The 66,585-nt window shown below is 51.2% G+C and overlaps 1 protein-coding gene across 3 annotated transcripts; it reads right to left on the bottom strand.

Moving 5' to 3' along the window:
* Window positions 1–6,097: 6,097 nt before the first annotated feature.
* Window positions 6,098–63,052, bottom strand: SYNE3 (spectrin repeat containing nuclear envelope family member 3). 3 transcript variants are annotated; one of them, XM_043489375.1, is made up of 17 exons: window positions 62,895–63,052; window positions 55,835–56,007; window positions 54,235–54,544; window positions 46,917–47,078; window positions 44,676–45,023; window positions 41,744–41,880; window positions 39,761–39,935; window positions 34,834–35,016; window positions 33,461–33,604; window positions 32,451–32,585; window positions 30,464–30,625; window positions 30,125–30,297; window positions 29,557–29,689; window positions 27,315–27,476; window positions 22,689–22,838; window positions 21,251–21,289; window positions 6,098–8,559 (listed from the first exon to the last, which is right to left on the bottom strand). In XM_043489375.1, exons 1-17 carry the CDS (start codon window positions 63,036–63,038, stop codon window positions 8,362–8,364), a joined length of 2,928 nt encoding a protein of 975 aa, XP_043345310.1. In that variant the 5' UTR covers window positions 63,039–63,052; the 3' UTR covers window positions 6,098–8,361. The 3 variants fall into 3 exon arrangements, with proteins under 3 accessions (XP_043345310.1, XP_043345312.1, XP_043345311.1); XM_043489377.1 differs by lacking the exon at window positions 27,315–27,476; XM_043489376.1 differs by lacking the exon at window positions 46,917–47,078.
* Window positions 63,053–66,585: the final 3,533 nt, after the last annotated feature.

The following is a 66,585-nucleotide window of genomic DNA, read 5'->3' as shown; positions in this document are numbered from 1 at the left end:
TTCTTGGCAAGCTGGGGCCCTAAATTAGGAGCCTTCATCAACTGGGTTTCCTTGCTGGTTTCTTAAGACTTTTCCTGGAACCTGGGCTTGGGATTGCCCTTCTCCTGATTCTAAAAATGTGTTCTCTGCCTGAAGCTTCCAATGCGCTGTGGGTTAGGAAACCAGATCCCGGAGCCTAAGAACGGTTTGTTAAACAAACCGTCACAATGGGGCTCTGATCCAGGGGGTTGGGAGCCGTGTTAGAAGAAACCTTCTGTTAGCTCCTTGTGCCTAGATCTGTTTGGGGCCATTTCTCTACTCAGCGTGCATTTTGGAGTTTCTAAAATTTGCTTGGCCTGTCCCCATCCCTGACCCTGTGACCCAGGCGGTCTGGGGAGATGCAGGCAGAGCTTAAGAAGATGCTTCCCAGCTGATGTGACTGAGAGATGCTATTGCCTTGACCCCACCCCCTGCATTCGCCTGGCCCTCGTTCTGCCTGGAAATCAGAACCTAATCTCGTTAGGTTCACCCCTCAGTCAGCCTTGGCTGCACGGCATCCTTCTCCTTATAACCTCTTCAGACACACTCCTTAATCTCAGAAAAAAGAAACTTGCAAACCACACAACGCTTCATAGACCAAAATAGAGATTTTTATTTCCAAACATAAGGCAGATACATTGCAGGAAACATAAAGCACCCACCAAGATGTCGAGCCATCTTTGAGGACACGGCCGTTTCCAACTTGAACAACAGGAAGAGGACGGAAGCTTCACGCGACTTTAAAACGGAGCACAGAGGAGAAATTCCAAGGGCCCTGGAGTTCCTCCCGATCCCCAGCAGGGAAGGCAGGGGAGGCTCTTGGCTGCTTTTGGACTTGATATGAACCGAGATAAGACACACATGTTCCAAGGCAGTCACTGGGCTCCCCCTCTGCTTGCCTTCCCAGAAAGCTTAATTTGTTACAAATGCGTGTTTCACCAGCACAAATAATAGGACAGAAGTGAATATGGTCCCCATGCCTACTGTTTACATAGTAGGACATTTTAAACAACGATAACAAGTTAGTTTGCTTTTGACGACAAAACCCACGGACACCGCACCTACACACACACACAGCTGACCATGCCCTCACCTGGCTCACCCTGCATTAACCAGACCAGTCCAGCCACATGAATAGCTGGTCGGTACTAGGCTAGCGTCACTGGGTCTCAAGGGCAAGGATGGGCTGATTTTTGCCTCTGTGGGCTTGACTGATGGTGGACCGACTGCAGGAAGGTGGCGATGCCTCCACGTGGGGTTCCGGGAACGTGTGGGACCCTCTGGTTCCCGAGCCCCGACTTAGGAGAGTGGGACAAGAGAAATTAACAAATCTATCAGGCTCATGTGTTTGGGGATGAGAGGGTTGGTCTTCTGGACTTGAAATGGGCGGGTGGGGGATAGTGATACCTCCAAAGCTCATACTAGAAACTTGCCATTTTTCCTGCTTCTGTCATCTGAGGTGCTCAACATATTCTATGAACAGCCACTGGTTTCTTCCTTCCTTCCTTTGGATCCCGGATACATTCTCTAAAAAATTAGCCAGTCCATTTATTGGTTAAAAATAGATTGTACGCTCAATAAACAGGTTACTGCTAGCCCCACAATGACCGTGTTAACCATGTATACACTCAAGTCTTGCCTTAAACCTTTCCTGGAAGAAAACATGGAATGAATATACATAAGCAAATGAAAAGAATCAAAGCTGATCCTTCCTCAGAGGAGTCCTACAAAATCAAACATAATTGAAAAGAGAACGCAGAGTTAGTCATTCCTCATCCACATACATGGAGATCATATATGTTTTAAGAAATAGTGGTTGAGAGCAGAAAAATGGACAGAAGCCAGCATTCTCGAGCTGTTCGATGATTATTTCTTGTTCTTTTTAGCCTCCTTGAACATCACGGGTTTCTAATAGACACAGAGACACACAGAGTAAGATAGAAATGGGCAAACTAGGACCCAGTGAATGAAGTCCTCCTCTCTGAGCAGGTTGTGTGCCAGTCCAATAAAAGGGAAAGGCACATTTCCAAACCAGCCTCAGGGAGTTTTTCAGAAGGCAGAGACCTCAGGGGTCAGCTGACCTCCCCTTTGTGTGGAGACCAGCTGGTGGCTCCCCTTAAGAGGGCATAAAACGCTGGAATCAGGGGACACGTCCTGGCTCCAGCGTGGTCACCCTGAGGGTCCCAGAGACCACGGGCTGGTGGGTCTGTTGTCCACCAGCCCAGGGATGGAAACAAGGGCTGCGCCTCTGTGCTTCTGGGTGGAGAGGAGTGTGTAGAACACACCCATTCCTGCCCCCCCACATACACACGTGTACACACACATACCACATTCACACAAAACTTCCTCTATCCATTTCTTCCTCACTCATGAAACTTCTAGAACATGCAAGGCCACTGTTTCTGCAGAGAAAACGCCTCTTTCTCCCCCCCAGTAGACGGAATCAGAACAGCCCGACAGGCAGCCACAGCCCAAAGCCGACCCTGCCCTCCAGCTACCCTGCAGAGGTGGTCTGTTTCCATTTTTCCAGGGAAGGGAAGCACCCTGCCTCCATCTCCCGGCACGTCACTCTGGTGTTGCCGGCTCCCTGGGGGAGTGGACATCAGAAAGAAGTCCTGCTCTGGGACGTTACCCTCAACTAGCCACCGTGAACACGCGCTCAGTTGTGTCCAACTCTTTGTGACCCCATGGACTGTAGCCCACCAGGCTCCTCCGTCCATGAGATTTCCCAGGCAAGAATACTGGAGTGGGTTGCCATTGTCTTCTCAGGGGATCCTCCCATCCCAGGGATTGAACCTACGTCTCCTGCGTCTCCTGCATTGGCTGATGGACTTGTTACAGCTGAGCCACCTGGGAAGCCCTTCAACTAGCAAACCAGCTGCCAAAGCTGCAGCAACCCAGGCTTGCCAAGGAAAGAAAAGCAGCTGAGGCTGAAGAGAAGCCTGGAGCCTATCATCCATGTGCAAGTCCCAACTCGACCACTCACCCCTAGCTGGTTGCTTTTAGGCAGGCTGCTAACCTCTCGGTGCTCCAGTTTCATTACCTAAAAACAAGACCAGGATTTCATGCCATGGGCTTTCGGAAGAAGTCAGGGTTCACTTGCAGATCCTCAGTTTGTTCCTTCCCTTTCATTTCCATCAGAACAGGAAGAAGGGCTGCCTCCCTGAGCTCTGGTTGCCGAGCTTAGAAGTAAACTTTCCTGAAAGGAAGCCTGGGGCCTTTTGGGAAAACTGAGGTCCCTCTGTAGGATCCCGTCTGGACAAGGTGCTTGGGTACCAACCTGTAAGCAGCTGTCCCGTTACCAGGACAACCAAAAGGCAGGCACCGAAGGATGCTGAATAGGCTGACTATTCTCGAAGGCTCTGGGTGCACTGCCTGAAGATCTGTTTTTAGACCGGTGAGCTTTTGTCTCTTTCTTTTTAAAAAAAACGATTTCCCCTTTTTCTCACTTTGACAAACAGAAGACCTTTCTCTTATAACTGAAAGTGAGGGAGAAATGGTCTAAGTCTTTTGAATCTGCCCCTCTGCTGCAGGCACGTGGGCTCTGTCAGGCGGATGCTGGGAGCCACCTGGGCTGTGTGTCCTCCGACGTTCTCTTTTGGGGGCTTAGCTGGAAAATGGGGGGTGGGGGGAAGCCTGGAAAAGCTCAGAAAGCTTCTCTTTCCAGGATCTGTGCCCAGGAGTAACTCATGTTCCAGAAGAAATTAAAGCAACTATAAATTTCCTGGGCTGAATTCAAACACAAGTGTTACAAAGCTTATCCCTGGGTCTACACAGACAGGATGGGGTGGGGGCTAGGGGGACTGCCTTTGCACACACTCTGGTCAAGAAGTGCACTTGATTTATTTGCAAGAAAGTGGGTCTAGGAGTGTCCTGAGTACAGAGGAAAAAGCTATGATGCCTCATGAAGGGGGAGGGACTCGAAGGACTCAGGGACCCCCGTCACCGGGGAAGGCAGGTGGGGGGCAGTGTTGGTAAGGTCATTCTCACTCCTCAATGATGAATGCCCCTGAGTTCTGCTGACAGAGCATGAAACCAAGACACAGAGGGTCAAGATGACTAGGACAGAGACACCTACGTGATACCCCAATCCACTCAACCCCTCCTTCTTGCTAAGAGATGCCCGTTTTGTTGGGGGTTCTATTTCCAGACTTCTTGCAGATATCAAGGAACCATGTTACATGATTCTGACTATGAGATGCTAACAGAAGTGTCTGGATGGGGCTTCTGGGAAAGCTCCTGAAAATTTTCTAGCCTTCTTTTTCCCCTTCTTCCAACTGGAATCTAGGTGAAAAATCTGGAGGTAGAGCAAGCATCTTGGGCCATGAGGTAATCATAAGGAAAAGAAAAGAGAGCCACAGAAACCTTGTTTCTGAAATCCTTGAAGTGAGGAAATGATGCCAACAGCTTCCCAGCTCTTGACTTCTCAGGATGAGGGATGAGCAATATCCCCTGATTTAAGTCCAAGTCGGTAGAAGAGGAGGTTCTGACATCTGTGACTGACTCTAGAGATTCTGCCTCAAGACAGAAGCCCAACATCATCTTCCCAGAATATCTAACATTGCAAGTAGGGATGGGATGTTCTAGGGTTAATTTCCCCTTTTACCAGGGGCTGCTGGGAGGTGGCAAGTGACTCACCAAAGGTCACAAGCTCTTAACACCAGAGCGCCCCACCTTGCCCAGTACTGAGCAGGGTCACTCTGTCACCCAGTGGGTGCAGAGATCGGCCCCCACCTCCTGAATGAATTCTCTGGATTCACTGGGTAAGCAGGAGCTGTCAGGACCTCAGTTTTCTCATTTGTAAAATGAGCAAAAAGTTGGACCAAGACAGTCTATACAAACACTGGCAATTTAGCATTCCCTCCTCCGTCTGCTTTTCCGAAAAGTCCTGTGTGATAATTCAGCCCATTACCTGATTTCTGGGGTTAGTTTGTCTCCCCTAGAGGCTAGACTAAAAGGAAGTGATTGGGGACACCCTAATTTTAAAATGAAAAAGGAGGCCAGAACTGAGAGTTTTCTGAGGGGACTAGGATCAGGTACATGGATGTTAAATGGGTTTTTCTCTCATGACAAATGTGAGTGATTGGCAGCAGCTGCCTGGACTTGTTTTGAGAAGGACTGTGAGGTCCTTTGAGGTCCTTGGGGAGGGGAAGGGCTTGGTGGTCGATTATTGATGTCTGCCATGGATGCAGCCACGGGGGTAGATGCCCATGTATTTCATGCTGAACCTGCGCCCACCGCTCACAGCCTCATCACCTCTCCCCTGTTGCTGACCCAGACCGGTGACAATCCTATTGGAGTGAGAGGAACAGGGGGAGCCCCAACTCCAGTAGCTGAGTTCCCACGAGAGAAGGACTTAGGGCACAATCCTGACTAGGCCAGGGATGTGAGAGCCCTGCTGGAGGTCACTGTGTTGCCCCTAGTGGGACACGCAGATAATAGACCCTCAAAGGAAGCCATGAATTCACAGAGCAGGCAGGGACCTCTCCCCTCCCCACCCCACCCGCGTGGCCCAGACCAGGCCACCCTGGGGGCAGGGAGTCCCGCATCAGGGGATCAAGAGACAGCTAAGGAGGGTAACGGCAGCTTTGATCAGGCTCCCCTGTGTTTCTGTCTTCCTTCCCCTCCCCTTCCCTCTCCCCCCTTCTTCTTCATCTTCCTCGTCTCTCTCCCCACCCCCGGCCCCATCACTTTGTCTCTCTCTCCCTCTCTCCCCCCTTTCTCCCTCTCTCCCTGTCTCTGTCTCTTACACACATTGCACGTGTGTGCTCACACACACAGACACACAGACACACAGACACACACCACTGGGCTGGGCAGTGAACTTGACACATCTTACCACCTCTCACACTCTGGGGGACAGAAAAAAATAAATGCACGAAGGTCCCACCACCTCTCACACTCTGGGGGACAGAAAAAAATAAATGCACGAAGGTCCCACCGCGACACCCTTCTCAAAAAGCACGTGAAAGCGCTTCGAGGTTGGTCCTCAGGAAGCTAGAACGTCATAAAATTCATAATTATCTGCACCTACTTTTAAGCAAAAGAGATGACACTTGAGAAGCACCAGTTCACAATGGTTATGTCATATCACAACTGTCTTTATATGAAAGTAATGAAAATATCAATTCTTTTTTTAAAAAAAAGTTATGCAAACAAGCTCTATGGTATCAAAGTTTTAAAAATATAAGTTCATTCCCTCCCGCCAGCCCACACATTACAGTTTCTCCCTCCTTGACACGTAGGACACGTGACCCAGCTGAATTCATGTCACTTGAGCCTTTTTGAAGTTACAGATTTGATGGGGGGCCACAGTGAGCCGGGCACCACCCAGAGGCAGCAGTGACCAGGATCGGCTCTGGCCTTAGCCGCCGCCGCTGTGTAGCTCTGGGTAAGTTACCTCCCCTCTCTGGGCCTCCGTCTGCGTGGAGATGTTCGAAGGTCCCGCCACAGTGCTGACCTTCTCAGGCCGGAACGACACAACCCAGTGAGGATCTGGGCTCAGCCGCCTGGGCCTGAGGTCTTGGTTCATGCAGCCCCAGACTGTCCCGTGGAGAATGGCCTTGTGGCTTGGTTTCTAAACATCTCGAGGAAAATGTGCGTTCTAAGTCAGCCTGGAGGGTTCCTCTCTGTGACCCTGTTTTCCTGCCCTGTGAGTGTCCAGCTCTTCCCAGTTACAGGGAGGCCTGGGTCACTGCGCCGAGAGCCCTGAGCAGGCTGGGCCTGCGAGGCCCAGAGGGCAGTGTGGGGGTGGGGGGCACAGTGCTGGGAGCCTGGGCTCTCCAGGATCTTCAGCTTCCCCTCTGTTTAAAGGCCTTTCTGGGTCTGTGACACTGATTTCAAAGGCCTGAGGAATCCCCTCTTGGTCTCCTATGCGTAGCTCAACAGACAGAATCAATCGGTATAAAGAGTGGGCCCTAAGCATTTTTAAAAAGGAAACTTTAGTGTTGATTTGGGGAAAATAGGATCCAGTGATGAAACACTTAGGAACCGTTCCAGAACTCCCTGGGGAGGAAGGGATGTATTGGGTGGCCCAAAAGTTCGTTCAGGTTTTTCCATCAGATGTTACAAACAACCCAAATGAACTTTTTGGCCAATTCAATATTTCCAGCCTCAAGGCCCAGGTAGCTCATGGGCCCGATTGCCAAGCCCTCACAGAGAGGGCCTGGTTTGGGGCATCTGGACCCTGTGTCCCTTGTGGGCATGTGTGTGGGACATTCATGGCCCAAAGGACCCAGCTCTCTCCAAAGTCCCTTCTGGGAGGAGAAGAGAACCCTTCAGACTGGCTGAGCCCTGCAGATGACCCCTCCTGTCCGTCTTGGACCCCTGATCTCTGGTCCCTGGTGGGTCAGATGCTTCCCTCTGTCCCTTCAGCCGGAGCCGTAGATGATGAAAAGCTCAGCCTCAGTGCGACAGAGGTAACACATCTTTCCAGCACTGTCAGGCACCTGGGCGCTACACACAGTGTGCTTACCCTTCTGCGTGGGAATCTTAACAATGAGCTCCTTCTCCTTCATTTTCTCCCGGAGCAGAGCAGAGAACATGGGCAGCATGGCCTAACCATTCCCTGAAGACTCAGACCATGAGCCTTCCTCACTGGTCTGGGCTACTGGAGCTCCCCGAGGTCCCCCTTCTGCTGTGCTCTCTTAGCTCTGGGTCTGCTCTTTGGAATTCTTTCCTCCATTAATTTCACTCAGTCACTTGCCACTTTTCACTGCTGCTCCTGGGCCAGCCCGGAATCAGCCCCTTTTCTGCTTCTCACCCACAGCATCTAGTCTGCAGTCACTCTGAAGTCTAGATAAGCACGGATGCTCTGACTGTGCCCGGACCAAGAGTCCCTGGGCTCTGAGTGAGGGCCAGGGCCGTTCTTCTGCGTCAACGGCTCAGAGTCCTCTTCACGAACATCTGGACGTGGGGCTTGGTTTCTGGATAGGAGATGGCCATACAAGCGACATGTTCTTGTCCCTGCTTTCCAGGGCTGACTGCAGACCAAGGCCAAAATGCTACAAGATCCCACTGGACAAAAACACTGCTGGGAATTTTCCCAATGACAAATAGAGGTCATATGTGAAATGATACATACTGAGCATATAAAAAAAGATGGCTATGCATTATCCCCTAAGTCACACATAGTACACATTTAGTATAAATAGACTGAGACAATACTGTATAAAAAAGTAATTTTGTTCTGGGAACATCGATAGAGTATTTACAGGGATGCAGCCCAGCGGGCTCTGGCCTGCCTCTGCTTCCAGGTCCCCCAGCATCCTCCAGAGGAGGCTGGGGCTGCTGGAAGTTTGGAGAGGAGCGTCCCCCAAGCGCCCCCGGTGGCGGGGAGGGGGGCTAGGTGGGCGGGGGGCCGTCGTAGCGGAGCATGAGCGTGAAGGAGCGGGCAAAGTTGTTGGCCAGGAAGCAGCTGCGGTTCTCCTCCCCGACCGGGAGCAGGAAGAGCAGCAGCCAGAGCAGCAGCAGCAGCTGCAGGGGGAGCGCCACGCAGCACACCTTCCGGCACAGGGGGCCGAGCCCTCGCCACCGCGCGGTCTGCAAAACCAAAGTGGAAGACGTGAGTGGGCTCGGGGCTGGGGGCTCGGGGCCGGCACGGGAGGGGAGGGAAGGGGAAGGCCCGCGGGCGACGTGAGGAGCCACACTGGCTCCGGGCTGACTCTCCAACTGCACCCAGCCTCGGTTTTCCCATCTGTGAAGCGGGGCTAACGTCCATTCTCCCAGAAACAAAGATCTCTAGTTTTCTCAAACCACTCAAGGCAAGAGGGGAAGAGGATGAAACAGTTACAGGTTTTGTCCGTTGTCACATAAATCTTTGCCTGGTTTATAAGAATCCTGGGTGTGAATCTGAAGAAGGTCACTCAACCTCACTAAACTTCAGATTTCTCATCGGTACCTACCTGACAGTGTTGTGAGGATTCAGTGAAACAGAGCCTGGCACATAGGAGGGGCTCAAAGCTGCTGCCATTATTATTATGCATCATTACTGTAGTCATCTTCTTTGGTGTATGAGTTTGGCCAATGGGGTGAAGCTACCATCTGTGAGGTTATGACTAAAGACCTCTATGTCAGAATCCCTTCCAGGCAAGACCATACAACAGCCCTGCAGGGCCCCACCTGGCCTTGGATAGCCAGTGGTCCTTTGGGCTCACCATGCACCCCAATGCAGAGCCTCCCTCTTCCCAGGAAAAAGGGGATGCTGGTGAAAGGAGGCTGTCCCCTCATCTGTTACAGAAGACACATTCAAGGGGGGGGAAAGTCAGCTCTTAACACAAGGGTTTGAAAAAATAACAATAAAAGAAAACAAAAATTATTGCCACTATCTAAGTCATGGTCACCACCATCGCCACCATAATCATCATTATGATCACCACCACCACCATGACCACCACCATCACCATTGTTGCCACCAGGTTCATCACTGTGTTCTCCAGCATCACTTTCTTCATCTTCTCTTCCTCTCCCCTCCCTCTTTCTTCTTCTTTTCCTCCCTCTCCTTGTTCCTCATCACCATCTTCATCATCAACAACCTCACATGTCCAAATACCTAATGGGTTTCTTTGCGGCAATATCCATGAAAGCAGCCAAAGGATATTACCCAAATTCTTGAGGGACTGGCTGAGTTGTAGCTTCATGGGAGTGCAGGGCCAAGAGCTGGCCACTCAATAAAGTGGAGGCCCCACCGTCAAGGGACAGCATGGTGCAGGGCAGGTGCCAGCTCTCAGGAACTTGGCCATCTAGGCTCCAGTGCAGACTGTCCCACAGTCACTATGTGCCTTTGGGCAAGTCAATAACTTCTCTGAGCCTCAGTTTCCTCCTCTGCAAAATGGGGATAAAACACCTACCTCTGTTTTCCAGGTTTTGGCAAGGACTCAAAGCAAAGTATATTTATACACAAATTAAAAAGTATATATGATCTTATGACTAGTACTATTATTATAGAATATATCTACTAGCTCCGTGAGGAACCAAGGAGTCATTTTCCAGGGTATCAAGTCAAGTGATGATGATGATGATACTGATGATGGCCACGAGGACGAGGATGACCGTGTTGATACTGGTGAGGGGGATGATACTGATGGTGATGACAGTGACGCTGATGACGGTGTGTGTGCTGATGTATCAGTGATGCTGAGGAGGGTGATACTGATGGTGATGATGCTGGTGCAGATGACGATAATGATGGTGGTGATGATGCTGGTAAGGATGATGGCAGTGATGGTGATGGTGGTGGTGTGGTGGGCATGATGGTAATAGGAAATACACAGGTGTTCCTGGGATGTTCTGACCTGAGCACTTCCGCCTCTCTCCCTCATGCCTGGACGGTCTCACCCATACTCCTGCCCCAGCTATCTCCTCCAGGTTGATAACACTTGACCCTATGCCTCCAACTTCGGGTGTTCTCACTCACCAAAGATCCCAGACACTGATTTTGTAAAAAAAAAAAAAACAGAAAAAACAGACTTCCTATAACCCACACAATGGAAAAGCACTCCTGGCTGGGTTTATCTCAGCAGTGACTTCAGGAGCGTGTGCGTGTGTGTGTGTAGTAAGTCGTTTAAACAGCTGCATGATGGCCACAGAGGAGACAGACTTTCCCATAGTCTGACCCTGACCAGCAGGGTCAGATCTGGCTGCCAAGGGCTCTTGACCTTGGCAATGGGGCTCGCCTACTGATGCCTCAGTCTGTGGGTACTCTAACTTGACTGCTTGACATTTCATGCTGACTTTGCCCGACTCCGAATCTCTGACCCACCCAGGAGAGCGAAAGATGGTGAGATGTAGGTACACCCTAACCTAGGTTCACACTACAATTGAAAACCTATAACTAATGGTCTCCCCAGCAGAGGTGGACTTCCCAGGTGGCACTAGTGGTAAAGAATCCACCTGCCAATACACGAGATGTAAGAGGCATGGGTTCGATCCCTGGGTCGGGAAGATTCCCTGGAGAAGGAAATGGCAACCCAATCCAGCATTCTTGCCTGGCGAATCCCATGGACAGAGAGGATCCTGGCGGGCTACAGTCCAGGGGGTCACAAAGAGTCAGACACGACTGAAGTGACTTGGCAGTCAGTGGAGATCTGTGTCTGAGGGTCCTGTTTCTGTTTGCCTCTCCCTGCTCAGAGCTACTACCTTGCTTATGTAAGTGAGGGTTGTGCCTTGGCCACAATCATCTGGGGCAAATGTCTTTGACGGTCCAAAGTTCTCTTGCATTTACAAGTGTTGACAAGGAGTGGTCTTTTTCAAGGACTGCTGCCGCCTGCCATGTGTCTATTCACTTAGACCTCACATCTTCACTTGGAGGGACCTGGATTCTAAAATCCCCTTTAAAATAGAAGGCACATTTTAATAGTATTATCACATGCTTAGAAAACACATATGTGCGTGCACACACACAGACACAGTTACACACAGACACACACATAAATAGGCATGAACTACTGTCTAAGAAGCCAACAAAGAAATTGACCATCTCAGCTCTTCTCAGATCTGGGAGCTTCTCTGTGCCTTAGTTTCCCCACAGAAAGTACTACATGTATTCTGTGCAGTTACAACTATCCACAGAGAGAAAGGGGCTGAAACTTCCCTGGAGGGCCGGTGGTTAAGAATCTACCTTCTAATGCAGTGGGATGTGGTTCAATCCCTGGTCAGGGAACTAGGATCTCACACGCAACTGAGCCCATGAGCTGCAACGACTGAGTCCGCATACTCTGGAGCCCATGTGCCATGACTAGAGAGAAGCCCATGTGCTGCAGCAAAGGACCCTGCATGCTGCAACTAAGACCCGATGCAGCCAAAAACAAATAAAGGAAATCAACCCTGAATATTCACTGGACAGACTGATGCTGAAGCTCTAATACTGTGGTCACCTGATGCGACGAGCCAACTCATTGGAAAAGACCCTGATGCTGGAGAAGATTGAAGGCAGGAGGAGAAAGATTGAAGACAGAGCAGGAGGTGGTTGGGTGACATCACCGATTCAATGGGCGTGAGTTTGAGCAAACTCCAGGAGATGGTGAAGGGCAGGGAAGCCTGGCATGCTGCAATGCAGGGGGTCACAAAGAGTTGGACACAACTGAGCAACGGAACAACAAAGAGAGAAGGGGCTTCCTCAGGACATTCCCCACGGCTTAGGGTGTGGAAGTAGAGGGTCGACAGCATGTGGTGGTGGGGGGGGGGGAGAACAGGTCATATTACAGAGGGTGATTAAATGCTTGAGTCCTTCAATACCTCCCATGAGCCTGGGGCTCTAGAGTTTTGAGGAATCCTGGCAAGAAGAATTTATCACAGTAAGGGTGATTGAATTTTCTGCCATTGATGAAAAAGGATGTGGGGAAAAGAAATGATTTGGAGTCCTGGGTTCTAAGCCTGGCCCTGTCACTTCCTAGTTGTGTGGCCTAGGACAAGTCACTCAGCCTCTCTGAGCCTCAGAGGCTTCTTCTACTGAGGCAAAGGGAGCCTGACATCTGCCTACCAGAATCACAAGGATAAATGAGGCAGCACAGGTGACGCTCATATGCATAGTTGGTGCTCGGCAAATACTCATTCCTTTCCACCTCCAACTGATGGGACCCAGGGCAGACGGGTGGCTTCTACAAGCCCCCTAAGCTTCCCCTGCACCCAGGTTCCAAGGACCAGATATTGTCAGCCTCCTTGGCCCCATCAGAGAGAAAAATACTGCTCTCCCTAAACACCCCCTCCTGGCCCCTTAAAGGCCCTCACATCCTCTGACCACAGGGCCTTTGCAAAGCTTACACTTTCCCCTGGAAGACCCATTTCCTTTCTTTCTCCAATGCATCTAGTTCACTCCTACTGATTATTCTTATCTCAATTTGTGAGTCACTTCCTCAGAGGGAACTTCCCTGCCTCTTAACCAAAAAAAAAAAGTCCTTTTACATATTCTCATGGGCCAACACCTTTCCTTTGGGTTACTGATTTCAAAGTCTGTGTTCCCCTTCACTCCCTGGAGGCAGGGTCTACACTAGTTTGATCCATTGCTATATCTGCAGCAATGTTCGGTAAACATCTGCTCGATTAATGAAATAAAAGGTTCTTTCCCTTCCTGGGCATCTGATGGTCTGCTCCTCCCTTGATGCCGTGATGTGACCAGGCTCACACCCACTGACCTGTCTGTGAACTGTCCGCACCATCCCGATGGCTCCCCCAGAACATCTGGACTCCACACGTTAATGAACAACACCAAGCATGCTCCAGCCCCACGTTCAGCTCACCTCCACGCGCGCGGGTTTCCTGAGCTGCTGCCCAGCTCTGGAGGTACCCTGTGCCCATTTCTCAGAGGAAGAAACTGAGTCCACAGGAAATAAGCAGCCCAAGGCCACAGGGACAGGCTCAAACCGTCAGCACGGCTCCTTCTACCACCCTACATGGCACTTCTCATAAGAAACAGCAGCAAGGACTCCCCTGGTGGTCCAGTGGTTAGGTGCCTGCCTGCCAATGCAGGGAACACAGGTTTGACCCCTGATCCAGGGAGATCCAACATGCTGTGGAGCAGCTAAGCCCGTGTACCACGACTACTGAGCCGGCGCTCTAGAGCCTGTGCTCCACAACAAGAGAAGCTGCTGCCGTGAGAAGCCCGTGCACCACAATGAGCAGGAGCCCCTGCCTGTCACAGCTAGAGAAAACCCACGCAAAGCAATAAAGATCCAGCAAAGACAGAAATGCATGAATGAATGAATTTTTAAAATACCAGCAACAATGACCAAAGTCCCCCTGGGCCTCGACTAAAGCTGGTTTCACCCTGACCTGGGGCCCTGAGTATGAAAGTCACGTGGCATCATCACTTGGGCTTTCAGGGTCTTTCCCGGGATTGGCTGGGCCTCATTCTCCAGCTCAAAGATGCCTCCAGACCAGTGCCAAGAGCTCAAGGTGACAGGCAGGGGCCAGCTTTTCTCTGGCAATTCAAGATGGGCCCCACCAGTGACCATCACTAACTCTCACTTAGCAATGAGCTCAGTCCCTCAAGGTCCCTTTCACTGATGCGGAGCCACAAGCTGGCTGGCTCCCCCTCCCTGGGTTTCCTCTAGAACCCAGAAGGGGCATCTCCCTGATGCTTTGAATATCTTTGAATATCACTTTGAATATCTTCTTCACTAAGTTCTTGGTGCCGAAGCACTGAGTTAGAGCCCAAACTCACTTTCCAGGAGGGCTCAGAGGCTGCGGAGAGCTCCCACCCAGGGACAGAATGGTAGAGGCTGGGTGGGGCTGAGTTAACATTGTTTCCTCCTCGGGGGCAGCTCTGCATGTGATGGTCAGGCCACAGAACTGTGTTATTCCAGCCTCCTGGCTTGGTTTTGGGGAGTCTCAGGAGGTGCAGGGACATAGAATCTGCCTGCCGATGCAGGAGATGCAGGAGATTTGGGTGGGTCAGGATGATCCCCTGGAGATGGAAAGAGCAACCCACTCTAGTATTCTCGCCTAGGAAAATTCCATGGACATCGACAAAGGAGCCTGGCAGGCTATAGTCCACGGGGTTGCAAAGGGTTGGACATGACTGGGTAACTGAGTTCACACGCATGGCTTGGTTTTTGACCAGATGGCGGTGAGACCATCTGAGCTGGCCTTCTGGAGGCAGTTTGGTTCATCGAGGAGAAGAACCTCTGGATGAAACAATTGGAGCGAGGGGTGCTCTTGTCATTACTCAAACAAAAATGCAGCCCCATTCAGCAGGAGATATATGGACACAAGGCTCCCTCCCTGCCTTTCCTTCCCTCATCTTTCCTCATCTGACATCCATGCACGACCAGGCTCTCCTGAGTCTAGGACAGAACTAAAGTCAGTGACGGTCCTGGGTGACCCAGAGGCATCCAGCTTGGAAGACTGTGCAGTCAGGATGCTTTGCTTATATGGAGACTGGGGTTGGCTGGACACAGGGGACACAGTGAGGTCAGCTCAGACAGGCTGAGTCCGAGCAGTCTCCCAAGTTGATTCCCTTCGGGTCTGGGCCTTGGGACTAAAGCTGGGAAGGAGAGATCTGGACAAGAAACGGATCAGAGAGTGTGAGAGGCCTAGAGTCGGGGACCAAAGCTGGCGGGAAGGAACCGTCAGGGAAAGAGTGAGTCATGGGAGGGAAAGAGGCCCTGGGGAAGCTAGAGGATGCGACCATGTAAGAAAGAGGTGCTGTATTTCCAGGGTCGCTGGGCAGTTAGGACTCATTACAAAAGAAATGACAGCAGCTTCACAGGTGAGAAATCCCTGCAGCTACCACCTGAGTCACGTGATCCGAGTCAGCATCTCCACTCCTGGGGGAAGTGTATCGAAATCGCACTCTCCCAATAAGATGCACCAGGAACACAGCATCACTTCTAGAACAGTCTTTCCAGAAATTCACAACAAGGAAACACCCCAGAAACCCAAAACCTGAGGGACATTCTATAAAATATCTGGCCTGTACTCAAGAAGGTCAAGGTCAAGAAAAACCAAGGACTGGTCCCAGGAGAGGAAACTAAAGAAGTGTGATGACTGAGTGTAATGTGTGATCCTAGACCGGATCCTGGACTGAGGGGAAAAGGCTATAACAGACTGTGAATGGTACATCCCCACAGAGGGATGTTATTCAGTGGTAAAAGGAAATGAAATATTAGCCGCAAGAAGACACAGAGGAAACTCAAGTGCCTATTGCTGAATGAAAGAAGTAACAAGATCAGCGGTTGCTAGGGGCTCTGGGGGAGGGCAGAGGGGTAAAGAGGAAGCGCTGGGGAGAAGGGTAAGGCAGTGACACTGGTCTGCAATGTCACTATGCACTTGTCAAAACCCATAGGACACGCCACACAAAAAGTGCACCCTAATGTCAACTATGAACTCCAGTTAATAATGATGATTTTTTTTTTTGGCCACATCAGATCTTAGTTGCAGTATGGGGAATCTAGTTTCCTGACCAGGGATCAAACCTGGGCCCCCTGCACTGGGAGTGCAGAGTCTTAGCCACTGGACCACAAGGGAAGTCCCGATAATGATGATTTTTAAAACATCATAACAGGGACTTCCCTGGTGGTCCAATGGTTAAGAATCCACCTTCTAATGCAGGGGATCTGGGTTCAATCCCTGGTCAGGAAACTAAGATCCCACATGCCATGGGGCAACTAATAAGCCTGTGCACCCCAGCGACTGAGCTTGAGCACTTCAACTAGAGAGAAGCCTGTGTGCTGCAACTGACACCCAAGAGAGACATAAATAAATTGTTGCTGTTCAGTCACTATGTCATGTCCAACTCTTTGTGACTCCATGGACCGCAGCACGCCAGGCTTCCCTGTCCTTCACCATCTCCCGGAGCTTGCTCAAACTCATGTCCGTTGTCTCAGTGATGCCATCTCATCCTCTGTTATCCCCGTCTCGTCCCGCCTGCCTTCAATCTTTCCCAGCATCAAGGTCTTTTCTAATGAGTCAGCTCTTCACATCAGGTGGCTAAAGTATTGGAGCTTCAGCTTCAGCATCTGTCCTTCCAATGAATATTCAGGGTTGACTTCCTTTAGGATGGACTGGTTTGATCTCCTTGCTGTCTAAGGGACTCTCAAGAGTCTTCTCCAGCATAAATAAATATATTTAAACAAAAAAAAAACACTGCAGCGACTGTGAGAGAAAGTTATTGCCTAACATGGAAAACCCTAGTGCTTGCTTTCCTAGATTCGGTATTACAATATTCCATCTGCTCTACCAGGCTCATTGTGAGGAGCACTATTATTTTATACACCACTAAGGAGGAAAAAACCCAACAGTGAAGATGGAGCATCTGATTGGAGACCCCACATAAGGCGGGGGCACCGCAGAGCTGCACCTTCAGGGCTAATCTTCCCCACGCTGAAATGGGAAACGAGGAAATCCCAGGTCTTATCTTGGCACCCGGAGAGGGCGGGAAACAAAACTCTGCCCTGAGAACTTGAACCGGAGGCCAGAGCTCCCAGAGCTGGGTCATCTAAATTGGCACAGCCGGTGTGGTCCAAAGGAAAACAAAGAGAACAGAACCCGCGGGACGTCCCTGGTGGTCCAGTGGTTAAGACTCCCACTGCCATTGCAGGGGGCGGGGCTTCCATCTCTGGTTGGGGAACTGAGATTCCACATGCTGCATGGCGCAGCCAAAAAAAACCTCCAAAATCCAACCCTCAAGCAGAGATTTTAATTTAAAGAAACCTTACGTGGAGAGTGTTCTGGGTGGCAGACGGAAGCAAATTCCAATCCTTCACCGACCATAATAGCAAAGGCTTCCCTGGTGGCTCAGACGGTAAAGAACCCACCTGCAATGCGGAAGACCCAGTTCCATCCCTGGGTCAGGAAGATCCCCTGGAGAAGGGCATGGCAACCCACTCCAGTATTCTTGACCGGAAAATTCCATGGACAGAGGAGCCTGGCAGGCTACAGTCCACGTGGTCACAGAGAGTCAGACACGACTGAGCAACTAACAACGGCAACTCCAAAGATGTGAAAACGTGAAGAACTATGAGTCTTAAAACCTGTGCAATATGGCCAAATGAATAAAATGTCGATTTCCAGTTTCTCCCCATCTGGACCCACCTCCCAGAGCCCACGGCACGGGATGCATAGTGGCATCTGCTCTCCACGCCTGCACAGGGGCCTGTGATCCGGCCTAGTTCACCCCAGTAAACGCAAACATTGGTGAATCCACTCCTCAACTCGAAGGCTGACTCAGGTAGGACCGCTCCCCTGCACCAAGGCAGGAATTCAGTTGACTCACAGCCCAATCGCAACTCAAAAAGCAATTGACCTTTCATGCGTCTGAAAGCTGCAGGCAGACATATCCGGTGGCACGGAGCTGGCAAGTGTGTAGGCAGCTGCAAGTTTAATAAATCTTAATTATTCTGTTTATATAAACAAGCAGGCTGAAGCCACTGACGTAGCTGGAGCTTTCAGTGGCTTGGGGCGCGGAGAGAAAAAAAAAGCGTGGAGGGCCAACGGCTCATAAATAATTAGCTTTGGAGCAGGGTTTTTTTTCCCCCCTTCCCTTTGGACTAAAAATAACATACTAAATGTTTTTAAGTTGGCAAGATTACAAGCCCAGAAGACAGTGTCTAGTTTCTACCTGTCAGACCTGCGTGCGTCTGTGCACACCTGCACATGTGTGCATACCCCCCCCCTCCAGCAAACAACGTGAGAACCACACCAAGGGGAGGATTCCACCCCCACCCCCATCTCCACTCCCAGAAGTGGCATTAGCTGTCTTCCGTCTGAAAGAGAAGCAGGACATTGTCTGCTAGCATCCAGGTCCTCATTTATAAAGCAATTCAGAAACTGCTGGTTTATAAGAACTCTTAGCTCTGAGGACCCGCATTTCATTCATTGGAAAACCATGGTTAAGAGCCTTGCAAAGGGCAGCACACACTAATGGTGGATCCTGGGTGCAAATCAAGAGCATAAAGCAACGATTCTCCAAGTTTGGTCCCTAGGGCTGCAGCAAGAGCATCACATGGGACCTTGCTGGAAATGCAGATCCTCGGGTCACCCCAGACCTAACACATCAGAAACTCTGGGGTAGAACCCAGAAATCTGTGCTTAAACAAGCTGTGATATAAAGGGGCCCCAGATGGCCTCTGAATAATGGCCTCTGGGGTTGCTTGCTTCTTCACAGGGAGCTGAGACCCAAGAGCTCAAAAGCCAGCCAGCACCAAACTCAAAACTTTCACACATCCGTTTGATTTTAAATGTAGCTGAATAAGCAGATTTGGGGGCCATTTAGAGCCGGCCTGCTTTGCATATCCCACAAAATGGAGTCCAACATCTGCCAGCCATAGATAAGATCAACCCTGCATCTGCGGCTTCCCTGGTGGCCCAGTGATGAAGAATCCGCTTGCCAAGGCAGGATACACAGGTTCGATCCCTGAACAGGGAAGATCCCACGCGCCACTGGGCAAGTAAGCCCATGTACCACAACTACTGCGCCTGTGATCTACAGCCCACGAGCCCCAACTACTGAAGCCCGTGCGCCCTAGAGTCTGTACTTAGCAACAAGAAAAGCCCCTGCAATGAGAAGCCTGCACACAGCAACTAGAGAGTAGTCTGCACAGCAATGAAGACCTAGGACAGCCAAAAATAAATAAATAAAATTATTTTTAAAAAAAACAGACACACCTGTAGCTGTAAAGACCGCAAGCCACTGCTATGCTCGGACGTTCCTTGGCCAGAAACGTGCTATTGTGCTGGGCAACACCAGCTGTGGGGAGCGCCTTTCTCCCATTCCCCCCTCCACCCTGCCCATCCCGCTGGTATGCACAGTCTACCCCGGCAGGCCTTTGCTCTGGGAATCTATCCCAGGTACTTGCAACAGTGCTTGGTACAAAGTCAGAGCTCAGTAAACATCTGTGAAGTGAATCAGTGACTGAGGAGACAGGCAGTGAACAGAGCCGTGAGCACTCCGTATGAAGCTGGACAGGCTGCCAGGGACGGGAGCCTACCCTGGAGGGCGGGTGTCAGCCAGCCAAACAACCCTTCCACTCAAAAACACCAGGGGGCCCAGAAAGGACTCCCCCTGAACTCTGGCCTGGGAGCTACTCAGATGGGGGCTCCCAACCAGAGTGGGGCTTAACGGGCAGGAGCTGGAGGCAGCCTGGACACGTGGCCCCGGGCCCTCAGGCGCCACCAGGAGTCACAGGCTGGGCTGTGTGGTGACCCAGCCTTCTTGATGCACTCTCCTCCTTCACGAGAAGCGCTTTGCTCTTCTAAATTAGGGGCAACAGGGGCTTCAGGCTCTCCTCTCAAGAAGGAACAGCAGCTCACATGATCTTCAAAATTCGTTCATGAAGTCAATAAAGTCAGCGTTGATAGTTCCATTTTACAGATGGGGAAAGAAAGTCCCCAGAGTCAAAGCGACTTGCCCACCAGGCCCAGAGCACATCCTGTCCTGGGGACACACACTGTCCTGCAGATGGAGACATGAACACCAGCTGGAGACCAAGACCTCTGGGTGGGCAGAGCCCCTGGGGACACAGACTCCACGGCCCGAGACATCTCGAGGCACCGGGGCTCTTGGGAGCAGAGCACGCCAGAGGCTTATGTCGTCATGAGCCAGTGCTTGGCAGGACAACAAGCTTGTTCTCAGAGGACTTCCCTGGTGGTCCGCGGGATAAGAACCGGCCTGCCAGTGCAGGGGACATGGGTTCCATTCCTCATCTGGGAAGATCCCATATGCTGCAGAGCAACTAAGCCCGTGCAACTATGGAGCCTACGCTCTGTGACTCCTGAAGCCCAGGAGCCTAGAGTCCATGCTCTGGAACAAGAGACGCCACTGCAATGAGAAGCCCACACACCGCAACTCAAGAGCACCCCCACCCGCTGCAACTAGAGAAAGCCCGCACACAGCAACCAAGACCCAGTGCATCCAAAAGCACTCAAATACAAGTTCAAACTGGAACCCCTCCAAAGCAAGCCTGCTCTCAGAAGAGGTGGCAGCGGGGACGCCAATGTACACTGGACCATTCCACAAGTGGGGAGAGCCGCCAGGCCCAGGGATGCCTTCTCCAAGGCACCGTGTGGAAGGGCAAGAGTGGGCTCAGAGCCTGAGGCAGAGACCGCTCAGGAGCCATGTGCCTCCACCAAACACGTCACTGCAGTCTTGTCCTTCCTTGCTTCCTTCATGCCTAGCATGGCGGTAATGATGCCTGTTGGATGTCTGGGGGACGGTGACGTGAAACGCCCTAGGCACGATCTGGTACAGGTCCTGGCACAGAGTGGATGGTCAACACGTACATTTACAGTAACGATCATTATTCCTCATTATTCCTGTAAGTACGGCTCTTACTGCCATGGCTCTGGCCGGCAAGCCCCCAGGAAGGGGCTCTGAGCACTTCTCAGAGGCTGGCAGTGGAGACACCGGCTGGTTGAACATGACTGGCACAGCCCCCCTTCCTCTTTCGGGCCCCATGAACCCCAGATGCTCGTCTACTACTCAGCTGGCCACGAGGTCCAATGGCCTGGAGTGGTCCAGGTCTCCCTGGACCCTCCGATTTACGCCTGTTGTCACAGCATAATCACTAACCGTGTCCTTGCTCACACCCCCGTGTCCTGTCTGAGCTGAGTACGCGCTGTGCATCCTGCAGAACAAGGACCCCCAGGGCTAGCAGGGCAGCCCAGAGCCGAGTCCCCAGGAACATTCCTCACGGAACCTTCCAGAAAGCCCAGGGGTCCTGCCCCAGCATCCCAGGCCCACCAACCCTCCAGACGCCCTGCCCTCTAGCCTGTGTGGAGCAGACGGCAGACATGGTACCTTACGGAATCCAGTCGGCTCCCCTGGAGGACTCTGCGTCTGTTATTTTAGGGAAGGAGAGGAAAAGGGGAAAGGAAAAAAAAAAGAAGTTAAGTGAGTGAAACTTAAATCCCAGCAGAGCCTGTAATGGAATATTCATTTTGTCAGGGGAGTGTTTCTTTAAAACTTCTGGTCATCTGGACAGGCTGAACCAGCAGGTGATTCAATTTAATGAGCTTTTTAACGCACTTGGGGCCCAGGTGGGATCCTGTCTGGGAAGGCCTGGGCCAAGGCCACGGGCGCACCGACCTGCCTGCGGCTGGGCTGACACCTAGTGGCCAATGCGGCTGCTTTCAGGGCCGGCAGAGCTGGAGCCCCAAAGCTTGGAGTCCAGGGTCTGCGGGTCCTCGGGGCCCTTGGTGACCATCTCACCCACCCTTTCCCTGGACGAATCTCCATGCCTCAGTTTCCCTATCAGTTCTCAGGGGATAATAACAGTACCTCCTTTATAGGGCTGTAATGAGGATATAGCATTTAGTAAAGGCTATTACTAGTCTTGGAGAAGGAAATGGCAGCCCACTCCAGTATTCTTGCCTGGAAAATCCCATGGACTGAGGAGCCTGGTAGGCTACAGTCCATGGGGTCGCAAAGAGTCGGACACGACTGAGCGACTTCACTCACTCACTCACTCATTACTAGTCTAGCTGTTATTGTTTTGTGTGAGACGGTGGGCCCCTAGGGGGCTTCTCAGGTGGCACTAGCGGTAAAGAACCCACCTGACAATGCAGGAGATGTAAGAGACGTGGGTTCGATCCCTGGCTCGGGAAGATCCCCTGGAGGCGGGCACAGCAACCCACTCCAGTATCCTTGCCTGGAGAATCCCATGGACAGAGGAGCCTGGCGGGCTACAGTCCATGGGGTCGCAAAGAGTCGGACACGACTGAAGTGACAGCATGCACGGGGTCCCCCAGGGGAAGCTGCTTCCTCAATGTCACAAGCAGGTTAGTGAAGGAGGCGGCCTCGATCCCAGGGGTCCGAGCCCCCACTCCAGCTTCCCTCTGTTGTGCCTCCATCAAGGCGTGTTTGATGCTGGCTCTGCCCCTGGCTATCCATCCGGGTGAACTCGGGTGAGTTTTTAACTCCTCACAGTGTCTCGCCCCCCTTCTGTAAATTGGAGATGCAATTACTCTGGCGGACGGCTGCTGTGAGCACTGAATTGGGATGATGCCCATAGAGGTTTCAGGTTGGCAGAGCAAAGCTGTCGTTCTTGGAACTCAGCCTCACTGGGTGCAGAATGGCCAAATGACACATTGCAAGTCAAGTGTCTAGGACCTATGCGTCTCCATTGCCTCTCCCTGAGTGGTCCCCTCGGTCTGGTCTGTCGAGGTATGGGGTGGAGTGGCTGCAGATTGAGCTATGTCTCCCCAGGGCCTGGGACCTGTGCAGCCTTAGCACCTACCAGCAGGTGGCTGGAGTCCTTGAGCTTGGACTTGTAGAGCATCCACCGGTAGCGCAGATCCTCTAGCTCGTCCGATGACCTGCGGGCTGGCCTGAGATGAAGGAGGTTCTCGAAGAGATGCTGACCTTCTGGTATTCGAGCCTCCAGCTCCTGGAGGGAAAAGACAGGGTCACGTGCACCTTCCAAATGGCTGAGGAGGCCCCACCTGGTTGGTAAGGAGGAGCCAATCAAATTCCATTTGCGGGGGCAGCCAACAGAACACATGAAGAGAGAAATCTTATTGTGCAAAGGGAAGCCAAGGCCAGGAATTGCTCTCTGCAACGTTGCAGAATGGACTTCTGCCTGAAAGAGGAGCTGCCATGCTGACCTCCATGGTCACTTCTAGCTCTGGCATTCTATTATACACATGACATAGATTTATACTATGTATGACTAGGGAAAGTGAAAGCCACTCAGTCATGTCCGACTCTGCAGCTCCATGGACCGAAGCCCACCCAGCTCCTCTGTCCATGGAATTCTCCAGGCCAGAATACTGAAGTGGGTAGCTATTCCCTTCTCCAGGGGACCTTCCCAGCCCAGGAATCGAACCCAAATCTCCCGCATTGCAGGCAGATTCTTTACCCACAGAGCCACCAGGGAAGCCCTCTGGCATTCTAGAACCAAGTTCTCCAGAGGCCTTGACATAAGAGCTATCATCCTTATAAAAGCTACCACTGTTCATCGACAGAGGAAAGGATAAAGATGATGTGGTACATACATACAATGTAATATTATTCAGTCATTGAAAAGTATGAAATAATGTCATTTGTAGCAACATGGATGGACACAGAGATGGACATACTTAGTGAAGAAGGTCAGACAGAGAAGGAGAAATATCATATGACTTCCCTTATATGTGGAATCTAAAAAAAAGAAATGATACAAATGAACTTACAAAACAGAGAGAGACTCACAGACAAAGAACAAAACTTGGTGCTGGGGGAAGGATGAGGGGAAGGGATAATTAGGGAGTCTGGGGTGGACATACACACACCGCTATATTGAAATTGGGTGACCGACAAGGGCCCGCTATAGAGCACACGGAACCCTGCTCAGTGTTATGTGGCAGGCTGGATGGGAGGGGAGTTTCAGGGAGAATGGATACACGTGTATGTATTGGTGAGTCTCTTCACTGTACGCCTGAATCTATCACAACATCGTCCATCAGCTATACCCCAATATAAAATTAAAATTGTTTATTTTTTTTTAAAAGCTACTGTTGTTGAATATGTCTTTCTATTGGCATTTTTACTCCTGGCAGAGTGAGGTTGGGACTGGGCAGATTTTTCTATCAGAATACAGTACTGTGTTCCCCCGGGATGGCATCTTTTATCCTCAGGACTCCTGGGAAGGAGTGCCATGTGAGGATACGATCTGGGTCCTAAGTCCAAGAGCCTGAGTTTAAATTCTGGCTTGGGGTCCAGAATCTGTCCCATCCCATAGCTGAGAAGCTAGCACACAGCCTAGCTTCTCAGAGCCCTTGGGAGTGGGGACTCTACAAGAACAAAGAAGCTTAACCCGGGGACTGCAAGTCATCTCTGATGTGCCTGGGGCTGGGTGGTGGTGGCAGGGGATGAGAGGAGTGGCTGAGCATGAAGTAGGAGGTAGACTGGGAGGACGAGGTAGTTGGGACCAAAGCTCCCACTGAGGACAAAATATTAAAAACATTCTTAAGGCATCAGTGGACAGGGAGGCCTGGCGTGCTGCAGTCCATGGGGTCGCAAAGAGTCAGACACGACTGAGCGACTGAACTGAGCTGAAGGCATCAAAGTGTTAACAACAACAGCAACAAAAAGAGTGAGGCAAGACACGCGAAAGGTTAAGATGCAGAGATGTAAGCCCAGTGCTCCTCTTGCACTTAGTATATTTGCTAATCTGGAAAAAATAGTTGTGAAACAGACCTATGCTTCTGGCAGCCTTGCAGGATTCAGGAGACAGAGGTCAAAGTCTGTGCCCTACTGAAGTGGAGACTCTGAGAAACCGCTGTCTTTAGCAGAGGCCCCTAATGGTGAATAGGAAGTAAACCCACACCTTATTTGGATTTGCAGGCCAATGCCAAGTCATCTCAGAAGTCCAAGGAGCTTCAAGTCTTGAAATTGGATTCAGTGGTTCTAGACTGATAAAAGCCCGCACTGGCCTGGCTGTTGCAAACAAAATCCCCTTTGAAGGAAAGATTATTCTTAATCTCAAATTATTCTCGCACCTATTTGTCAAACACACTATCCAGCACACAATCGGAGCAGTCACACACAGATATAAGACTTTAAGAAGAGGCAGAAGCTGGGACTTCCCTGGAGGTCCAGTGGTTAAGAATACGCCTGCCAATGCAGGGGAAGTAGGTTCCATCCCTGGTCCAGGAAGATCCCACATGCCTTGGACCAACTAAGCCCATAAGACACAACTACTGAGCCGGAGCTCTAGGGCCCATGTGATTCACCTACTGAACCCACGTGCTGCAGCTACTGAGGCCCATGTGCTTAGAGCCTTGTCCTGCAACTAGAGAAACCACCTCAAGGAGAAGCCCTCACACCACAGCGAAGAGTAGCCCTTACTCACCATAACTAGAGAATGTCCAGGAACAGCAACAAAGACCCAGTGCAGCCAAACACAAACAGAATTAATGAATTCATGAGGAGGAGGCAGAGACAGTACACAACAGAAACAGTCTTGACTTGAGATACTGAAATTATTAGACACACTCTCTGAAACAACTATGTTTACTGGTGTTGAAAAAATGAAAGGACAAACTGAAAAATTTCAGCAAGGACCCCAGAAGCTGTGAAAAGTGGCAAAGCAGATTTTAAAAAGCACCAAGGAGAATGTCTAGGACTGACAAATGAAATATTAAAAGCCAAGAACTTAATAACCATGTGAAATAGCAAATGAGATACAACTCAAGAGAGAATTAGTAAAGTGGAAGATAAGTTAGAAAAAAGTATTCGGAAAATAATATGAAAAAGCAAAAGGATGAAAAAGTACACAAGAGACAGTGTAACACATAGTAAGAAGAGCGAGCGTATGTTTAAAAGGCATCTCAGAGGGTGAGGGAACAGGGAACAAGGCAGAGGCCATATTTTGAGAGATAATGTTGGAGAATTTTCCAGAAAGATCCCAGGCCACAGATTCAAGAATCCAGAATCTTGCTTGAATCTCAAGCAAGAAAAATAAAAATAAATCCAAACTCTAAGGTATCAAGGTAAACCTCAGAAAAAATCGGGGAAAAGAGAGGTAGGTTTGGCCTTGATTGAGAAAGGCTGTGGGTGATAAACTTGGGAAGTTGAACTCTATCCTGAAAAGTTTTCATTACTGGGACGACAAGGTCATATTTAGGATTCCGAAGGGTCACTCTGGCCATAGAACGAGTCATTACTGAGATGGGAACGCAAAAGAAAGGAGGGAGGCCAGTTTGGAGGCTATTGTCAAGGTCAAGGTCAAAAATGATACATGTCTAGATGAAGACAGTGGTAGTGAGGGGAAACAGAAACAACAAATACCCAAGAGGTGGAATCAAGAAGGACCTGGTGACTAATTTGATGTGGGAGTGAAAGAAAGAGATTTGTGGCAGGACTGTCTTTCTACCCTCTTGCCACATCCGTGCCCTTTGCAATATGGTCTTGCAATACTTCCCATCAAGAAGTGGAATCTGTTTTCTCTCCCCTGGAATCTGAGCTGGCACTGTGACTTTCTTTGTCTAACAGAACACAGGAGAAGTGATGTGCCAGTCCCTAGCCTTGGCCTAAAAAGGCCTGCATGTTCCCACTCACTCTCTGAGACCTGCCCCTGCTCTGGAAAGTCCAACCTATCCATAGGAGGATAAGAGATGTGTGGTCCATCCCAAGCTCATCTAGACTAGCCCACCAACCTCCAGAAGTACAGCCATCCTGCTGGTCTATAAATCAGGGAGCCCAGCCAAGATCAGAAGCATTGCCCAGCGGACCTCAGAGTAAACTGCCAATCCTCAGAATCATGAGTTAAATAAACAGCTGTTCTTTTAAGCTACAAACTGTTGGAATGGCTTGTTACATAGCAAGAGTTAACTGATTAAGAGTCGTGATTAGTGGTGGTATTTTCCAAGTTGGGGAATACAGCAGGAGGCTTAAATGGATGGATAAATCGTTCTCCCATAATACTGGAAGCCAAAAAATTTTAAAACTATTTAGGACTTCCCTGGTGGTATGGTGGATAAGAAACTGCCTGCCAATGCAGGGGACACAGGTTCGATCTCTGGTCTGGGAAGATTCCACATGGTACGGAGCGACTAAGCCCATGAGCCATAAGTACTGAGCTCGAGTGCTGCAACTACTGAAGCCCGCACACCTAGAGCCCACACTCCACAAGAGAAACCACCGCAATGAGAAGCCTGTGCATGGCACCTAGAGAGGAGCCCTCACTCGCTGTAAATGGAGAAGGCCCACGCACAGCCATAAATAAATAAATACATCTTTTTAAAAAACTATTATTTATACATAAGCCATAACAGCTCATAAGCTAGGTATGTGCCTATTTTTTTTGAGAACTCTTTGGCAGCAAACACATCTTTGGGGGGCCAAATCCTCTGATAAAAGGGGCTGTTCCTTGGGCACAAACCTGTAGCTTTGTTTCTCTGGTCCTCAAGTCCTCAGCAGTGGCAGTTTTCATGGCGATGATTCTAACCAGCTTGGAATTTTCCTCCTGCAACCAGTGCTCAAAGTTCCTCAGGGACTGGGAGTAACCCTCCAGGCTGCCTCCTTCCTCCCGGAGCAGACCTGCCTGCAGGAAGCCACAGCGCGGTCAGAGCATCAGAGTTTCTGAAAACAGCCCACTGGCCACGTGTCCTGGGGATTCCACGTGAGCAGAGGTGGGGGATGAGGATGCCCAGAGGGAGATAAGAGGCACCTGGGGGGCGAGGGGATGAGGAAAGCATCTCTACTCAATGTAGACATAATTAGGGACCAAGAACACTCCTCACTGTCACCTCTTTGGTCTCCTGAAGGCCACCAGCATCATCCCTTATCAGGATGTCTACAATGTGATCACCTTCTGCCACTTTTGTCCCTCTCCAGGTTAGGCGGCCAGAGAGATCTGTCTAAGATGCAAGTCCAGGGACTTCCCTGGCGGTCCAGTGGTTAAGAATCCACCTGTCGATTCAGGGACCCAAGTCCGATCGCTACTCTGGGAACTAAGATCCCATATGCCACAGGGCAACTAAGCCATGAGCCGCAACTACTAGAGCCTCGGCTCTAGAGCCCGCGAGCTGCAACTACTGAGCCCACATGGCCTGGAGCCTCTGCTCTGCAACAAGAGAAGCCGCCCCAGTGTGAGACCCGCGCACTGAAGTGAAGAGTTGGCCCTGCTTACCACAACTAGAGAAAGCCCGCGCATGGCAATGAAGAGCCCATGCACTGCGGCAAAGACCCAGTGAAGCCAACGATTAAAAAATAAACAAAAATAAAAACAATAAATACATAAAACCCAAGTCCACTCAGCCACGCCATCACTTATACAGCTGAGTGGCTTCTCACACTCCATGTGGCTGGAGAGCCTCAGATTCCGGCCCTGCCTGGCTCTGTGGCTCATGCTGCCTGCCCCAAGGTCTGAGCTGGGGCCCACAGACATTTAGCCCCTGGCATTAGAGCTGTCTCCCTCGGGTCTTTCATGCACGGTCTCCTCTGCATGGAACACACTCCGTTCTGCCTCTCCTTGACTGCCACTCAGCCGTGAGGAGCCCTGGACATCTCATTTTTATCTCTCCAGGGAGGGCTTCGCTACCCCAGGTCCTTCACTCTGCAGTAGGCTGCCATGGCCTCTGGGTCTCCTGCCTCCTTGAACACATGTTCTATAAACCCTTATTCTATTGCCTTGCGGCTCCTGCTTCCCTGCTCCTCAAAATGTGCTCCAAGGCCTAGCAGGCTTAGCATCGTCTAGGAGCTTGTAGAAATGCAGGGTGAGGGGTCCCAGTCCTGATCTACTGAGTCTGAATCTGCAGTTTGGTATAATCCAGATGCACATGACAATCTGAAAAGCTGTGTTGGATGCTACATTCTCTGAGGGTTGGAAGGATCTCTGTTTTATTTACAGCTGTGTCCCAGCTCCAAGCACAGTTCTCAGAACACAGAAAGACTCAGTAAGAGCTTTCTGGATGGGGAAATGAAAGAAGGAATAGAAGAATGAATTAATTCGTGTGCTGTCTTTGAAGAACAAGGAATGAATTTCATCTCATTGTGTTTCTGCTTTTTTAAGCCTGTCAAGGAGAGGGATGGATGATTTGATATAGCGAGGTTCATTCTTTTTACAAAATGTAGTTTGTGTGTGTTGTGTGTTAGTCGTTCAGTCGTGTCCAATTCTTTGTGACGCCATGGACTGGAGCCCGCCAGGCTCCTCTGTCCATGGGATTCTCCAGGCAAGAATATTAGAGCAGGTTGCCATTCCCTTCTCCAGGGAGTCTTTCCAACCTAGGGATCAAACTCAGGTCCTCTGCATTGCAGGCAGATTGTTAACCATCTGAACCACGAGGGCACCAAAAATACCTATCTTGTGTACTTTTAGTTTGCAGTCTAGTACCGCTAGGAAGCTTCACACCCTGACACTCTCTTCCCTGCAAGGGAAGCAGTCGGATTTTCTGAGGATGAGGGCCTGCCTGCCCGAGAGATGCCCAGGACCTTCCTCAGTGCAGACCCCTGGGTCTGGGGTCCCAGCGTCTCTCTGCCCAGTGGCACCTGAGACAGGACAGGGCCCAGTCCTGAGCTGAGCATGTGGCCCCAGGTGGGGAGGGGGCTTTGCTGGTGACACCTTCCCACCATCAACTGACTCGGATCTGGGCCCTCCTCAGAAGCCCATGAGATGGACTTACCTGACGGCGATGCCGGGAAGTAAGATCTGTGGGGAGGATGAGAAATCCAGTCTTTGGGATGTTGTTGGTGAAAATCATTTTCTTCCCTGAATCCACTTCCGTCGTCCTCTGCAGCTGCTGGTTTCTGATCAGGCTGAGAAGTCAAATCAGCCCAGTCAACGTAATGATGAGATGGGGATGTCCCGGATCATGGGAAAAGTAACAGAACTGGGGAGGGAGGTGACTTCTGGTCCTCACAAGCCCGTGCCTGTCCTTTGGGTTGGTCAGAAGCTCCCCAGGGCACCTGTATTTCCAGTTCCTTGCTTGAGACTCATGTTACCGTCATCAAGGTGTATATATCTACCAATGCAGATGAGGCCCAAGCCAGGAGGGGCTGGAGGCTAAGCTGGGACATTTCCCTGCTCTTACCGACTCTACTTAGAATTGTCTGGGGATGCCCGGAGGCGCCTGGCACCATGCCTGGCACACAGCAGAACCCCAGCCATCTGTTCTAGGAACATGACTGAGCTCTCCCTGCTGGGAAGGAGGGTTGTCTGAGACCAGGCTCCAATCCAGAAGGCCCTCTCACCTCAGCAGGCTCTCCTCCAGCTGCCTCAAGGCCTTCCATGACTCGGTCAGCTCCTCCAGCTCCCCCTGGACCACAGCAGCCCCCTCCAGAGAAGACGCCTCCATCACCAGCCGGCCGAGTGCTTCCATCACGGGCAACTGGGCTTCCTTCTCCGGGAATTCAGCCAGCAGCCTCTAAAGGACACACATACACACACACACACACACACAAAGTTAAGTCCTGGGGTTGTGGGGTGTCTGCTCCCTAGTATGAGAGCACCATTTACCACCCTCCGCCCACAAACCTGCCTTTGGGATGCAAGGGAGAGAATAAGCATCTCTGTGGGGAGATTCATCTTACCTCAACCTCAGCCTCCCGGGACTGGGCATCCCATGGGGCCGTGTCCCCACAGTGGGCCTCCAGCTTCTGTGTAATCACAGAGATCCACTGCCGCAGCTTCAGCAGCTCGTGGTTGAAGGTGCAATGTTCCCGCAGGCTCTGCTGGCGTCCTTCCAGGAGGTCCTGTGGAACAGCCCCGGGGGAGCCAGGCTGAAACCCTCGGCTACCCTACCCTGCAGGACCCTCAGCCCTGCTGGAGCCTCGGAGTAAAATGGACCCCAGGACTCCCCAGCCAGCGAGGAACACGAGAGGTTGATCTTCTCTTCTGCACAGCGCAAGGAACTGACTCTGGAAAGACCAAGTCTGGTTTAAAGTGCCTCTAAGCCTGTTCTGCTTTTATGGGAAGTACCAAGTCTGGGTGAGGGTGCGGGCAATGGATGCTCTCATCCACCACCAGTGTGGGGTGTAAACTGGTACAACCACTTGGGAGGACTGTCAGTCAGCGCCTACTAAAGCTGAACACAGGCATCTGTGTGGCACAACCGTTTCACCCCTGCATGTAACACAACAGGCGTGGACTTCACTTTGCAGCTGAATAGACTGGGTATATTCTGACCGCCTCCTATGTCTTTGGCCATCTAGAAGCACTTACTTTATTGAAAAGCATTCTTTTATTTTTTCACTGGTGTATAGCTGAATAGGAAATCAACTCTGACTATTCATGGGCAGGACTGATGCTGAAGCTGAAGCTCCAATACTTTGGCCACCTGATGCAAAGAGCCCATTCATTGGAAAAGACCCTGATGCTGGGAAAGACTGAAGGTAAGAGGAGAAGGGGGCGACAGAGGATGAGATGGTTGGATGGCATCACTGACTTAATGCACAGGAGTTTGAGTAAACTCCGGGAGATAGTGGGGGACAGGGGAGCCTGGCGTGCTGCAGTCCACGGGGATGAACAACAACAATGTTGATTTACAATGTTTCAGGTGTGATTTCATTAAATTTCTATCAATATAAATATGCATACATCTATATAGATATCTGTGTATATATATATATTTTTTCTTTTGCAGAGTCTTTTTCCATTATAGGTTACTATTAAGATATTATTTTCTTATCATTTGTTTGTTTTTATCTCTTTTTGATAATAGAAAAAGCATTATATTAAATTTGTAAATCGTGTGGGTAATTTGTACTACCTATGAATTTCAGGATTGCAAAGACAATGTCAGAAATATTTGTTCTTAAAATAGGGCACACAGGGTCCGGAAGGGTGGAAAATCCTGCCTTAAACAAAACGCTTTCCTGAGCTGAGGCTGCCCAAGAGCTGGCTTTGCACACCTGGGGCTCTTGTTACACATGCAGACCCAGGACTTCACCTGAATCAGTGTCGTCAGGGTAGGGCTGGAACAGGCATTCCGCCTTGTCCTCAGGACAGTTTTGAAGGAGCCATCCCACTACCCACACCACCTTGCGGTCCCACCACACCACCCTGTGGTCCCATCAGTCCAGCACAGACATAAGAAGGATCCAGGGGCCACCAGAGGGCGCTGCAGACAGAGCTCACGGCCACCAGGACCCAACTTGCAACCAGGCATGAACTCAGCAATCACCACGGGGGCCCCCGCGTGGGTGCGGCCTGGTCCGTGCTCTGGTCCATGTGCAGAATTGTATGTTTCACTTGTGGACGCGTATGTCTGACATGTGGAATCGCATGTTTAACTTGTTGCTGACTCGCTGCCCGTGTACCCATCGGCACTTAAACCCCAGGAAGGCAGGGGCCTCCCTGTCCTGCTCACGCCGCCTCCATTCTCAGGACCCAGCATCCTGCCTGGCATACAGGAGGCGCTCAATCATGAATGAATGAGGGAGGGAAGAAAGGAAGGGAGAACGAAAAAGAAGGCTTGGAAGGAACGAAGGAAGAAAAGAAGGAGAAAGTCTTCAGGAGGGTCAGACAGATTCCAGGGACCTGGTCTCTGTTAACACAGACCCTCTCCTGGCTCCTTACCTCCAGAGACCTCTGCAGGGCCTGGTGGTCGGCGGAAAGCTGGTCCATTTTGTGCTGGTGGTTAGGGTTCCCCTGGAAGACGGGTCTCATGGCCTCCACCTGAGACCCCAGGTCCATCCCCTCCTCCTGCAAACCCTGCAGGAGAGGAAGGAATGAGTGGAGCATCCTTTCTCCTTCTCGTAGATGCTGATCAGGGTAGGGACCCCGAATGCGAAAGACTGGGAGGGTTCAGGGATGGCGGATCTCCCCAACTCCATGGGCCACACCACATGGCTGTCTGATGGGCCACTCTTAGGACTGGTGAGAATTTTTAAAATGATATGAAAATATTCTGCAACACCATGAAAATAAACTGCTAAAGACCAGAAGGTGTCGCTGGGGGACAGACTCATGTCTGGACTCCTACTTGATGACCACCTCTTCTTATGGAGAATCGCATCTCAGCTTTAGTTTTAAAGCCCCGAAATGCGTCATTTTTAATACCTTCCAAAGAACACTCCCAGTTATGTATGAGCTGTGCCTGGGATTTAAAAAGATAACTGTTGTTTCATGTGCATTTTAAAAACCAGCAAGCTCCTCACCCAGCCAACAATGATTCATGATTAGCCTGCCTACAGTACATATGTTTTAAAATATTTATTCTTAATCCTCAAATCACTTATTTAACTGAAGGACTCTGGCCTCATTAGGAGCACTTAGCAAAGTAACTTTAGAAGCAAATATTCATGTTAGACTTTAGGACCACGGAGTAAGCAAAGAGCTTACCATTTTGTTGGGCTCAAGTATCAGCCATTTGGAGGTGCTAAAGGCCTTGTCAAGGCCAGGAACCATCAGGCATACCAGCAGAAATTCAGCTGAGATGAAAGGTCAGATCTCAGGGGCCTGGGAGGAATCACAATCTCTGGCTTGGGCTTACTGACGCTTGGCTGGCCACTATTACTGCAAGAGGGCTGCTTCCCACACAGCTGAACATCTGAGTGGAGGTGACTCGGGCCAGACGGACCTCTTACCTGCAACCTCAGAAGCTGGGCCTGTTTCTCAGGAAGGTCCCGCCGAAGCCCATTCTCGGCTTGGACCCGGATTTGGAGGTCTGAGAGCTTTTTCTGCAAAGGCTCGAAAGTCGCCCCGAAATCTTTGTGCTGAGCGAGTAAGCTCTGCGGAGACACAACAGGCCGCGCACAACTCAGCTTCCCCTCGGTCTCCCTGTGGCACAATCTGACACTCACAGACTGGCTGCTTCTTCTCCAGTCTTCTCCTGGCCGGCTCCTACTCACTCAGGAACCACCCCCTCCAGGAAGCCTTCCTGGAGTTCTTGAGGGGATCTGATGCCCCTCCGTGAGGATCACTGTGTCCTCACCTAACAATTGTTCTGCTTCTAGAATAGGTGCTGGCAAACTGCATCTCCTACAACATATCCCAAGTCCCACCAGAGGTCTGTGCTTGTAAATAAAGTTTTATTGACATGCAGTCACGCCAATTCATTTACAGTTGATTTCTTGCTATAGCAGCAGAGCTCAGAAGCTGCAACAGAGATCACAGGCCTTGCAGACCCTAAAATGTATGCTCAATATCTGCTCCATTGAATAAATCAGACCATGGGTGTGGGGCTTTCAGCAGGTGCCTGGCCTCTGGACAGTGTCCTAGAGATATCGCTTCATCACTATCATCATTCTCAGATGCTTAGCAAATAATTGTTACCTGAAAGAAGAAACTGTCCACAACATCCCATCTTATGTCTTTGATTTTGTGCGGCCATTCAGAAGTGTCCCTAATAAAACTATTAATAGCTTCCCTGAATATTCATTGGAAGGACTGATGCTGAAGCTCCAATACTTTAGCCACCTGATGCAAAGAGCTAACTCACTGGAAAAGTCCCTGATGCTGGGAAAGATTGAAGGCAGAAGGAGAAGGGGGTGACAGAGGATGAGATGGTTGGATGGCATCACCAACTCAATGGATGTCAGTTTGAGCAAGCTCCAGGTGTTGGTGAAGGACAGGGAAGCCTGGTGTGCTGCAGTCCATGGGGTTGCAAAGAGTCAGACACGACTGAGCAACTGAACAACAATAACAACAAAAATAGCTTCCAGCTCTCTGCTGCTTTAAAGTTTACAAGTGTTTTTCTCTGCATCTTTCCAGCTAACTGGCCCCCAGCTCTCTGCAGAAGACAGTTTGATTTGATGAGCGTAGAAGGGGATTTGGGGGCAGAGGCAGGAGGCAGGCAGATGAGAATGATCCCACCATAATCCTACCTAGATGAGGGCTCTGAGGTTGTGTGGAGCAGAGGATATGCCCAGGGCCACACAGTGGCGAGTGGCAGGGCTGGGGTCAGGACACAGGGCTGTGCCCGCAGTGGGGCTGAGCTGAGGGCCAAGACGAGGCTCACCTGCAGTTTGCTCTTCCTCTGCAGAAGGCGGTTGTGCAGCAAGTCTCTGTCCCTCACGGAAGTCGCCACCTGCTCCAGCAGGGCTGTGGCTCTCTCTGGGCCGAAGATGCTGCCCAGCAGGTCTTTCTTCAGCTGCAGCATCGTCAGCTGCTCCTTCAGGCGGGAGCTCTCCATCAGGGCCGCCTGGGGGAGACAAGGCTTCTGTGAACGGGAGAGCAGGATGAAGCCGGGGCAGGAATGCACCTGTTCTGGCTGCACCTGCCTGGGAGGCTGGGCCTCTGTGCTGGTGGCCGAGGAAGCGGTGAATGCAAGGAGAAACAGGCAGGCGGGAAGGTGGCGGGAGGCCCTGAATGTCAGGGTCAGTCTGATCCCCTTCTCACCCCCCACATCCACCTTGTTACCAATCCCGAGCAAGAAGGCTGCCTCCTCCGAGTGTCAGAAATCTCTCTCTGCTCCATTGCTCCCACTGACCGTGGTGCACTCTCAGACTTGCTCACTTGGACCCCTGCAGCTCCTGACCATCTGCTGCCTCCCAGTTGCCCCCCAGATCGACTCTACACATTGCAGCCAAACCCAAACTGAACCAGTCTGATCCTCTACTCAATGATTTTCCATCACTAACAACAGAGGGCCATCCCCAAGTTGGTGTGTTGGACATTTTGAATACCAGACCACCTCACCTGTCTCCTGAGAAACCTGAATGTGGGTCAAGAAGCAACAGTCAGAACCTTACATGGAACAAATGACTGGTTCAACACTGGAAAAGGAGTATGTCAAAGCTGTAGATCGTCACCCTGTTTATTTAACTTATATGCAGAGTACATCATGCGAAATCCTGGGCTGGATAAATCACAAGCTGGAATCAAGATTGCCAGGAGAAATGTCAACCACCTCAGATATGCAGATGATATCACTCTAATGGCAGAAAGTGAAGATAAACTAAAAAGCTTCTTGATGAGAGTGAAAGAGGAGAGTGAAAAAACAGACTTAAAACTCAATGTTCAAAAAACTAAGATCATGGCATCTGGTCCCATCACTTCATGGCAAATAGAAGGGGAAAATGTGGAAGCAGTGATAGACTTTGTTCTCTTCAGCTCCAAAATCACTGTGGACAGTGACTGCCACCATGAACTTAAAAAGACATTTGCTCCTTGGAAGAAAAGCTATTACAAACCTGGACAGCACATTAAAAAGCAGAGACATCACTTTGCCGACAGAAGTCCATATAGTCAAAGCTATGCTATTTCCAGGAGTCACGCATGGATGTGAGAGCTGGACCGTAAAGAAGACTGAGTGCCAAAGAATTGATGCTGTCGAAATGTAGTGTTAGACAAGACTCTTGAGAGTCCCTCGGACAGCAAGGAGATCAAACCAGGCAGTCCTAAAGGAAATCAACCCTGATTATTCATTGGAAGAACTGATTTTGAAGTTGAAGCTCCAATACTTTAGCCACCTGATGCGAAGAGCTGACTCACTGGAAAAGACCCTGATGCTGAGAAAGATTGAAGGCAGGAGGAGAAGAGAGTGACAGGGGATGAGATGGTTAGATGGCATCACTGAGACAATAGACATGAGTTTGAGCAAACTCCAGGAGATAGTGAAAGACAGGGAAGCCTGGCGTGCTGCAGCCCATGGGGTCGCAAAGAGTCGGATACAATTCAGCAACAACAATGAGCAACAACAAAAGGGCCTAGGGGAGCATGATCAGAGAGAATTCAGGAAGGCCTCCCAGAGGAGGTGGCATCTCAGTGGGGTCGTGATGTGCAGGAGCTCATGGGGCAGAGAGAGGACCAACAGGGAACTCCGCAGCCTCGTGTAACGGTCAGCCGGCTCCTATGCAAGTAGCCTGAACTCTGCACAGCCCAGGCCCCATCTCCTGCAGGAAGCCTGCCCTGATCACATTCCCAGCTGACACTCACTCTTCCTGCCCCAAAGCCCTTTGCCTGACTTCAGGCAACCAGTTGATCAACCAGCTCTTGGAGGTAAACATGTCTTGCTTCTCTCACCGAGGGCTCAGGAGCCTGGAGGCCAGGGGTTTTGTCTTCAGCTGGTCAGAGTCCTTGCACTTGATATCTGATGATGTTACAGAGATACTGAGCTGGGCATGGGGCTGGGAGAGGAAGAAATAAGACCGCAGCCCAGGTAGGTGACCTGCTGATGATGGTATGTAGTTTGTGATCAGCCACACAGAGGCCAAGCCTCTTGAGGTAGGCGGCCACCTTCATTTCCTTTTTGCTGGACACAGACACAATATCACAAGGGTGAAAAATTCAGGCTGGAGAGCTGCAATCCTGAGTCTGGATCGCACAATGACTGCAGTGGAGGAGGAAATGGCCACCCACGCCATTATTCTTGGCCTAGGAAATCCCATGGACAAAGCCTGGCGGGCTACAGTCCCTGGGGTCCCAAGAGTCGGACACGACTTAGTGACTAAACCACCGCCACCACTGACCGGGAGAACCTGGGTAATTCCTAAGCCTCAGTTTCCTCATCGGTAAATGACCAACAGGCACATCCCAGCTCGTGGGGCTGTCACGAGGCTTAAATGCCTAAAAAGCATTGAACACAGAGCAGGACCCTCACTGAATGCACAAGAAAAGATAGATCTTCTCAGCCATTATTATTTAACCAGCTGTTCTGGGTTGAATTGTGACCTTCAAAAAAGAAATGGCGGTGGGGGAAAAGGTATGGTAAAGTTTCAACTCCACTACCTTGGAATGCAAGGTATTCTTTGCAAGGTATTCTCTTCTTTGGAGAGCGGGACTTCACAGAGGCAATCGAGTTAAAATGATGTCATTGATTGGTGCCCTTACAGAAAGGGAAGACTTAGACCCAGATGCATGCACAGAGGGAAGAGGTTGTGGAGATCTTTAGGGGGAGGATGGTCACATGATGACAGAGGCAGAGATCAGAGTGGTGGACCTACAAGGCAATGAAGGCCAGCAACTGGCAGGGAACATCAGAAGCTAGAAGAGGCAAGGGAGGAGTCTCCCCTAGAACCATTGGAGATAGCAAGAGCCTCTTGACACGTCAACTTTGGACTTCCAGCTTCCAGAACTTTAAGAGAATGAAGTTCTGTTGTTTTTATTTTAAAGCACCAGTTTTTGGTGCTTTGTTACAGCAGCGGGGAACTAACACACCAGCTACGCCCAGCTCTTGGCCGGAGCTCTGCTGATCCACAGGGCTTCCCTGGTAGCTCAGACGGAAAAAAATATACCTGCAAGGCAGGAGACCTGGGTTCCATCCTTGATTCGGGAAGATCCCCTGGACAAGGGAATGGCTACCCACTCCAGTATTCTTGCCCGGAGAATTCCATGGACAGAGGAGCTGGGAGGGCTACAGTCCATGGGGTCGCAAAGAGTCAGACACGATGGAGCGACTAACACTTTCACTTTCAATCCACAAGCTGCTCTGAGGCTAGATGCAGAAGCTGAGTCGAGAAAAGAGAGGTCCCTAGCAGTCCAGTAGTTGAGACTCTACACTCCCAATGCTTAGGGTATGGGTTCAATTCCTGGCTGGGGAACTAGGGTCCCACATGCCGCATGGTGTGGCCAAAAAAGAGAGGGCTGGCAGCTTAAGCCCTGACCTGTGAAATCCCTTCTGCCCAGTTGGGCCGGTGGGAGGGATGCAAGACACACTCCCAACCAACAAACAGACTCCAAAGGTGAATAAGCCAAAGTCCTGGCCCCACGTGTTCCAAGACACTGCTCAGTGAAAGTCCTGCAGGGGGAGTCCTGGGTCCCACTCTGGAACACAGGACCTCTCTCCTGCCTCAAGAAGGTCCCAGTTTGCTTTCTGCCCCAGTGGGAAGGACAGGAGGAAATATCCTGACACAGCAGGGAGGGTTAGACAGGCCTGGGTCAAAGCCAGCCCTGTCACTTAATGTTTGTGTTAACCTCAAGCAAGTGGCTCCTCAACAGTCAAATGATAAGAATCGTTCTGCTTGTTTCGCAAAGCTGTTTCCAGAAGCCAAAGTGAAAACAGGGCTGAGAACGTTAGCCAAGACTCTATAACCCACCATTCTGGCCCCAGCTCTGCTTCTCTCGAGCAGCCAGACCTTGAACACGTTCTCTTGCTTCTCTCTGGCCCGGATCCCTCATTAGTAAGATGAGGAGAATGGTAGCAACGGAAATAAAAATCAGTGTACATACATAAATGTACATTCACTATGACAATGAAAATTGCAAACAACCTCAACAATCTAATTGTGCCTACTTAAAAAATAAATAAATAAATAAATAAGGGCATGCCCCCAAATGGAATATTCTGCATCCATTTAAAGTGATTTATTGAGCCATGCTATTGAACCATTTTAAAGGATGCTGAGGAAAAGCTCAGATGTGTCAACTGAAAATATCAGGACACACAGCCGTATATCATGAGCCCAATACACCAGTGAGGATGCACGCCGGCAATGCTGGCAGCCACCCTGGGACCATGAAGGCAGATGCAGTTTAGAGCTGGAAAGAGCCTGGGTTCTGGAAGATACCACTGAGTTATCAGGCCAGCTCTGGGACCAGCAGAAAGTCTCTGTGCTTTCACTCAACACTGTCCGGTTTTCTGACACTTGTCACTTGCATCCCAACTGGTACACAGTAAAGGTAGCGGCCTGGCATCCTCAGACTCCCAGCAGAGCACTGTCTGCAGCAGGGTCAGGAAGAGAACGGGCGTGGGCAGGTCAGGGCAGAGCCCTGGGGCCACACCAGGAACCAGGCTTCACCTTCCCTCCAAGAACTGAGGGTGACTTTTGTCCCTGATAATTACAAGTGTGCTCTTGGGACTCACCGGACTGCTACAAGGAGCTCTACCCAGCTACCCAGAGGCCTAAGAGATACGTCCTTCCCTGCAGGGGTGGCCGAAATGCCACGCTTGGCCGGTGGTCTCCCCCAGGGGCACCCACCATCCCTCCCGACAGAACCAGGCTTACCTCGATCTGCGGCAGGAAGGTGTGGATGGAGGGTGGGTCTGGCAGGCTGGCGGTGACATCCAGGAGTCTCTGGGCTAGCTCCCTCCACAGCTGCAGGTCCTGGAGGTGCCGCTGGAAACGCTGCCACAGCTCCGTGGCCGCGGCGTTGCGCAGTCTGCTGCTCTTGGCCTTCATTCTGTGAGCACAGAGGAGGGGGCACCGAGAGGAGAGAGTGGGTCAGTCCAGGGGCGAGGCCTCCCCCCGGACCCCCAGAGCACCCGTGTGCATAGCACCTTCCTATTCCATAGACTGCCGGGGTGTCCAGGGGACCCTGAGGCCCAGGCTTTCCAGATAAAAGTGCACTGGAGGTAAGCCAGTCCTTCAACAGACTTGCAGCCCAGCTTCCAGACCAGGGAAAGAAAGAAACCTCGAAAAGGATATGTGGAGGCCTCAGACTCAGACTGCCTGCCCCCCGACACCTCACAAAAGCAAACAAAATCCCTTCTTGAGTAAGATGCCGTTACACTAGGCCCAAATAATTCCTACAGATAATTTTTCAAATACAATGCCCATTGTGTAGCACAGGGAACTATATTCAATAACGTGTAATAGTCTACGACAAGAAGAATCGGAAAAAGGATAGATATATATGTGTAACTGAATCACTTAGCTGTACCCCTGGAAACTAACAAAATACTATAAATCAACTACACATGCCACGCGCACTAAGTCGTTTCAGTTGTGTCTGACTCTTTGCAACCCTATGGACTGTACCTCGCCAGGCTCCTCTGTCCATGGGATTCTCCAGGCAAGAAAACTGAAGTGGGTTGCAGTACCCTCCTCCAGGGGATCTTTCTGACCCAGGGATCGAACCTGTATCTCTTGCATTGCAGGTGGATTCTTTCCCACTAGCACCACCTGGAAAGCCCATATGTATATACATAGGTATATACAGAATGTCTAGCACCCAGTCATAGATAACCAGCACCTGCCCCCTCAACAAGAGCTGCGAAGGAGAGGGAGACCTCAGCCACCCTGTCCCCCTGCCCACTAGCACCCTGGGGGCAACCCGGTCCCAGCTCTGGAGGTACAGAAGGGTGGCCTGTTAACATTGTGGGGGGAGAGACACCCAGCAAGGCAGGAGCTCTCTGAGCTCCTTCTGGAGGAACCTCCTGCATCAGACAGGGGGCTGAGGATGCTGCAGAGACGGGGGTGCTTCTCGGGTGGTTCAGTGGTAAACAAACAAACAAAACCCCAGCTGCCAATGCAGGAGTTGCAAGTTCGATCCCTGGGTGGGGAAGATCCCCTGCAGGAGGAAGTGGCAACCTACTTCAGTATTCCTGCCTGGGAAACCCCACGGACAGAGGAGGCTGGCGGGCTACAGTCCACGGGGTCGCAAAGAGTCAGACATGACTAAGCAACTAAAACAGCACAGAGGTGGGGATGGCTGGGCTGTGTTCCAAACCCCTCTGAGCCTCACGTAGTAAAAACAGGCACCGATTCCAAATTCAAACTGTGCCCAGTGCCACACAGGGTGGATATTTGATCCGCTGGTCTTTGCTGAGCTAAGAGGCTTGAGCCCCGACTGTGCCCAAGCCCATGGGCTGAGGGGAGGTAGAAGCTGGCCTGAAGTCGGGTCCAGGTGCTTCCATCAGCACCACCAGCAGGTGGGGGCATGACGCTGGCCTAGTGGAAAGCCCTCCCCTTGGACCATTACACAGGAGACCCGTCTCTGGTGCAAAGCTGCACAGGGAGACTGAATGGAAATGAGTGAAAAGGCCACTTAGCACAAGTTCAGGTCTCTTTCTGGAACGCAAAATGCAAAATATTACAGAAAGGGGTCAGCACCTGAGCCCGGGGAGACCCTATAACAGCCAGTCACTGAGAGGAGCAAGAGTTACTGGCTATCAGGCAGCTAGAAGGCACAAGCCCGCTGCAGCTGGTGTCAGACGGGCAGAGGCCCCTGAGCGTGCAGTCCAGGCCCGCCCTCGGCCCGCCTGGTACCTCTGGTACTCCTGGATGGCCGCGACCACGCTGTCCGAGAGTGGCTGCGGGTCCTGGGGGGAGACGAGGAGCTCCTTCAGCTGGGCTTGCAGCCGGTCCACCCGCGGTTCCTCGGCAGCCAGGGCCACCCGGGTCGCCTGCAGCAACAGATGACACCGAGGGCGTGGGTGAGGTTCTGAGACAGCAGGGGGCTGAATGTGGGCCGTGCGGGCGGGCCAGCCTGGGGAACACAGTCCCATAGGGCGGTGACGGGGGCCCCGAGAGCTCGGCCCCTGTGCCCCCTGCTCCCGCTCTGTGACCCCAAATAATGTTGACTCTTGATGAGCGGGTCTTTCTCTTTATCATCACCTACCTCACCATGTGGCCATGGACTGGCACCGAATCACACAGATAACTAACATCTAGGGAACCTGGACAATGTGCTCAGGGCTCTGGGGTCCCCTTCACTCAAGCCTCGCCATGATCCTGGAGGACAGTTCTCTGCGTCTCCATTTTATACACAAGGAATCTCTGGCTAAGCGTTTTCTCACAGTTGCGGAGCTGGGAAACGGTGGACCTCTTGTCGGAGCTGAGCCCTCTGACACTTCCCACCTTATCTAAAGGAAACGGTGATCTAAAGATGCTTTGTGAGACTTCCCTGGTGGTCCAGTGGCTAAGACTCCACGCTCCCAATGAAGGGGAGCCTGGGTTCAATCCCTGGTCAGGGAACTAGATCCCACATGCTGAAATTAAAATAGAAAAAGATCCTGCATGCCACAATGAAGACTGAAGATCCCGCATGCCACAACTACAAATAAATTTTTTTTTTAAAGGTGATTTGCAGGTGCAGTTATTGTTGTCGACAAGTCAACAGGATATTTCCACCCAGCAACTCCGAACCACGCCACTCAACCATTTGAGTGCATGCATGCTAAGCTGTTTTAGTCGTGTCTGACTCTTTGCAACACTATGGACTGCAGCCCGCCAGGCTCCCCTGTCCATGGGATTCTCCAGGAAAGAATACTGGAGTGGGTTGCCATGTCCTCCTCCAGGGGATCTTCCTGATCCAGGGATTGAACCCGAATCTCTGCGTCTCTCCAGCACTGGCAGACAGGTTCTTTACCACTAGCACCACCTGGGAAGCCCCGATCGTGTTTAGATGCAGCCTTTTCCTGCTGTCCCAGGAAGTGATGAGTTTCACCTTGATCTTGACTCTTGCAGGGTCCACACTCAGCAGGAGGCAGGGTGGGGAAATGGAAAGCGAATGGGCTCTGGCAGGACACTGGCTGGCCTGAGAACCCACTTCCCGGCTGCCATGGTAACAGGGAGCCGCCACCATTGTCAGGCACCGAGTACAGAGCAGGAGTGCTTCTTACCACGTAAGTGCTAGCTTAAGAAGTAAAATCCTCTCCTAAGTTCTGAAATTCCCTTTCACTGATTTCCAGTTAGCCATATCTTGGTCATAACTGACACCTGAATCGGGAGGGGCAGACAGCGCCTGTAGGAATGTGTTCAGCCTCCTGCTTCGGGAAAGGCCTCCTGAATCATAACCAGGCACAGGGCTCCCCTGGTAGCTCAGCTGGTAAAGAATCCCCCTGCAATGCCCTGGGTTGGGAAGATCCTCTGGAGAAGGGAACGGCTGCCCACTCCAGTATTGTGGCCTGGAGAATTCCATGGACAGAGGAGCCTGGCAGACTATATAGTCCATGAGGTCGCAGTCAGACACGACTGAGCGGCTTGCACAGGCAGGTGACTGTCAGGACAGGGGAGTGTTGCCGGGGCTTTCCAGAACTTACTCTCCCCCGCACCTGCCGAGTTTGCACCCTTTGACCTTGTCCTTCACCTAGAGCTCCTAGTAAAAGCCGTACACTCCCTGAGTGCCAATTCTCTGCTGTTCTGAGCACTCTTTGTCTTCACACATTCATGAGGAATGTGGGAGGCAGGTCCTGTTATCATCACGTCCATGTCACGTTTAACCGAGATTAAGGCAATTTTTCCCAAAGTCAGCGAGTTGGCAAGGAGAGAAGCCAAGATTTGAACCCGGGCAGTCTGATCCACAAGTCCTCACCCTTCACCGCTGCACCACCCCACCCCTGCCCTGTGACTAGGAGGACAATCCCACAGAGGATGCAATTCCCACCGTGGTACCAAGTTGACCCTTGAGGTGAATCTGGTCTCCTGCAAGGCTGAGTGATGCTAAAGTGTGTGTGTACACTGCTTCTATCTATACACAAATATGTCTACATATAAGCAATATTAGAAGGAAGAGAAAAAAACAGAACAGTGTGGAGTGGAGGTAAGGCCTGAGGGCTTTTCTTTTAGGTATTTCTCCTAATGGAACTGATGAGCTAGCCTGTTGATGTAATAAGGAAAGAAAGGAGTGGTGTCAATCCTTATTTGAAAAATTTCTCTGTCCTCAAGCCAAACCTCTCGCGAGTGTGCACGAGGGTGGGTGTGCACAGGGGCAGGGTACTCTGATCGGATGTCGTGTCTGGGTTGGAACCCACTCCACCCTCCAGGAGAGGCGTCGTCTGCTTGGCCTCTTCAGAGCTCCTGCTGTGTCTGCACCTCATCTTCCCTACACTGAGAGCCTTCCCTCTGATGTCACAGTCCCTGGTCTGTGCTCAGAAAGTGTCCCCCCACATCCTACTATCAGGCACGGAAATGGCAAACTTGGAGCCAACACACTTATTTACCCACCAATTTACCATGTCATCTTGGGGATGTTGAGGGAAAAAAAATTATCTCTAGGCCTCAGTTTCCTCATCTGGAAAATGGGTACAAGCACTCAATTTTTCTACTATACTCAGGGAACTTAGATGATCCAAAATCAATAAAACCGGAACAAGTGTGCTTGAGACTTAGCATGATCTTTCCACTACATGGAGGAGCTCCAAGTGGGGATGCCTTGAGGCACCTGGATCATCCTGTGGCGTCACCAAACTCTGCTTACCGAGTTGAGTCTCCAGCGGGCCACCAGCTCATCCTCGGTCGCTGCCTTGGCCGTGGTCCCCAGGCCCTCCTCCGCCAGTCTCTGAAGGTCCTTCTTGAACTCTGCCAGCTCGGCTTCCAGCTGCCCCCTCTGCTGCTCGCAGGCTCCCTTGGACTTGACCAGGTCCCGCAACCTGCCCTCCTCCTCCTCCCAGAGCCCACGCAGCTTCTCCAGAACGTCCCGCATCTCTTCTAGGTCTCTGGTGATCTTCTCCGCACCCAGAGGAGAGGTGTTCTGGATGACCCCCACGGCCTGCTGCTGCAACCTCTTCAAGGATTCCTCACCCTTAGGAAAATCATTGGCAATGCCCTAAAGCGGGGACAGGATGGGGGAAAAAAACATGAGGGGAAAAGGAAAACATTTGCTGCGTTTCCCAAGGCCCCTGGGAACATCATGCCAAGTGCTAATTCCTATTGCTGGGCTGGAGCCTGGGCACCTTTCCAAGGGGTGGACTGTCTGCCTTTATAACATTAAGGATGTAATTCCCTTCCCATGTCATTTACAAGCTATTTGATTAAGTCAAAGGGAAAGTCTCTGTTGGATACGTCTCTATTTTCAACACTCTCTGACATCTGTTAACCTTCCTATTTTATCTTAAATTTTTACATATTTCTTTATTTTTGACTGCATCATGCAGCATGCAGGATCTTCGTTCACCGACCAGGGATGGAACCCATGCCTCCTGCATTGGGAGTGTGGAGTCTTTAACCAATGGACCTGCAGTGAAGTCCCTAATCTTCATTTTTAACAAAGACAGAGGCAGCCTCAGGCTTGGAGCCTTCAGCTGGCAAAAGTACAGACCTAAATAGAACCTAACGACCCCATCTGGCATCATTACATATATTTATATAGTTATCTACTAATTATGAATGAGAACTGGTATTTCATTCATAACAATGATGTAACCTTCATTTAAAATAAATGTTCATCAACTTTTAACTTTAAAAATATAAACACTTTTATAAAACTTCCTAAATAAATACTTTTAACTCTGGTTTACTTGAAAATACCTTCAAAATCTTTTTTTCATTTTTTATTGAAGTGTAATTTACATGGAGTAAAATATAGGCAGTCTCTGACTTAAAATGGTTCGACTTAACAATGTTTGACTTTACGACGGCATGAGAGTAATATGCATTCAGCAGAAATCTCACTTTGAATTTTGATCCTTTCCAGGCTAGTGATAAGTAGCACGATGCTCTCTCATGATTCTGGGCAGTGGCAATGAGTGTAAACCAATCTATTTTTCACTTTCACTGTAGTATTCAATAAATTACTTGAGATATTCAACACTGGATCATAAAACAGGCTTCGTGTTAGAAGGTTTTGGGCGAATGGAGTGTTCTAGGCACACTTAAGGTAGGCTGGGCTAAGCTATGATGCTTTGTAGGTTAGGTATATTAAATGTATTTTCAGTTTACAATATTTTCAACTAATGATGGACTCATCCCAATGCAGCCACACTGTAAGTTGAGGAAATCTAGGCAGCTCTTGAGTGTTACTGTTCAAAGAGTTTTGAGAAACACACATGCTTATGAAGTCCACATTATTATCAAAATACAGAGGATGTCTAACATCCCAGAAGATTCTAGAACTTCACCTATTTGAAATCATAGAATAAGTTAATTTTTGAAACTGGCTTTTTTCACTCAGTATGTTTTTAGATTCTTCTACGTTGTCATGTATATCAGCATTTTATTCCTTTTTACTGACGAATATGCCTTTGTACGTGCTTCCCAGGTGGCAGAGTGGTAAAGAACCTGCCTGCCATTGCAGGAGACGCGAGAGACATGGGTTTGATGACTAGGTTGGGAAGATCCCCTGGAGTAGGAAATGGCAACCCACTCCAGTATTCTTGCCTGGAGAAAACCAAACAAATGATACAGATGCTGTGGAACTGTGGCAAAAATTATAAAGTGGTCCTGGCACTATTGAAGAGAATCTCCCCACTCACTTTATAGTGGAAGTCAGAGCACATTTGAGGTCATGGAAGTCAGATAGGCCAGAATGGACCCAGCTTCTCCCCACTGCAGGTTCCGTGCCTACACCAGGGTTCCTTATGCTCACATACTGACAAGTGAGGTCAGATAATGCTTTGCTGTCGGGGGCTGCCCCGGCCCCATCCTAGTAAATAAAGCCTAACAGAGACCCACCAGCCCTGAGCACCCTTCCCTCCTCCGGCAGAGACTCGCGGTGGGTCACCTGCAGCGCCGAGAGACGGTCCTGGGTGCTCAGCCGGCACTTGCGCCCCATGCAGCCATGCACCCGCTCCACCACCGCCTTCAGCCACAGCTGGAACTCGTCCACGCTCGCCTGGAAACACTCATGCTCCCGGGTCACCTGCTCCAGCAGGTCCACTCTGTCCTGTGGGAGGGGAGGAGAGTCACGAAGGTCCCCAGCTCACCCTCAACACTTTTGCTGGACGTGTGTGTGTGTGTGTGTGTGTGTGTGTTTTCCTGCCATGTCCTTGGAATGGGGCTGTGGCAACAACTACATGCGAAGAGCTGACTCATCGGAAAAGACCCTGATGCTAGGAATGATCGAGAGCAAAAGGAGGAGGGGGTGACAGCAGATGAGATGGTGGGATGGCATCACCAAGTCAATGGACATGAGTTTGAGCAAACTCCTGGAGGTGGTGAAGGACAGGGAAGCCTGGCGTGCTGCAGTCCACGGGGTCGCAAAGAGTCGGACACGACTGAGTGACTGAACAACTACATATCACTACCATCTGAGCACTTGCCAAGGCACCAGAGCTGCCCTGAGAACTCTGTGTACATGATCACTATTGCACGTTTCAGACTCCAGAATCACTGCTCAGGCCCAGAAGGTGGCAGACTCTTTCTTTCTGGCAGAGGGTAGATACCCTGGTGTTAGCCGGCCACATGGTTTCTGTTGCAACTTCTCAACCACTTATGTGCTAGTTACTTTGCAGGACACAAGTAGCCACAGGCAAACACATAAAGAAGGGCTGTATGCCAGTAAAGTGACTCATGAACGCTAAAGTTTGAACTTCCTACCATTTTCACAATGTCATGAAATATTCTGTTTTACTTTTCCCCCAACCACTGAAAAATATAAAAGCTCGTTTTGGTTCACAGGTCATAAAAATGCCAGGCGTTAGGCTGGCTTGAGTCCACGTGCCACAGTTTGCTGACCTCAGCTCTCAGCCACAGGGCCAGGCCGTGTTCAGGAAGGTCCTGACCTTCTACGATGCTAAGTCAACAATTCTCAACTGGGAAGGGTAGATAGACACGTGGATTTGAATAACCTCCCTGGCTATCTGTATGTGCCTTCTCCTCCCATGGAGAAGCTCCTCACCAAGTCAAGAAATACTGGTTCATTTAAACCTTTAAAAAAAATATGTTTTCTTAAGATAGTCTCTAGCTATTTAAGCATGGCTGTGTGTGTTCTCAGCCATGCAGGACTCTTTGCAGCCCCATGGACTGTAGCCCATCAGGCTCCTCTGCCCATGGAATTTTTTTCAAGCAAGAATGCTGGAGTAGGTAGCCATTTCCTCCTCCAGGGTGTCTTCCTGACTTAGGGATGGAACCCGTCTTGCATCTCCTATGTTGGCAGGCGAGTTCCTTACCACTAGTGCCACCTGGGAAGCCCCATTTAAATCTTTGCAACTACCATAACAAGTGAGAAATAATATCCCCATTTCAGGAGTGGGGAAATCAAGGCACAGGATCAAGTCTTTCAGTAAAGAGCTGAGAATTCTCTTACTTATGGGAGTGAGGCTCAGAACTTCAACATTAGCGTTTGGCGGATGGGAGATGGGGGCCGCTTGAATTCTGAAAGTGGACCGAGGCACAGTGACAGGCTCTTTCACGTTTCCCTTGCTGGCTCCTCCTCCTCCCAGGGTTATTTGCATCCACCAGCATCCTTCCCAGCTTCCTCCCTCCACGGGAAGATTCATTTATAAAACAAAGTGGGTCAAGAATACTAAGCAGAGAATAAAGGCTGGGCCCCTGTTTGACGCTGATGGTGATAAATGTTGTACCAAAGCCAACTCTCCAAGAAAAGTGCCACTAGCGGCTCTGCGTGTGTGAAGGATGAGGTGCTGGCGTTCGGGGAAATCCAGAGTAAACAAAAGCCTCTGTGATGGTGAGCAGGCGCTCAGAGAGGAACGCGGCCGAGTAGGGCAAGCGTCCAGCCGCGTTCTGTGCCAGGCAGAACAAGATCACACGACACAATTCAGCCACGGCCAGCCGGGCCACGTCGGAGGAATGTGCCTGACAAATGAAAGAGTGCTCCGCCCCCTCTCATTAGACCCAGCAATCAACCCATCTGTGTGGGCAGAGTCGTCAGGAATGTCAAAACCCAAGCAATTAACAAGGGCAGCGTGGACTCATGCCTCTGCAGAGAGCTGCAGGAAGGGCCCTGATTCCCGGCCGAGATGCCAAACAAACAGGGCCCCTGCCCCGGGAGGCAGGGAGGAGGCGGATGCTACTATTTGCCTGGCTCTCCGAAAACAGAATCCCTGGACTGAAAACCAGGGGCGAAGTAAACAAGCAGGCCCCGCCCACAGGCAACCAGCCTGCTCTGTCTGTTCCTGGCTTTCAGTTGCTTTCGGCTGACTGTGCCATTGCTCATCCCCAGGTTCAGCCCTTTGTCCTGGTCAAGAATCCGCCCCACGCCACAGGGTGGTCTCAAAGGCCCCAGTCCAGAGTGGCTCCTACCATGCTTCTGTGGTCCTGTCCCTACCGACACCAGAGGCCTGACTAATTAACATATCAGAAGCCAAAACTGGATTCTTAGAGGCAAAGATAGTGGCCTGTTAACTAGCAGAAGAAATGATGGAAAGAACTCTCCTTGGTGAAAGCTGAGATGTTAATACAAACATTAGGACGTCCCTGGTGGTCCAGTGGTGAAGAATCTGCCTGCCAACACAGGGAACACGGGTTTGATCACTAATCTGGAAGATTCCAGACATGCAGCTGGGTAACTAAGCCCATGTGCCACAACTACTGAAGCCCATGTGCCCTAGAGCCCATGCTTGGCAACCAGAGATGCCCACGCAACTAGAGAAAGCCCATGAGCAGCAATGAAGACCCAGGGTGGCCAGGAGTAAATAAATAAAAGTAACACATACAGTATTTCCTATGGACTGAGATGCAGCTTCCCCAAATTCACCTGTTGAAGTCCTAACCCTCAAAGTGATGATATCTGGAGGTGGGGCCTTTGGGACGTAATCGGGATCATAGGAGGTCATGAGGGTAGGGCCCTCACAAGAGGATTGTGCCTGTGTAGGAACAGATATCAGAGGGTTTGCAGACACGTCCCTCCCACTGTGTGAGGACAAAGCAAGGAGGTAGATGTCTGCAAGTCAAGAAGAGACTCCTCAGTGGGAACCAAATCCGCTGACATCTCGAGTTTCACCTCCCAGTCTCCGGAACTGTGAAAAAGAAATTCCTGCTTTCAAAGCTGCCCTGTCTAAGCTGTTCTGTTCTGTCTGACCTGAGCAAGCTAAGACAATATCCCAGGGACCCTGCCCACCCTGAGAATAGGCGTGGACCTCTAGGGAACCCTGCACAGCTCTCGTCACTGGAGTAGAAGGATTTCAGTTGCCTCCTCAGGGTGGCTTTCTCATCTGCCTTTAACACAAGGCAAGGCCTTCATCAAATGTACAGAGAGCAGGTGACTAGGAGGCATTCAGGTCACCAAGAACCTCAGGGCTTCTGGACATGCAACGTCCCCCACCCTGCATCGGATGGAGCCAGAGCGGTCTCCTTTTGTCTGGGGCTGGAAGGCCCAGTATGGGGTAGGCCTGGGAGGCTGATATCAGGGGATGTGGGAAGGCTACTCCCTATTTTATTAATGAGGAACCTTGCTAAGGGTGTTGCAAAAGTTTGCCCCTCTCTGTAGCTTCTGTCTTCTGAAGGTCACGGCACCATCTAGAATCCAGTGGAAACTATGGCTGTTCTCTCCAGCAAAGTGCACATTCACACGACAGCTTGAATATAACCTCAGAGACTCTGTAGGGGCCGACCCTGGCTCCTCCCCACCCAGCACCTTTCAACCTTCTGCAGCCAGCTCTGGGACAGACAAGATACAGCTCCACGCTTGCTACCCCCATCCCAGCCTCCTTCCAAGAGCTACCTGGGCTTCCATGAGTTACAACAGAGCTCCCAAACTTGTGACATCCAGAAAGTGAAAATCAAGCATCTGTGAGCTTCAGCCAACAGCCCAAAAGTCCAAACTGAACTGCTTTCTTTCACAGGGTCCAATCATCCTGCAACCCCCACCCCCACCCCCCAGTTTCCACATCAAGGTCAGAATTCACTAGCTCATCTGGCAACTCCAAGGGCTTCAGCCAGGGCAGCAGCTCCCCCTGCCCCACCCCAACCCCATCCTTACAAGGCAGAGTCCCCACACTCCTAGCCCAGGAGGCTGCTAGCTGGGCTCGGCCTCTGGGGAAACCCTTGGGAAAAAACCTGCTCCCTCATCCAGGAATTCAAAACCTCCCGCATACCCCTGCTTCTGCTTTCTCTTTTTTTTGTTTTGTTTTGTGCTTCCTCTTTCTAAGCCTGACCCACATGAGTTCCAGCTGCCCCCCTCCACTCTCCTCTGATGGGCACAGATGCAGCGGCTCATCCAGGACCTGGGGCTCCATCAAAGGAGGAGCCCACACAGGAAGTTGCCAGGACTTCTAGTTCTTTCTAAGGGGCCAGTGGTACCCGACCCTTAAATTATTTTTTTTTTAAATTTTTATTAAAGTATAGTTGATTTACGATTTTGTGTTAACTTCTGCTCTACAGCGAAGTGATTCAGTTATACAGGTGTATACATTCTTTTTCATGTTCTTTCCCATTACAGTTTATCACAGGATATTGAATATAGTCCCCTGTGTTATACAGTAGGACCTTGCTGTTTATCTGCGGATTATTTTTTTAAGTTAAGAGAGTCCCCTGGAGGGACAATGAGAACCTCTGAGGTGATCATTTTTCAGAACTGGTGCTCACGGGTGCCCCAAGTATGTCCCTTCCACACACGCGTGTACACACACACACACACACACACACACACACACACAAAGCCACTTTCCGCTTCCTGCATGAGTAGCTCTCTGTTGATTGACACAAGAACCTATTTCCTGTAAAGTCACAGCCAGGAGGCATCTCACCTGCTTGGGTCCACGGGGCAGACCTGGAGAGAGGATTGCTGCTAAGCCGGCTCCAGTCACTTGGATGCAGTGATCGAGGGCCAACTGGTAACATTTCCTAGAGACAAGCTCCACCCACCTGCCTGTCCTCCAAGCCTCCAAGCTGCAGTAGCGGGGTTCTCATTCATCAAGAGAATGGCTCCCAGCACCTGCTGTGTGGCAGACTCCATTGTTGTGGCTATTTATTATCATAGCTACTGAGAGCAGACCTCATCCTTTATGCTGGGAAAATGTTCTCCAGTCTTCAAAGAGCTCAGGTGCACACGCATTCAGGGTGAGCGGCCCTGGGGCCACACAGCTGGGAAGCAGCAGAGCCTGGCTGGAACCCAGGTCCCTCCCCAAGCATTCAGGGGCCAGAATCCTATTCCTGCTTGCGGATTCCCAGATCTGGGTTTATTATAGAACCATTTCCCATAACTTGAAGGACCCAGGAGACTTCCAGCTCCAGCAACACGAGAGACTAGAAGCCTGAATACCCTTCTACCACAGCTAGACAGAAATGCTGGATAAAATGTAACAGACATGTTTTAAATGCAGAACCACACACACACACCACAGATGGGAAGGTAAGCGATTTCCCGTGGACCAGATGCAACAGATGATGCTACAGTAAACAGGTTACTAAACTCACACGTGTGCTTGACATCTCCTTGGTTGCTCAGGTTGCGGGAAGAAGTAAGACTCTGGGTCCCTGGGGGTGGAGACCACTGCACAGAGGCAGAACCCTCAAGGGGCTCCCCCTCTGTCAAAGGGTGAACTAGAGAAAAAATGTTCCCACCAGCACAAAAGAAGCACATGTCTTTCAGCCTGGGCTCTGTCTAAGAAAACAAATGAAGAAACATTCACCTTTCAGAGTATGCAGGCAGGAGCCTCTGCACCATTTTGGCTGGGGCTTCAAGTGCAGAGAACCCACTTGATTTAGGAACCCCCAAGACAATTTAGTGACATGAAAACAGAAATCCTGAAGGTAAATTCCCACAGCACCCTGGCTGGAGCAAACACAAGTTCTCTGAGGACCAGGCCCAGCCACAGGGTTCTGCAGATAGGGTTCAAATAGGATGAGCTCACGGCTCAGAATTACGAAGCCCCCATGGAAACAATCCACCATGCTGGGAGACCCAACGGACAGCACCATCGGGCTTGGAACTTCAGCTACCTGAGCAGTCTGATGACTGTAAAATACGCATGCTTAGAATGACTATGGATAGCATCCTTATCTGGGTGGAGTGCAAAGTTTAAAGGAAAAAGGAGAATGAACAAAAGAATAGACATGATACAAAACCAAACAGAATTTCTTGAAACGAAATTGAACATAATAACTCAATGGATGATTTAAACCAAGGCAAGAATGAGGTGAGACCAGACCAAGTTTGATGCATGAAACAAGGCATTCAAAGCCGGTGCCCTGGGACAACCCAGAGGGATGAGATGGGGGGGGGTGGGAGCGGGGTTCAGGATGGGGGACCCATGTACACCCGTGGTTGATTCATCTCAACGTACGGCAAAAACCACCACAATACTGTAAAGTAATTAGCCTCTAATTAAAATGAATAATTTTTTAAAAAAGAATGAGATGAGAGATAGGGACAAAGAGTGAACAGAAGGATTGCGGGAAGGACAAGAGAGCAAAGAAGGACTAAAGTACAAGAGGAGCGAGGGAGGAAGAGGAGAGGAGAGTCAGGCGGAAGTGAAGCTCACGGTCCAACAGTCAGTACTAAGTACCCACATGTGTATTAAGCGTGAGCAACACTGGCCATCTGAACGGTAGACAATGTGTCAGTGGGCGGATGGATGGTGGAGGGCTGGGTGGATGGGTAGGTGGAAGATTGATGGGTAGGTAGCTACAAAATGCTTGCGGGAGTGGATGAAGAGACAGGTGACAAGTAGACAGTAGGTACGTGGGTGAAGGGTGGACAGTGGCTGGTGGAGAAATGGTGAGTGAAGAGTACAAGGGTGGATTGATGAGCAGGTGAATGAATAGATGGATGGGTGAGTGATTAAGTGGTTGTATAGAGGAATAGGAGATCTGGTTAGGTTGGTGGGGAGGTAGATGGATGAGTTTGTAAACTGATGGATAAAAAAAGAGGGTGGGTAGATGGAAGGTTGGGCAGGTAAGTGGATGCAGCCATGAGTGGGTAGACCGTGACTGGGAGCTTTGGTAGTTCAGTGGGGAGATAGGTGGTGAGCGGATAGACATGGATAGGAGGGTAGGGAGATGGGTGGATGGGAGGTGGTGGGTTGATAGTAGATGGTGAATAGGTGGATGGATAGATGTTTAGAGAACAAATGAGTGGCTGGATGGGTAGATGGGATAAACGGAAGGATGAGTGAAGACAGCCCACCACCCTCACCCACCTGGGCTTTGGCCTTCACTGCGTCATACTCAGCCTTCATCCGCTGCTGGGCGGCGTCGTCCACGCTGGGGTCCCCGATCCTGTTGAACAGGGAGGCCGCCTCCTCCAGGAGCCGGTCCAGGAGCACGGCCTGGTGATCCGCGTTGTGCAGCAGTACCTGGGCGTGGTCCAGCTGCCACTGCTTCTCCTTCAAGCTGGGCTGCAGCTCCACGGGGGGCGCGAGTGCCACCGTCATCTTCTGGAACCAGCGGTAGAACTCATCCCGGGCCCGCAGGTACTCGCTCCAGTGCAGCCACACCCACTCGATCCGGCTGCGGGTGGAAGTGGAAGCGGAAGCCACGGGCACAGTGAGCATCCCCCAACTGGCTCAGGGCGGGGAGTCCTACCACTGCCCCCTCCCCGGTACAAGGGGCTTGTGGGTGGCGGGCACAAGGACACCCTCTCAGGCCTCACCCCAGCCCTACTAGACAAGACCCTCCTGTCTGGGAAGCAAGCCCCATGGGGCTGACCATCGGGGTAGCTCAGATCGCAGACCTGCGCTGAGAACCCGCAGCCTGCTGATGCCCTTGGCCACCAGAACCCCAAATCCTAGCCTGAAACTCCCATTAGAGACACACAGCGCCTCCAGTCACTCCTCTCTGGTGTTGGGACTCCGCACACAGCCACCTGTCTCTTACTACATGGGTGCCCACTAGCTGTCCCAAGAAGGCTGCCATGGGGAGTGTATATATACCATCATTTGCAGAGGAAATAGAATCTGTGGGCTCCTCACTGCTCAGTGGGGACAGAGGGCTGGGGGCCTGTGTGTGGCTCCCAGGCATGTCACGAACTCTGCCTTACCCTACCTCTGCACCCGCCTCAGTTTCCCATCTGTAACATGGAGATGGCCTATTGGTGCAGCCAACATCCAGCCACTTTGTCTGGAATCCCAATGAAACAGCTTAAAAAGCAGAAAGCACGAAAGTCCTGCCAGTCCACTCATTCTGGTTTTATTAAGATGGAAAGGATGCTGGTTGCTTCTGCCCATCAAAGACCTCCGGTGTGCGAGGGCTGTGCCTGGCTCTTGACATTTGTTTCTCCCGCCATCCTCCTAATGACTTTCTTTAAGAAACACTTAATCATATCCATTGTCCAGATGAGACACATGAGGCTCAGAGAGGTCAAGTAACTTTCCTGAGACCACACAGCAAGTACCCAGCAAAGCAAAAAGCAGTCTCAGGTCAGTTTAAGCCCCCACTCCCACCAGGCTCCCTGGTACAAACAGAAAATCTGGACTAAAGTGCTAACAAGGCAACAGGGCTTCTTCCCCCCGGGGCCATTCGGCCCCTTCTGCTGGAGGGTGCACACAAGGCAAGCCTCCTAAGAACTAATTGTGGGCAAAACACGATGGCCTCCCACTGTCTATTATCATCATTAAGCTCAACTGTAATTAGAAAGAGGCAGGCAGGCTGGCTGACATCCCAAGAGAGCATCCTGTTCCCAGCTATCCCTGGACCTGAGATTTGTTGCTCAGGCGGGGGCCCCCAGGCCCACATGGTGGGCATAGCGGGTTGGTAGCAGGCCTGCAGAGAAAGGCCTGGCAGGGTCCCCGGCCGCCCTACCTGTGACAGTGGGTCATGTAGGTGACCGTCTCCTCCCACTGGGCCTTGATGTCTCTCAGCTGAGCCAGGATCTCGGTCTTCTGGTCCTCGTGGCAGCATGCCAGAAGGGCTTCGGCCGCCTGCAGCACCACATCCACCTTCACGCGGCCCTCTGGCTCCAGCTGGCATATTTTCTGTTGTGGACACGAAGCCAGTAGTTAGACAACACGACAACAGGCAGAGCCTTGGGAAGACAGTGGCATGACGCGCAAAGAGGCAGGACGTGGAGACCAGAGGAGCTGGGGTTCGAATCACAGCCCCTGCCCCTTCTCCCGTGACCTCGGGCAGCCTGCTGAGGGGCCTGGGGTGGGAGCGAGGTGTGATGGAGATTAATTAGCACGGAACCGGCCAGAGCTGTCCAATGATAGGAGTTCTCTCCCTTCCAAGGCTGGCCTGCTTCCAGCTGTGTAAATCCAGACAAGTGTCACTGTCTCACTAAACTTGGTTTTCTTGTCTGTAAAGTGGGAGTATAGTCATACTCAGCTCTCAGAAATTTTTTATTTTTTCAGACCTCACTGAGAAAATGCACCCAAAGTGCATGTCCCAGGGTGCGGGGCCGTGAGAATCTGCCTCTCAGGTCTACTGCCCGGAGCAGGCTTGGCTGGGGCCCCCTGCTGAGACTCCAGAATTATCTCTGACTTTATAGCTGGTACCAAGGCCTCAATCCCTCAGCTGCTGCCACCAGTGACCACAAACAGGAATCTGAGGGTAGGCCTGTGCCTAGGGGACCCTGGGCTCCTCGGATGGATTCAGGATGCCCCCCGGCCTTACCAAACTCCCTTAGACTCGCAGGGCAGCCTAAGAAGCTCCTGTCCTCCTGGACTCGGGGTCAGACCTGCATTGGACTGACCTGGTCCCTCCCAGCCTCCCGGGTTCCCGCTTCATTTTCTCTCAAGATGATTCCCTCTTAAACTTCTTGCACATTTAATATCATCTTGGCCTTGGCTTTTTTGGAGGACTAAGGCTGACACACAACGTCTAGCCAATAGTACAACTCTGATCAGCATCAGCTACTGTCATTACTAACTGTTATTATTCCAGCTCTTTGGCAATTAAAGCCTGGTCTCTGTAGTCAAAATACAACTGGACTCCAATTCTACGGCTACCTGTGTGACCTCTGGGACATAAATCCTCCAGGGCTGTGAAATGGGGGCAGACAGTGGTTACGCTACCCAGGGTTATGGTAACCTGTGTGATAGGGGAGCCATTAGCACATGGCCTGGCCCACGTTGGATCTTCCATCCCTCCACAGTTGTTCACTATTACTACTGCCTTTTACCTACCTTTTGATTGTATTTGCTGACAGCACAGCATTTGCCTAAAGCTCCGGCTGTTCCCCAGCCTGTCTCCCTGAGGCTGGCGGTCGGATTTCTCAGACTGATGTCCCAGTGGGCTGGCCCGTCTGAGGTCTGAGCCCTGTCTGTGGGTGGGGTTGGGGAGCGCCTCCTGCCCTGCGATGCTGCCTCACTGATTACCGTGTGACCCCAGGAAGGTCACTCGATCACTCTGAGATGGTGATGACAATCCCTGCTTTGTCCACTTCGTAGGGCTATAAAATTACTCTTTAAAAATACTATTAATTAGATCATTGATATGTGAGTATACTTTATGGACTGTTGAGCAATTATGAGAAGACTCTTGAGAGTCCCTCGGACTGCAAAGAGATCAAACCAGTCCATCCTAAAGGAAATCAACCCTGAACGTTCTCTGGAAGGACTGATGCTGAAGCTGAAGCTCCAGTGCTTTGGCCACCTGATGCGAAGATCTAACTCGTTAGAAAAGACCCTGATGCTGGGAAAGATTGAAGGCAGGAGCAGAAGGGGACGACAGAGGATGAGATGGGCTGGATGGCATCACCGACTCGATGGACATGAGCTTAAGCAAGCTCTGGGAGATGGTGGAGGACAGGGAAGCCTGGCGTACTGCAGTCCATGGGGTTGCAAAGAGTCGGACATGACTGAGCGACTGAACTGAATTATGTAGACCCTCCGCCAACATACATAAATGGGCAATGATCCCATTCCTTTTTGTTACTTCATATGAGACTTCCCTGATAGCACAGTTGGTAAAGAATCCGCCTGCAATGTGGGAGACCTGGGTTCGATCCCTGAGTTGGGAAGATCCCCTGGAGAAGGGAAAGACTACCCACTCCAGTATTCTGGCCTAGAGAATTCCATGGACTGTATAGTCCATGGGGTCACCAAGAGTCAGACATGACTGAGCGACTTTCACATGAGAATGGTTAACGATGATGGTGATGATGACGACAATGATGAGTATAGAGGGCTTCCCCGCCTACATGTATTAGCAAACAATTTTTTTATTGTGATATATACAATATACATACATAAATCATATAAAACATGCTCCTTCCAAGGGCTGTGTCCATGTGCTCTGAGTTGGGTGGGGTTGGGCTCTGCAGAGTGAAGAACGGGGAGATTCCTCAAGAGAAGGAAAAAGCTTATGTGTGGGGTTTAGGAGCCAGGCTGAGCAGCAGGATTTGCAGGACTCCAGAAGGTAATGGGAGCAGCAAACACCCAACAGGGACCCCCAAGTCCTGCTTAGCAGTGAACAGCAAAGGGCCAGACAAAGACACCATAGTGACTGGTGGCTACTGAGGATCCCGGGCCACCATGGGATGTTCTGGACTAAGTAAGATCATCACCCAACCCCTGCAGAGAACATTTCACACCACTCAGGAGCAGGGGTCCCACAGGGTGGCAGAGAATGAATTTCTTGTGATCCAGTGAGATTTATTTTGATTAAAAATAATAATTAAGAATCTGAGGCTCACCCAACCCCTGCACAGAACATTTCACATCACTCGGGAGCAGGGGTCCCACAGGGTGGAGGAGGATGAATATATTGTCAAGCAGGGAGATCTATTTTGATTAGAAATAATAATAATAATAATTAAGAATCTGACGTTTCTGTTCCGGGGGGGCAACTGAGCCCATGGGTCGCAACTACTGAGCCCTGCACACTCGAGACCCGCACTCTGCGACAAGAGAATCCACCACCGTGAGAAGACCAAGCACTGCAGTGAAGTGCTCACTGCATCTAGAGAAAGACCATGCACAGCAATGAAGACCCAGCACAGCCAAAAATAAATTTAAAAAAAAGGAATCTGATGTTTCTGACACCCAGAGCTGTGGAGGAGACCGCACGTCCACTCCCAAGCCGGCAAAATGGGTACCACAGTGACTCCAGTTTTACCAGCAGGGGGGCTGGGGACCCGCAAACACTTCGGCTTTGCAGAACCATTCTCTGCAGCACTTCATGGGGCCCCCTCTACAGCTGCTGCCCAATTTAAGCTCAGTCAGGATCTAGCTCTGTGAATGGAGAGAGCCAGCAGCTTGGGAAAGAAGCGAAGTTCAGTCTCTGCCATGCGCAGAGAACCAGCCCAGCCTGAAAAGGCCCCGTGAGGTCAAGGGCCCCAAAGTCCAGTGTCCTGACCTCGTGATCTGCTCCAGGCCTCTGGACCTTTGCCCTCCGATTCCTGGCCAGGGAGGTACAGGCTGGGTCAGACGGATGTGGGAGATCTCAAGATTCACTGCCCTTTGCAGGGGGGTTTGCCTGTTGCCCCCCGCCAAAAAGAGAGGAGCTGGTCACAAAAGCCGGCAGCTCACAAGCCCCACCTGGCCTGACGCAGAAACCTCTGCCCCCAAACCAGAATATCAGCCAAAGGCATGTCTGCTGCGGGCCTGGGGCCAGGGGACCAGAGGCTGGGGCTGAGCTGACAAACAGCTTTTGAGAAGCAGGTTCCACCTCCCTCTCTGCCCCGTGATTCTGCTCTTTGGCTGGTGTGGGGTTCTTATACAGCCTGTCCCCAGCAAGACGAAGCCCAGGAGAGCTTGGCAAGAGACTCGAGCAACTGGGACGGGGTCACAGAACTGCAACTGCAAAGCAACTCTGATTCAAAGGAGCCAAGTGAGGACAACGGACAGGTGGGGCTGGGTGGAGGGAAAAGCTCAGTGAGAAGCGAAGCAGGTCAGGAAAGCAGGCGGAATGTAGGGAGTGAGGGCTTTCCCTCTATACAGTCAAGGCCAGATGGGCACTCCCCTGGGTACTAATGCTGAGTACTGTGCTGGGTGCTATGCTGAGTACTATGATGCGCACTCTCCTGAGTACTGTGCTGAGTACTATGGTGGATACTATGCTAAGATCTATGATGGGTACTATACTGAGTACTGTGCTGGGTTCTAGGATCCAGGATGAAAACAAACATGGCCCAGTGCTTGCGTGCTGTGGTGGGGTCTGTAGACAAAAGCACAGATGACTATAAAAGAGCCATGAGAGACTATAAAATTGGAGCTCCAAGGAGGGATGTGGGCAATCCAAGAAGCCTTCATGAAGAGGCAGTGCTGTCACCAAGCCTCAGTGCTGTACAGACGTGTGAGATGGGGGCTCCAGCAAAGCTAGAAACACACGGCATGTTCAGGGCATCAGACTTCTGGAAGCCAAGTCCTAGGAGATGTGGCAGCTCTCTGACCACTAAGGGCCTGGAAACCAGTTAGGAAGCAGCCTGGCTGAGGCTCCAAGTGCAGGGCCAAGGAGGCTGGGAACCAGAGGGTGAAGAGACAAGATGCTGTGATCTAGGAGACCAGCCCGGAGGTACGGGGCGAGGACTGGGAGAGTCCACAGACTGGTGTTCTCTCACTGACCCCATGGGGAACACTCCTCTCCGCTGGGCCGGCTCTGTCAGCGTGCCCCGCACTTTGCCAAGTGTGCCAGTGAGTTACTGGCCTTGGTCCTCCCTCCCCACTGCAAGGCGACAACTAGCACTTTCCCCGGGAGCTAAGCTGAAGCCCAGGGGGCAACAGAAACTCTCCCCAGGCCCTGTGGCCACAGCGGGAATTCAAACCCAGGCCTGCCCACCCCAGACCCCAAGCTCTCCCCCTCCCCCAGACTCCTCCATCCCCTCCCCCTGCATCCCCCAACCTGGCTCACTGCTCTTCATTCAAGCCTCAGCAGTGATGTCGCTTGTCCCCCAAGGCCTCTCCTGACCTGCTAGCCTGGGGGTCCCCAGCTTGTCCCAGAAGCAGCCTCTCCAGTCTGTTCCAAAGAAGATGCTCACCTCCGGGAGGGACCGGGAGGCTCCTGCAGCCCCTCAGAACACAGGAGGACACCCCACAGCCCTCGGCACACAGGAAAGCACCACACAACCCTCAGAACACAGGAAAGCACCACACAACCCTCAGAACACAGGAGGGCACCCCACAGCCCTCAGCACACAGGAGGGCGTGGGCCCCACTCCTGGCCACACAACTACTAAGCTTCAGAGCTGGACTGAAACTCACATCCAGTCACTAGCAAACAGGCACCGGGGACGTGCATGGCTGAGCGGGTGGAGGGAAGGCACAGGAGACCCCAGGCCCCAGGGGGAGGTCCCAGACTGTAGGTGGGGAAGGTACTGCGGCTCCTTTTCACCAGAAGGCAGGAGTGAAATGTTTTCTTATTGCAAAATCGATGCTGAAACACCGAAGCACGCAGAAAACGCGTGGGTCTGAGCCCCGTGGGAGAGCACAGGGGTGGGGCACCCAGGATGTGGCTCCCCCCACCTAGGCTCCTGGCCCAGCACTCAGGGTTTCACCTGATGGAAGTGCTCCTGCGGCTTCTGGGACCCGTTCACCTTGCCCTTGCCCACAGCCCTTCCCTGAGGATCACCTTTGCCTTTGCCTAACTAAACCTGACCCAGCACCAGGGGGTAATGAGCTGCCCCCAAACAGCGCAAGACGCAAAGAGACAGCGTGCTAAGGCAGCAGGTGCCGTGCAGAGAGGGTCACAGACATGGAACGTCAGGAGCTGGGACTGGGGCTGGGTGAGGGGCTCAGAAAAGACTCATGGACAGGGCGGCAGGCGTTTCGTTTCACGTGCATGCTTGGACCCAAACGAAGGGCGTTCCAAGTAGAGGCAACAGCATGCACAAAGGCTTGGTGACCGGGAATCTAGGTTTCCTGCCAACAGGAAAGGTTGCATGCCCGGGAGGTGGGCTGGCAGGGGAAGCCGAGGCTAAAGAATAGGGTCGTGTAGACAGATGGTGGAGGACTTTTGATGTCAGGTGAAGCTGGGTTTTCTCTGGGCAATGGGGAGCCACAGAAGGTTGTAGAGGAGGAGAATAGTATCATGAACCCATGTTAAGGACGTACCTCTTCCATTCTTGTGTGGCTGCTGGATTACATGTGTACCTGTCCCTGTTAGGCCATAAACCCGAGCATAGCGTGTGCCGCATCCCTTCCACTGGTCCAGGCCCCTACACGGGGAACTCAGCCCTGGGTTCAAGCCCTGACAAGATCAATTGCTTTCATTCTGGCCCATCGCTGTGTCTAGGGATCCATTTCACTATTGAAAAGTGGGGACACGACATCACAATCTCAGGGCTTCTGGGAAACTAAAGATGAAAGCTGACAGCAAGGCTCGAGCACTTAATAGCAGCCGAATGAACGTCACCGCCCTTCACCCAGTGACCCGGCAGAGGCATCCATCTGATAAATGATGATCGGTGACAATGATACTGATGACCAAGGCCAAGACTGACAAGGGAGGGGACTTTGGCTGCCAACTCCTCTCCCCGCCAGGCTTGCCCCCTCCCTTCAACCCTGACCTTCTCAATCTCTGCCTTGTGCCGGGTGGTAGATAGCCCTAGAAGAGCCGAGGCAGGGACCTCAGGCACTGGGAAGCAAAGATGGGGTGGGAAGCAGGGCCGGGGCCAGCTAGGGGCAGAGATCATCTGATTGCATGGGGCCTCCTGGCAGGATGGGTGAGCCAGAGGGTGGGCTCTAGAGCCTTACAATGAAAGCGCGATCCTAGGACCCGCGGCAGGAGCATGTCAGAAATGGCACGTCTACCTCCTGGCTGAGTTTAACCTGCACTTAAAACCCCAGAGATTCCAAGACATCCGAGTTTGAGAAACACCGGTCTGTCCACCTCTGCCATGCAACAGCTGGGGAGTAACCTGAAGCCTCAGACGGAGGGACAAGGCCAAGGCCGCAGGGTTCTCGAGGCCATGGCCTCCGCATACCTCAGTCTCCCGCAGCCTGGCCTCCAGCGCCGTGCGGGGCCCCTGGGTGTTGTCATTGATCTGCAGCCGCTCCTGCACAGCCGTCATCCACCGGCGGGCATCCTCCACGCTCCTGTCGAAGCCCTCCTGGGGCTGCTGAGTCATGGCACCTGCGGGGGCTGAAGGCAGGACCACATGAGATCAGACAGACAGGTGAGAATGCTTGGGGGCGGGGGGGTGGGGACAGGGAGGCAGGGGGAAGGGGGTGCTGTGAAGGGGCCCCGGCTGGCTGATGGGCGCTGGGTAAGAATTACGGGAGGCTGACCCTAGGGGTGGGCCCAGACCCGCAACCCCCAACCCCTTCCTGATGCTCTGGTGCTTGACTCTGGTGACACAGCCAGAGGCAACTGTGTTTGTCAAAGAGCCACAGGGCTGGAAATGGTCCGAGAAGGAAAACAGGTCTGGCCTCTCCAGTGGAGGGTTGGGTAGGGGAGTGCTACTGAGCAGGGAGAGCGGGCCCAGGGTGTTGGGTTGGCAAAGACTCTTTGTCTTAGCTTCCCTGCGCCCCGCTGATGCTACCGTGGGACTCGGGAGCAACTCTCTTCTCTTTGGTTTGAAACCCCTTCAAAAGCAGATCCTAAAACACACACAGGCTGAGATGTCTGTGACAGATACTGAATCTTGATCGGAATGAATCAAAACCCTCAAACCGAAAAAACACAATTTTTTGGCATCGGCCAGGCTGACGCCAGCCCCTAAACTTCACCTGGAATTAACATCTCAGGCTGGGGATACCCTGCGAGCCTCGTGTCTTGTTACTCCTGCTGCTCCACCAACCTGGGTCCCTGGCAGATACTGGCTAAGCGCTTCCACTGACCTACATACCACCTGGGGCTTCCCCAGGGGTTCAGTGGTAAAGAATCTGCCTGCCAATGCAGGAGATGCAGGAGATGAAGGTTCAGTTGCTGGGTCGGGAAGATCCCTTGGAGGAGGAAAAGACAACCCACTCCAGTATTCTTCCCTGGAAAGTCCCATGGACAGAGAAGCCTGGCAGGCTACAGTCCATGAGATCACAAAGAGTCAGACATGACTAATCGATTGAGCACAAACATCATGCACCACCTACACCTGGCAGTCACTGACAACCAACTGACTTTGCCTTTGAGCTAAGACCCACTGCCTTCGGGGTCACCTGCCCCCGGGCAGATATCTTTCCCGCTAAACCAATCCCTTTGCCATCCTGCCCCCTCCTCTCTTACCTTCTAGCTGTGGATACAAAGTTCCAGATTTTCCTCCTGTAATTTTCTTAAAATCCCATTAAGCCCAGGAAAAACTCTTCTGTGTTTCAGTTCTAGTTGTCTGCTTATGACAACTATAACCAACTTCGGATTAAAGTTATTTATATCTGCATCTTAGGTGAAAGGATTGTGTCTAGCTTATCCTCCAACCTCCCACAATGCCTTGCACAGAGTAAAGCCTCCATCAATGTTGAAACAGTTCTGCCTTGGTATAAACTGCCATGCGCCCCACACCTACCACAGTATTTGTTAAAATGGTGAGACAAAACTAGAAACAACCCAGATGCCCAGCAATAGGCATAATTAAGGGGAGTATCACATACTTGTACTTCAGAATATTATGCAGCCAACAAAAAGTAAGCTTGAAATGAATTTGTGATGGAGAGTGCTTAGGCTCTAATAATAATATTTAAAAATGCAACAAAATTTATCTTTAGCAACCCTAGCTCAAGGGCTTCCCAAGTGGCACTAGTGGTAAGGAACTCGCCTCCCAACGCAGGAGACACAGGAGATGTGGGTTCAATCCCTGGGTCAGGAAGATCCCCTGGAAGAGGAAATGGCAACCCACTCCAGTATCCTTGCCTGGGTTATCCCATGGACAGAGGTGCCTGTCGGGCTATCGTCCATGAGGTTGCAAAGAGTCAGGCACGACTGAGCCCTGGCTCCACAGCTAATAAAAATAAAGGGACTTCCCTGGTGGTCCTTGCTTCCACTGCAGGGAGCATGGGTTTGATCCCTGGTTTCAGAACTAAAATCCCACATGCTGCATGGCGTGGCTAAAAAAGTAAACAATAACAACAAACAAAAAGACCAAAACCACAAAAAACTATGCTTCTAGAAAAGGTTGGTAAGTCTCATCATTACAAAGCCCATTCCCAGGGGGTCCAGTGGTTAGGACACCACGCTTCCACTGCAGGGGGCACAGGATCAATCCCTGGTCAGGGAACTAAGATCCCCAAAGCCTCACAGTGCAGCTCAAACAAACAGACAAAAAACAATGTCCACGTGATGAACTGGAGAGAGGGGTGTGGGCAAGTGGCAGAAGCCACATCCCACGTGACCTCAGACCTCTTTGCTCCCGGCATGCTGTCCGTGGAGGCCATGTGGTTAAGGACCATTGTCTGGTTGGTAGAATCACAGTTGGAAATTTTTCTGTTTCCTTATTTTTCATCTCAGGCACTTTGTGAATTTTCCAGGAAGGGCAATCATTAAAATGAAAAAAAAAGAAAGAAAGAAATTCCTTAACATTGGCTGAATTGTTTGTTGTTTCTCAGTCATCAGCCGGCTGTTCAACAGGGGTTGACTGGGAATCTGGGCATCCTGCCCCACCCCAGCCCTGCACTGGGAGCTCTGCCATCAGACGGCAAGATGCACGCTGGGCGAGGGGAAGGCAGTGGGGGACCCAGGGTGGGCTTCCCTCTGGGACCTGGGCCCCAGAGCTCAGTCTCCCAACCTGTTGTTTTTCCTTCAGAGCTGTTCTGATGTTTTCCTAACAACTTAATATGTTGCTTGCAGCCACCCCCCTGCCTCTGAAAGCTTCCTTTGAAAAGCACATTAGAATGTGCAGGCGTTTAAATTGGTTCATTGTGGCTTTAATCTCTTGTGTGATGTGTGACTTGACTGGCTTCCAAAAGCTCAGCTTTTATGTGTTTACAAAGCGATGAATGGAAGGAGCAGAAACAAGCTCCCAGAGTTTCAGATGACAGGGCATGGGGAAGCTCTAAGCACCAAAAGGCATTGTGGTTTTGGAGACTCCTTCTTCGGTTGGAAATGCCTAGGACCTGGGAGGCGTGGTGGTTTGGAGACCCAGAAACACGTGGCATAGAACACTAGGGGTCCAGCAGGGTGGGGCAGGGAGCAGAGGGGCCCCAGACCCACGAATCAGTCTCAGAGGCGGGCTTCTAACCTCGGATGGGGGACCACTAAGGGTAAGCTTGGTGAAGTTGCAGGCAGAGTTCAAGAGACCAGGGTCTCTTGGCCCGTTCTGCCAAACCACTTCATTCCAGGTCAATGAAACACACAGGAATTAAGCACACGCTCCTAGCTAGGCTTGATGCTACAACCTCCGAAGCAAATAAGTGGGCACTATCCCTGCCCCAGGAAGTTTCCAAAAGAAAAGCTACATTTGAACATGTGGAAGGGCTGTAGCCAGGTTGAGGATTTGAGGGGAGGGTGAGGGACTGTTACTATGCACCCCTTCTCATAATAAAGGCTTTAAACTCTGAGACTAAAAGCTAGAATTACAAGGAAACCAACCATATTAAAACATAGTCAACAAAACACTAAAAATCAGGAATTTCCTGGCAGTCCAGTGGTTAGGACGCCACGCTTTCACTGTTGAGGGCCTGGGTTCAATCCCTGGCTGGGGAACTAAGATCCCTCAATCTGAGGGGTGCAGCCAAAATAATAAATAA

This window comes from Cervus canadensis, chromosome 17 (assembly GCF_019320065.1).
Source record: "Cervus canadensis isolate Bull #8, Minnesota chromosome 17, ASM1932006v1, whole genome shotgun sequence".
In the NCBI taxonomy this organism is placed as follows: domain Eukaryota; kingdom Metazoa; phylum Chordata; class Mammalia; order Artiodactyla; family Cervidae; genus Cervus; species Cervus canadensis.
This window is presented reverse-complemented; position numbering and strand designations above follow the sequence as displayed.

Coding starts and splice junctions, on each gene's coding strand:
- SYNE3 (XM_043489375.1), bottom strand. CDS start 63,038: ATGACTCAGCAGCCCCAGGAGGGCTTCGACAGGAGCGTGGAGGATGCC. Junction 41,881..44,675: donor CCCGCTGGAGACTCAACTCG/GTAAGCAGAGTT, acceptor CTGTTGCTGCAG/GCGACCCGGGTGGCCCTGGC. Junction 35,017..39,760: donor CCTTCCTGCCGCAGATCGAG/GTAAGCCTGGTT, acceptor TGTCTCCCCCAG/GCGGCCCTGATGGAGAGCTC.